The 60,948-nt window shown below is 46.3% G+C and overlaps 4 protein-coding genes and 1 long non-coding RNA gene across 18 annotated transcripts; 3 read left to right on the forward strand and 2 right to left on the reverse strand.

Annotated features, from left to right (window-relative positions):
* The first annotated feature begins 1,941 nt into the window (after positions 1 to 1,941).
* MSANTD2 (Myb/SANT DNA binding domain containing 2) lies at positions 1,942 to 32,293 on the forward strand. Of its 13 annotated transcripts, none has more exons than XR_011495634.1 (5): positions 1,942 to 2,770; positions 9,678 to 9,750; positions 21,190 to 21,279; positions 25,165 to 25,264; positions 26,844 to 26,900. XR_011495634.1 is itself a non-coding variant. In XM_070490019.1 (5 exons), the coding sequence occupies exons 1-4, from the start codon at positions 2,009 to 2,011 to the stop codon at positions 21,244 to 21,246; spliced, it is 939 nt and encodes a 312-aa protein (XP_070346120.1). In that variant the 5' UTR covers positions 1,942 to 2,008; the 3' UTR covers positions 21,247 to 21,279; positions 25,165 to 25,264. The 13 variants fall into 13 exon arrangements, 7 of the variants coding, with proteins under 7 accessions (XP_070346120.1, XP_070346118.1, XP_070346121.1 ...); XR_011495632.1 differs by lacking the exons at positions 25,165 to 25,264; positions 26,844 to 26,900 and adding exons at positions 10,772 to 10,818; positions 25,009 to 25,145 and having other exon boundaries at positions 21,190 to 21,325; XM_070490019.1 differs by lacking the exon at positions 26,844 to 26,900 and adding an exon at positions 10,772 to 10,818.
* Positions 9,455 to 36,265, reverse strand: LOC106835947 (uncharacterized). The gene is made up of 4 exons (XR_006517043.2): positions 36,196 to 36,265; positions 26,048 to 26,169; positions 10,285 to 10,486; positions 9,455 to 10,055 (listed from the first exon to the last, which is right to left on the reverse strand). It is a non-coding gene; the product is annotated as an uncharacterized lncRNA (long non-coding RNA).
* Positions 36,266 to 36,323: 58 nt separating this feature from the next.
* ESAM (endothelial cell adhesion molecule) lies at positions 36,324 to 45,031 on the forward strand. The gene is made up of 7 exons (XM_014848543.3): positions 36,324 to 36,585; positions 40,127 to 40,314; positions 41,379 to 41,580; positions 41,809 to 41,964; positions 43,397 to 43,519; positions 43,813 to 43,939; positions 44,182 to 45,031. The coding sequence occupies exons 1-7, from the start codon at positions 36,516 to 36,518 to the stop codon at positions 44,495 to 44,497; spliced, it is 1,182 nt and encodes a 393-aa protein (XP_014704029.2). The 5' UTR covers positions 36,324 to 36,515; the 3' UTR covers positions 44,498 to 45,031.
* Positions 43,813 to 51,187, forward strand: VSIG2 (V-set and immunoglobulin domain containing 2). Of its 2 annotated transcripts, none has more exons than XM_014848541.3 (8): positions 43,813 to 43,939; positions 46,160 to 46,324; positions 46,858 to 47,021; positions 47,655 to 47,862; positions 48,812 to 48,970; positions 49,923 to 50,042; positions 50,148 to 50,292; positions 50,999 to 51,187. In XM_014848541.3, exons 1-8 carry the CDS (start codon positions 43,930 to 43,932, stop codon positions 51,129 to 51,131), a joined length of 1,104 nt encoding a protein of 367 aa, XP_014704027.2. In that variant the 5' UTR covers positions 43,813 to 43,929; the 3' UTR covers positions 51,132 to 51,187. The 2 variants fall into 2 exon arrangements, with proteins under 2 accessions (XP_014704027.2, XP_070346122.1); XM_070490021.1 differs by having other exon boundaries at positions 43,814 to 43,939; positions 46,222 to 46,324.
* Positions 51,188 to 51,457: 270 nt separating this feature from the next.
* NRGN (neurogranin) lies at positions 51,458 to 58,771 on the reverse strand. The gene is made up of 4 exons (XM_070490022.1): positions 58,590 to 58,771; positions 52,976 to 53,202; positions 52,687 to 52,704; positions 51,458 to 52,269 (listed from the first exon to the last, which is right to left on the reverse strand). The coding sequence occupies exons 1-2, from the start codon at positions 58,602 to 58,604 to the stop codon at positions 52,981 to 52,983; spliced, it is 237 nt and encodes a 78-aa protein (XP_070346123.1). The 5' UTR covers positions 58,605 to 58,771; the 3' UTR covers positions 51,458 to 52,269; positions 52,687 to 52,704; positions 52,976 to 52,980.
* Positions 58,772 to 60,948: the final 2,177 nt, after the last annotated feature.

A 60,948-nucleotide genomic window follows, 5' to 3' on the forward strand; every position in this document is an offset into this window, starting at 1 on the left:
GCCCTGAGCTAACTACTGCCAATCCTCCTCTTTTTGCTGAGGAAGACTGGCCCTGAGCTAACATCCATGCCCATCTTCCTCTGCTTTATATGTGAGACGCCTACCACAGCGTGGTTTTTGCCAAGTGGTGCCATGTCCGCACCCGGGATCCGAACCAGCGAACCCCAGGCTGCCAAAGCAGGACGTGCACACTCTACTGCTGTGCCACTGGCCGGCCCCCTGAATTTAACTTTTGATACGACTTTTTCTCATTGGATAGACTGACGGGTGTGGGAATAAAGGAGGGGTATATACAAACAATGTCTAGAAACAAAAGTCTGTGGGAAGGGAGACTCTTAGTCAACCCGCTTTATCTAGTAAGCCTTCCTGCATGAGTCAGAGTCAGAGTTGATCTGAGAATCATCCAGAATTAACAGTAGAAGAAGGGAGGATCTTTTTCAGGCTTGTGGGAAAATGAGAGCAGGATAAGCAGTGATTTTAAAACTCTCTGGAGTCCCTGATTTAGTTTATGATTTAGGCATGACTCTCCCTTTCATACTCAATACTTTATGACATTAAAAAACTTACTGTTGGGCTGAATAAGAGTGAATTTTGCTTTGACAGGTGTTTGAGATTCCACTAGGGCCCTTGAGAGAACTGAAAACGAGAACACTGAAAACCAGTGATGGAGAGAAAGCAACAAAGGAAAGATTCTATTAGCTAGAGCACAGGCCAAGTGAGATCACAGCTAATGCTCACACAATGTTTACTGTGGACCAGGTACCATCCTAACGGCTTTACCTTTAACTCACTTAATTCTCACAACAATGTTGTGAGGTCATCCTCATTTTATACATGAAGAAACCACGGCACCGGGAGGTTGGTTAAGTAAATTGGCTGAGGTAGCAGAACTGGAATTTGAAGCCCAGCATTCTGATTCTAGAATCCATACTCTTAACCAAGGTGCTTAGAAACAGAGGAAGAGACAGCATAAATTCTAGAACTTCTTCATGCTTCTTTATATAAACTACGGTGGCATTTTAACAGGAGGAACGAAGACAATCATCTTCTCCACTTCATCCCTATTGCTTATTCCTTCGGTTTTCCGACAACCATATTCTCATGGGTGATTCTGAGTTAAAAATGTAGCTGATCTCAGCTCTATTGTTTTTTTTAACCTAGCAAATATTTGCTATTTTAAAAAATGTTGTATGCTTAATCATATATGAAAAAAAATCAGCTGAGGCTTTTAAGTTAAAGATCCAAAATAACCAATTAGATTTTTGTTTCTGCAGAATATTGAAATACTTTACAGCTATGTATTGGATTTGGTGTGCTAATGTCCACTAAATTGCAGCACTTTAAGGGGCATCCAGGAGCAATTAATACACTAATTACTAGAGGTCACAAGAGCTGTCATAATTGACAGTCTTCTTTTTAATCTCCTTATAACTCGAGTGTGTGAAAAACAGTGGGAAAACGATGCAACTTCCAAATTAGGGAGGATGGAGAACGGTATTGGAAACTAACTTTTCAGCAGGGCTCCAGAGTTCATACACATTTAAACTACAGACAAACTGTACAAATGCAATAAAGATATCTAATTCTTCTGCAAACGGTCACGCCTACCCAGGCTAACTGGAACACAGATCATAACTGGAACCACAATTGCTGTTCTTCAAATAATGCGCTTGGGCTTCTTGAAAAGCTACAGCGTACAAACTCCAATACTGCTCCACAACCGCTTTTTAAAGCCTCCCCCAGAAATGCTCTCCCTTCAGCCTTGGCGCCTTACTGGATATGCCCTCCGTAGGTTTCCCCAGTCTCCGCCCTGGACGTCGGCCTCTGCACCCCGGGGCCAGTTTGGAGGGAGGACAGGCAGACGGGAGGGAGAGAGGAGAGCGAGCGAGCGAAATGGTCAAGTCCTCCTTAACTCCGGGCCCCCTCGCGGGCCTCACCCCTCCTCCCGGGGGCTGAGATTGGAGAGGAAGTGGGAAGGCTCCAATCTGTTCCTCACACCAGCGCCCTCATGCCCCCACCCTTCTCCTCAACTCGGGGCTTCGGCGCGCCTCATCCTCGCCCCTCGCCCCGGGAGAGGGGCGGGCGGCGCGGCAGGGCTCGCGGAGAACGGCCGGCGGGAGCTGACGGCTTCCGCCCGGCACCAGGCGCCCGAAGCCACCCGCCCACCGGCGAGCCAGGCCCGAGGGCAGCCCCGGAGACCGCGGCGGCCGGATGCGCGGGTACGTCACTTCCGGGCGGTGCAGCGGCGGCCGCTTGGAAGATGGCTGCGCCCTGTGGCTCGGAGCTGCCCGCCAACTCGCCGCTAAAAATCCCGAAGATGGAGGTGCTCTCCCCGGCCTCTCCTGGTGGCCTGAGCGACGGAAATCCATCGCTGTCCGACCCTTCCACGCCTCGGGGTGCCTCCCCGCTCGGGCCAGGCAGTGCGGCGGGCTCGGGGGCAGCGGCGTCCGGGGGTCTCGGGCTGGGGCTGGGGGGCCGCAGCGCCGCCTCGTCCTCGGTCTCCTTCTCCCCTGGTGGCGGCGGTGGCGGGGCTGCAGCAGCCGCCGCCGCCGCCTGCCGGGGCATGTCGTGGACGCCGGCCGAGACGAACGCGCTCATCGCAGTGTGGGGCAACGAGCGGCTGGTGGAGGCGCGGTACCAGCAGCTGGAGGGAGCCGGCACGGTGTTCGGCAGCAAGGCCCCCGGGCCGGCCATGTACGAGCGCGTGTCCCGGGCCCTGGCCGAGCTGGGCTACGAGCGGACCCCATCCCAGTGCCGGGAGCGCATCAAGGTAACCGGCCGCCCGGCCTGGGGCAGCGAACCAGAGGCAGAGAGAAGGCGGGGAAGCGGGCCTCGGGGGCAGGGGCCGGTCTGAGCGCAGGGCTCCCCTCCGGGGCCCGGTGGGCGATTCGCATCTCCTCCGCCTTTTTCTTCTCTCCCTGGGAAGGGGGCTTTTTTCCAGATGGCCGCCAGCCCGTAGGTTTCCTGAGTTTGAAGTTGGGCGTGCCTGCCGCCGCCCCTCTTTCTTGCCAATTGAGGATGTTCCTGCGCTCTGAAGTTGGTAGTTTCTCATTGTGCGCCGTGCAGCAGTCCCCATGCCGCTGGCGCCTCTCGCCCCCACCGCCGGGGCCCCTCGCTTTGTTCCAGGCGGAGGGGCTCCCAGGCAGAGGCTTACCAGCCGGGGGGGACTGAGGAAGAGCAGAAGAGAGGGGGCCGGTGAGCCCCCAGTTTAGGAATTTTCAAATGAGTGGCAGTGGCAGAGCTGTACAAAAAGCGCCTTCGGACGACTGGCCTTTGTGTCAGTCGCCTTGCTTCTAACTTGAGTTGCGAGGACAAGTAAGACTTAAGATGCTTTGGAGAATTGGAAAGGCTCGATGGTGGCCAGATAGTAGTGTGTCGATATCGTGGAGTTTGGTGCACAATTAAAGTTAGCCTGGCTGAGAGTTGGTCTGGAATTTGGAGTGGCGGTGCCTCTAGAGTTAGATTGGCTTGAGGCCCTTTTACGTTTCTGACTAAGCTCCTTCATGAAAGCCAGTTTTTCCCTGCTTTAGTTATTGTGCCCGATGTGGTGACTAGTAAAGCTCTCAGTGTGCATCTGGCTCTCCTTGTGTTATCTGAACGTTTAAATACAGAGGCTTAATTTGGGCTGGAAATTAGCACCAGCCTCGTTATTGTTTTGCTGTTTCTGCTGACTTTCAATCCAGGCGTTCAAATTTGTTTTATTGGCAGATATGGAGTTGTTTTTTAGGTAAGCTAGTTCCCTCATCATAGTGTCTCGTAGATTCTGGTAGGATTCTTCCTCCCAGTTTTCATTGAACCACTTCTTGTTCACAGTCATAGTACCTGTGCACTTCCTTTCTGGTAGGATGGCACTTTTACCTCAATTCCTTGGGGGTAAAACCCAGTAAGAACAATCATAAGCACAGTAAAGGAGGAGATTGCTCCAAAGTTCAAGAGATCTTGGCTCAAGTACTGTTCATCCTGGGACATTGTTGCTTAGAAAATTTGGTCCTAAGATATTTCAAACGTGTTAACTATTGTTCAAGGAATTTGGCACCCATTTCTGAATTACAAAATTAAATTGGTTTACTTGATAACATGTACCTTTGGGTCTTCTTATGCCCCCCTCTTTTTTTTTTTTAAACAAAGATGTCATTAAAATAGTAGCTTATAGACAGGATTAAAGTAGTGGCTAATAGTAGGCTCTCCTCTTTTACTCCCATTCATTGTTCTATTCAAGGTCATTAAGGTTAAATTTTGGGGAGAGTTTTTGCACTGTGCTGGTTAGCGTCTATCCATGAACTTCTCTTGACTTTAGAAGTGCACCTTAGGCATTTGTAACTGTTTTACCTTGATCGATTTTTGTCCATAGAAATTTCCCAATCAAAGAGAAAGTGTTGTGCTATCAAAACCTCACTGAATGTAAATCTCTCCATAACATCGTTTCTCAAATGACCAAGAACTGTCTAGTTGGATTGCATCCTTGTCCAGTTATGAGAAGCATAACCTAAAGCAAGGAAAGGAGATTGAGCTTCTCTGAAGAATTTTTGAAAGAGGATCAGTTTACCTGTTTCCAGAGAAGACCAAACTGACCTCAAGCTCTTAGAGTATTTTGAGAATATGTACGTGATGATGATGGGCTCTCTGATCCACAGTAGCTGATGAAAAGGAGCGCAGATAATTGTTTGGATTTTTTTAAGTGCTCTGCTCAAGTGATTTCAACCAAGGAACCAAACTTCATAAACTGTGTTGGTCTTTCCTGCCAGAATTTAATCTCTGTAGAGACAAGTTCTGGTCTCTCCTATTTGCTACTGTATCTTCAGTGCCTAGCACATACTGGGCACTAGATACATATTTATTAAATTCACCAAATAAAGTCTAGAAGGAGAATTTTGGAAAGTATAAAAATCTAGAGCAGCGTTACTCAATCTGTAACCCAAAGACATAGATTCTGAATCCCAGTTTGAAAAATACTGCATTGAAAACTAAGCTCTCCCCCTCTAGGAGAATTTAGTATGAATGTTATCTTAAGCATGGAAGCAAATGTGATCACTGAAATCATAGCCTTTCACAGTTGTGAGGTGGATGTCCAAGTAATCCAGATTATGTTTATGAAAATAAAAACACAGCCTTACAAAATTCTCAGAGAATCCCAAACCCCTGAAAACAAATCTTTAGATCTCAGTTTCAGAAATGCCGATTAGAACAGATGAGTAATTCAGAGATCTCTTTCACTTTATTGTGTTGATAAGAACTGTAAGAAGAACTTCAGTAATCCTTTTTGCTTTAGATTTTACAAAATAGAAACAAAACAGTGCAGTAAGATATGGACTGTGAGGAACTTCTTGTATGGACTAATGTGGCTTACTTAAATGTGATCTCATTTCGGAGGCTCCCAGGGAAGGAACCCACCTTGTGCATCAGTTGTATTTCTGGTCTAATGTATTTAAAGATTCTATCAAAATTCAATTATGAAAACGCAGTAAATAATTTCTTTTAAGTTTGAATGGAGGGAAGAGAGATATATATAGTAACTTTGGTTTTTCCATGAAATTTTCCCTTAATCATAGTTTCAACTGTTGATGTAGCTGATTTCATTTCATTCCATGAGGGCATCAGAAAGCTGAGTCTTATCCCAGCCTCTTCCCTGACCACCTTCCTGAAAGACCTTAAAGCACATCACTTCTCTTCTCTGGACCGTGCCTCAGTCCTCTTTTTTATACAGTAAAAGTATTAAAATTGTACATATGGGAATTGAATTAATAACTCTTGGATTTTGCTACAAAGGCACTATTTTTAAATACTGTTCAAGTGAATATGTATATTTCTACACACACAGAATTTTAACATAAAGTCAGATATAAACATTTGTTTATTGCTGCAAAGAGTTTCATTTTCACGTCTGACATGTCCTGTTACTCCATGTGCCTGAGACTGCCTTGCTACACAGATTATTGTTTGGTTCTGAAGTTTTGATGCTTTTTGTTTGTTTACCAGAAGAAAGTTTGTCCACCAGCAATTCCAGCGTAATTTTGGAGTCAGATAAACAAATAGGTGGTTTTCTGTCTGGTCATTCCATTCCCCTTTTCTATAGGCCTTTTCTCCATATCTCCATTCACCAAATACTCGAGTGTTTATTATGTGCAGGGCTGTCTGCTAGGTGTTTGGATGAATAAAAGAACTGTAATATACACTGCAAGAGCTAACAGTGAACATCAAAGAGTTAAAAAGCTGTACAAGACAACACAAGTGATGGTATGCAATGCATTACTTGATTAAGTGTCATGTGACTAAAGCAGACAATAAGTGTGATGACTTCAAAGGAGGGAGAGATCTCATCACAGTCCATACTGTAGTAGTTGAAAGATCTATCTGAACGTGGAATTCATGAACACATTCACTTCTGAGCCAGATGCTGTATTCACACTTCAGTCAGTGAATCTGATGCACTGCAAAACTCCTTCTCACGTCCCATATTTTTGGGTGTTCTCCAGAAATTTGCCTCTTGAGAGTTGGCTAAAGCCAATGTCTTTGAAACAGATGTGTACTTCTAGCTCTGCCTCAAGATGAAATGAAATGCAAGGTGATCATATGACCTAAAAAACTTATTTTTGCCAGATCAGTGCTGGTTGCTCATCAGACAAATTTAAAAGTGATAGGGAGTCTTCTGCCTAGCAAACAAAATGGTTCATTTTTTAGGGACATTGCTTAGATTTATTCATCAGTAATTGTCATAATCTTTGGAACAAATCTCGTCCTTTAGCAGACAAATCACAGTATAGTCTATTTGGTCTTTTATTTTGGCTATCAAGCTTTGTCAGTATTTGTTTGTGAGAACCAATAAGGCAAAGATAGCTTGGAGCCCAAAGATACCTTTGCCCCTCTGTAAGCATTTTAATAGACTCTGCCCATCTCTGAGGACTTCTCTCTGGGGTTTGCAGACAAGCCTTTCCCTCTGCCTTATTGTTGACAGATTTTCAAGAAATGTGGTATACCGCGCAGATAGTTTGTAAGAAAGATTTAGTCAGATTTGTTTCCTTCCATTTTTTTCATACTTAGTTTCTGTTGTTCCCATGCCACTGTTACCCGCAAGCTTGTGCATTCTTGTTTGCTTGTCTACTTGTGAGTCTGACAGGGGCTTGATGTATATCCTCGAAGAATAGACCATCTTAGACTACTGACCATACGCTTATATTTAGGCTTTCAGTTTTGGAGGTAAGGGATCTAACAAACACATGTTAAAACTGTGAATGAATAGGCTTCTGAGTTTATTTCCTGGCATTTTGGAAAATCTAGTAAAGAGTGGAGTGAAATATTCTGGATCTTTCATTAAGAGGATGTGTAAAAGGCAAAAAGAATTTAGAAAGCACATAGTACAAATAGTGCTGTTCCATAGAACTCTCTGCTGATGAAAATGGTCTATATCTACCACAGTTCAGTGAGATAGCCACCAGTCACATGGGGCTCTTCAGCCCTTGGAATGTGGCTAGTGTGCCTGAGGAACTGAATTTTTAATTATATTCCACTTTAGTTAATTTAATTTTAAATTATAAATTGCCACATGTGGTTAGTGGCTACCATATTGAACAGTGTAGGATGTAAGTTGTTATTCAGAGTATTAAAGAAGTCTTTATTTTGTGAAAGGATTTTCTTGGCTATACATTCATATCTCTAGGGGGAGCTCGAAGTTCCTTCTTGTCCTCCCTGTCACTTTACCCCTGAGTAGGAGCAACCTTGATAGAAGTCAAGAAAAATGATCTACCATTCTAGGAGGAGGAGCTTTTAGTGCAAGGAATACAATATTATAACTTTAGTTGGCTGGGGCAAACAGTGTCATCTTCTTGGTTGTCTCGGACAGAGCTGTCCAGTAGAACTTTCTGTGATGATACGAGTGTTCTGTTTCTGCACTGTCCAACAGCCACTGTGTAGTAGCCACTTGCCACAGGCGGCTATTGAGCACTTGAAATGTGGCTAGTGTGACTGTGAAACTGAATTTTTAATTTAAATTAATTTAGATTTAAATAGCCACATGTGGATAGTGGCTATGGTATTGGTCAGAACAGCTTTGGAATAAATAGTGTTCCAATTTTTTGCTTATGTATTCCCAAAAGAGTTTTGAAATCCCTGTACTCTCTCAAACATTTTTAAGCTGACATTAAAATTTTTTTGTCACATGTTTGAAAGTTTACAGGAAGTTAACAGGATATAGGAAATATTAAATCTAGTAAGAGATGAGTAAGATGAGGATTGCCTGTAAAATTTATTGAATAATGTACTATGAATCTGAAAAATCCACCCAAATTTTTATCTGTAGGTTTTATCAAATGTATTTTGAAAATGTTGATGATCAGACAGTATTCCACTTAGATTTAAAAGAAATAATATCACTAACCTGTATTGCTTTGGTTATTCTAAATTCAGGGGCCATGCTTCACACCTAAAAAATACAAGACTGGGAATGACAGGAATGCCTGAGGTTTTAGGGTGCCTTCATCAGTCATTATAGAAGGATTATGGGTACCCCAGTTGAAGACCACTGCTTTAGATCTCTGAGCATCCTTTTGATTCCTTTCTTGGCTGATCTAGTGGGACTAGGCCCTTGAATTCCACTGCCCTTAGGAAATGGGAAAGATGTGGAACTTAATTCTTGACTAAAGTCCAAGCATGTGGGGGAGGATTTGGAGATCTTGCCCATTCCCTTGCATCAGATGAAACTGACAGATTCATCTCAGGGTTTCATTAAATACTAAAGTCCGAAGTAAGGACTTAATTTTTTTTATCACCAACAAATATTTGGGTGCCTCCTGCAGTAGGCCCTAAATAGAGCAGTGTACCATTTACTGTCAAGGTGTCCACCTTCCACTGAAGGAGTCAGGCTACTAAAGCACCAGTTGCAGTATCGTGAGCAAGGTCTGTGTATTGTGTTGATGGTAAGCTCATCGTGCTACAGGCACACACATGAAGGGCATGTCATCTTAGGCTTTCAGGAGGTGGATTCTGAAGGTGAAGTGGCATTGAATTGAGCAGAAGGGAGTAGAGATAGATGAGCAGTTGGGATAAAAGCCCAGAGGCAGCATAACCTAGAATGTTGCAAACTTCAAAGACAGTAAAATATATTTTGTCCAAGAATCCAAAACTGGAGGTGTCCAGTTAACGGCAGTTGTTCCAGAAAGTTTAAATGATCAGCTATTTAAAAAGTCATGCCTTTCAACTGAAGAACAATTTGCTATACTGCATGGCATTTGGTGAAGCTATGACTGTGAATGAATGGTTGGTGGTGTCATAAAGAACCAAGATAAAGGGCAGAGCAGATAGTTTTGGAATAACTAAACTAACTGTAGACATAATTCTAGATTATATCTATGTTTTGATAAATAACTTTTTGATGTTGAATTGTAGTTGTGCAAATATCCATTGTATATCTCATTTCTTAATTTACATACTGGAAAGAAAAACCAAAGCAATGCATCTTTTTGGACATACAAGAAGAAGAAATAGATTTTATCCTGTGGTCTAGTACTCACATAATGTATATATAACTGAAACAAATTTCACGAAATAATAATGATTATAGCTAACACTTACTGTGTGCCATGCACTAAGTGCTTTACAAATATTAACTTATTTAATCCACATAATGACACTATACTTAATTATGTGCAGTACACTCTGATATGTTCTATTCTATTTGAACGCAGATTATGTGGCTCCAGAGCCTCTTGAGTAATACAAGCACAGCACGGGAAGCACCCAGCACGATGCCTGCACCTGGTAGGCCCTCTTTCTCCACCCCTCCCCACATCCTCCTTCTCCCCAGGACTTCTCAGCAGCGCCTCCCCTGTTCACCCCAGTCTCTCTGGTACCTCTGGTCTTTCCCCCACCCCAGCCACAGTGTCACTTGTCTCCACAAGTTCCCTCACCTAAAACTGGTGCAAAGAAAACCTGAGGGGATGGGGGTGGCCGCTCCCACTGGTACTGGGCAGCGGGCTTACTCCTTGGGGACTGGCAGCTCAGGGTCACGTTGGTCCCCACACGGGGCACGCCCAGGAGACGGCAGGATGGAGGAGCTGGAGGAACTGAGGGAGGGGAGACTGGTTAAAAACTCACCCCCAAGGGAAAAAAAAAAAAAAAACTCACCCCCAAGGGACCAACAGACCCCCCCCCCAGCCTCCTCCTCCCACACACAATACCCTTCTGTTGCTCCATTTGCCCTTCCTCCAGCCTTTGCATCAGCCACTTGGGAGAGACCTGCCTGGCCTCCCATGGGGGTGGGGAGATATTGGAGAGGGTGTGCTTCTCACTTACCCAGCACATTGAGTTTTAAACTTCTGCTGCCATGGCCCCTCTCTTTGCCTTGACTGTCGTGCACGTTCACAGAACAGAGGTAGGACCCGGAGTCTTTCTCCTGGAGGCCCTGCAGCCGCAGTGACACATTCCGGGAGGGCATGGGGTAGACCAGGGATGCTCCAGGTTTGTTTGACAGGGTCCCACTGATGTACGCCAACACCTGGTGGGGCAGAACACCTCCCCCTTACTACCTGCCTGCACTGTGCCCGCAGATTAGCTAATCCCCCTCCTCCAAACTGGCAGTCTTCAAATGCCCCTCACCTGCACCCATCCCCTCTAACCTGTACCAGCCCCTCATTCACCCCGTCTTCCTAGTCACCCCCTCACCGCCCCAGGTCCTCTTCACCAGAACAGCTCTTGTTCCCTATACATTGTCTCTTCATCACCCACTTGCACTGTTTAGAAAGGTGGTCAGCAACCCACTAAAACTGATTTCCCAACCCAGGAATGGGCAACCTGCAAGTAGATGAAAGACGATTAGAAGATACTGAGGTGAGATTGTTTTTTTCAATCATTGTGCTCTTTTTCTTTTAGAACTAAGGTATCAAAACTCCAGAAACATCATTAATTTGGAATGGGTCATGTCTCAGATATTCTGGTGAGGTGTTTTATACCATATAGTTCTAGATAGCTGGAGCCTAGGGTTTGAGGGAAGAGAGTCAAAGGAGGTGGGAAGTGGTAAGAAATGAGGCTTGGAGACAAAAGCAGGAGGTCAGATGATGTGCTAAGGAGTTTGGACTTTGTCCCAATCATCAAAGAATTTTAAGCTGAGGGTTGACAGGGTTAGTCTTAGGTTCTAGAACTGGCTGTACTGTGGACAGTGAATTGGAAAGGGTAAGACTGGAAACACAAAGATCACTTAAAGGCTTCTTGCAGTAAGCTAGACAAAAGGCCAAACAGTGGCAGTGAAAATAGAGAGAAGAGAACAGATTTCAGAAACATCAAAATCAGTGGGGCTGTTTGGAGAATCTGAAAATTTTAATTTATAGGATTTATTAGATCTTAACCTGTCATACAACTCACTATGTACTTCTCTACCAATTTACGCAGAGGATTCTTTGTTGTGGCCCTCAAAGATCATCAGTAGTTCATAGCTTAAGTTTTTAGAGTTGGTTCTAGAACCCAGTGAGATCCAGCTAAAACCATTTTAGGACAGTCGTGTCTGTGTTATCTCTAGGATATACTCTGTACAGACTCTTGGATTCTGATCTGCTCTCCAGTCTTCAGGAATGATGATCCTGCCTTCTTTTTTTCTAACATTACCAGAGAGCAAGAACTAAAATTCAGATCTAAGGTTTCAAATGTTCATTGTCACACAGGCACTCTGAAGGATGCTCACATCACTAGGTTGAGGTGGGATAGGAGTTTTTTTCCCTTTTGGAAGGTTATATCTGTGTAATGTTTAACAAATGTTTCAAAATGGGAGAAAAAACTTCTTGAGTTTCAAAAACAAAGACCAGTACTATAAAGAGCTTTTAACTTTTAAACAACTGATTGTTAGGATTGCTGTGATTATTTATTTCTGTTCTGGGGTTCATGCAATGTGTTCTTCTGCCTACTATTTACCATTGCAAAAACTTTATTCAGTGTTGAAAATGAATGCTTAATAAATCTGTGCCTTATATGCATATGTTACAAATTATCTGGAATTTGTAATCTATGCAGAGTCTTCCCCGTCTAATTGTTCTGAATAATTGAAAAATGTCTGCATATTGGAAAAAGGCATGTGTTTTAATCTGTATTATTCTTACCTATTTGAGTTAAGAGAGTTCTTGAGAGCCAATGGAAAAACTTTTTTTTTCTTGGCACTAATCAAGTGAGTGTTATTTTGTCACTTAGTGATGCATGTTGTTATTCTTTAGTAAGATACAAACCTCTGTTTATTCTCAGACATTTTAGGAATAACAGCCATCATTTTCATATATGTGTTCTTGGCTGTATTCATAAATTACATATTTTGAGTTTCCAAATAATATTTCCTTCAATATAAATTGATACAGTAGAATGGTAGTTATTTACTTAGATATGTTTCCTAGTTACATTTTCTCAGCCTTTGTAAGACTGCTTTGTTGTAATAGCCTGAATTTTTGAAACTCACAGTATTGTTTCTCTACTATCTACCTTCACATTGCTTCATTTATCCAAATAAGTCAACTATGTTTGTAATTGATATTAATAAAACCAGAATAAAGTTCATATCTACCAAAAACTGCTTTTATTATTATTATTTTAAATTTACAAATGCTTTTCTGTAAATGGAAAGAGCTTGTTTATGATTTAGAAAGAAGAGTATGATAGGTCAAAAAGTCCCTCAACCTTTTATTGATCTCTCAACTGCCATAGACAACCTTAAGGAAGTTTTATTCATTTATCCACTCATTCAGCAAAAATCTGTTGAGCTGCTTCTGCATGCTAGGCATTGATTTAGGTGCTGGGAATACATCAGTGAACAAAACTGAAAAAACCCCCTGCCTTCAAGGAGCTTAGATTTTGGTAGAAAACAATATGATCTTTAAAATATGTAATTTAGGGGGCTGGCCTCTCCTGGCCTAGTGGTTAAGTTCGGCGTGCTCTGCTTAGGCAGCCTGGGTTTGTTTCCTGTGCGTGAACCTACACCACTCATCGGTGGCCATGTAGTGGTGGCAACCCACATACAAAATAGAGGAAGATTGGCATAGATGTTAGTTCAGGGCAAATCTTGCTCAGCCAAAAAAAATTTTTTTAAATAAATAAAATATGTAATTCAAAACAATTAACACAATTAGAAAGAAAAGCCTCAAATATGATATTCCTTGATATCAGCCTTATTGACCTCAGAAAGTTTGAGGTTTCTACCTTTCATTATGAATTAAGAAATAGAAATTCATTTGCCTTTGCTTTATTAAGAATGATTTACATGATTTTATAGTATGCCTTTTTATTGTGATATGTCCACTTGTCACTGAGGTTTGCCCCACCAAGCAGCAAAGTACAACATTGTTAGCATTCATTCAGTCATTAGATAATGAGCACCCCTGTGCTGGGTCCTGAGGTTCAGCCTTCAGCAAAACCAGGTAATGTCTCTTCTCGCTCATGCAAGTTAGGAAACATGGTTAATAGTTGGACTTTGAGAGATCAGAGTTGTGCCAATTTTAGAACAGCATAAAATATTCTTTATATAAGTAATATAAACCACGTTAAAAAATTAAGACAAAAAATCAAGAGAAAAATGTTAACTTCTTCACTGTAGCATAAGCACATATGCATGAAATGTTATTTTTCAAGAAGTGATGGTGAATCTGATTTTAATTCCTGTAAATTTACATGCGCCAAAAAAGGAATGAGAGATCTATGTGCTTTCTGTTCTTTTGAACTCCAAGAAAATATATATGTCATTCTTCCTCCTTATTTGATTCATGCTGAGTTTTGCCTGCCTCCTGCTTTTTGTGAACAGGTAGCCCAGCCAGTGTGGCCTACTCCTCACTCTGGACTGTAGTTAGGGAACCTTTCTCCCGGCTTCATTTATATGTTAGGGTGTTAGTCCCCATATTCTTGCCAAGACTGAACCTTTGGAAATGCTCAAATGATTGGCTTTTATCTATAAAAGAGGAAATATGAGCACAAAGTTGAAGAAGCTATGATGATGTAGCCAGGTGTTTCTGAAACTTGAGGAATGTGTGGGCAAAAACATGTTCATGTAACAATGTTACTAAATATGCAACAAACCTAAATGTAGGTGTAAACTCCTTTTACTTATAGATCTCACGTGTTATCAAACAAAAACTTTATAAAACACTTTAAGTACTAATAAAACTAAAAGTCAAAAATCAAGCTAGCATTCCTTTATGGGATGATGTGGCTTAGCTGAAACTTACTTGCCTTTCCAAGGGAGGTTCTGATACTGACTGCTGCAGTGAGGTTCTTTTGAATTTGTTGTTCCTACTGTGTGCTTTGTGATAAAACTGTGCTGCTACTTTTTCTCTACTTGGACTAACCTGTATACGTAAGGCAGCTTGCTCTCCATATGGTGCCACTCTTACTATTTTTGTAATAATAATAATGGCTAACATTTACTGAGTTCCAGCTATTAGGTGGACACTGTTTTAAATGCTCTACTTGTACTTTTTCATTTAACACAACAAATCTGTGATGAGGTACTGTTAGTAGCCTCACCCTACAGATGGAGAAATTGAGGCACAGTGAGATTAATTTGTCTAATGTCACAAAGCTAGCAGGTGGTGAAGCTAGATTAAGCAGTGTGGCTCCATGCTTTTAACCACTTGGTTATATTGCCCCTTTATGAATCATCAGCCCACCTTTATTAAATTTTGACAATTGAAGTGATATTTTGGCAACAGGGTGATCATAAACAGTCATAAATGCAATACTAAAATCACAGAGCAACACCCAGATGGACATCATTATGCTCATACATGTTTCTTATCATAGAAATAAACACAAATTTTAAAAATTCTTGCAGATAATTCATGGTGTCCTAAGTTTATAAACATAATGAGAAACATTGATTTGGAAGTCCCAAGGAGGAATTTAAAACATGTTGAAACATAAATAAAGCTTTTGTTGTAGAATAATCATTGTTATCCATTCAAGTCTTTATATAAATGATTATATTTATTGGACTACCAACTCCCCTTAAAGGAAGTAAGGAGAAACATTACAAAGTAGAATTACTTTTTGACAGTAAAAGCAGGTAATGATGTGGCTTACCAAAGGAGACCATGGAATGTCCACTACCTTATGCCTGCCATTGTCCACCTGATGTCTAAATGGTTTGGGTACTCTTCTTTTTAGAGGTGATGGGGATGAGATAGACTGTTTTATAATATATAATATAAATATACCAAAAAGTGTATATGCATGTGAAGAAAGCTAAAAATAGAACCAGAAAATAAGAAGTCAGAGAGTGCAAGGAGTATAGCAGTAACCCAGGTAAATACGGTTACCTCAGCTATATATTAAAATGAGCTATGAATTTCCCAGCAATTATGGCAAAAAGGTAAATACAGTGACTTTCTATGCTTTTCAATGTCTCTGAAGAGAAGCATACAGCATCCTACTTTTGCAACCTAAGATGAATTTAAAGATCCTCTGATAGTGAGCTTGGATAAGCTGTTGACTTTCTCTTAGTTGTCTTTTCTGTTAAATAGGGATACCCACATGCCTTCCCTATATATGTGCTGCACTGCCAAGACCCCTCCTCCAGGAGAGAGACATGGTCCCCCCAGCTGACCGGAGCACTGATTGATGAGGCTTCTGGTTGAATTCCTCCCAAGAATTTCCTTTTGCCCAAGGGAGCTGTCTACCCCCAGGTTAGGCCCCCTCTCTGGTGGCAGCCTGAAGCCAGTCACTGGTCAGTGCCGAAATACAAAGTACAGCCCCCTTGCTTCAATTCAGGACAGCTCTGAGGGGTCATCCAAGTTCCTTTAGGATTAGCCGAGGGCTTTGCTACAACTATGTCTGTCTTCAACTTTCTCTGCCCGGTCCTGCTCAGTCTTTGTCAAGTGGTGTTCTCAAGAGCCCTTCCCAGTAAACCTGCACACGGTCTCCTCAGAGTCTGTATCCTGAGACCCTCTCTTTTAGGATTATTGTAAAAATTGGGAATAATAAATGTAAACTGCTAACCCAGATCTCAGTGCACAGTAGGCATTGAGGAAATGGTCGTTGTGGTTCACTTCATACATGGATGTTGAGCTGCATATGGAAAATGTTTGATTTTTGTAAAAGGTACAGACTTTTTCATGTGGCCATTGCTTTTAGCAATCCTCATAAAGGTAAGAATAAAATACAAAAGTTCTATCAAATGAGCTATAAAAAGTGTTATCACCTGGATTTCTTTCTAACAACTTCCTCAATAAATTCAGTTTCCCAAGGACAGATGCTTAAACTTAAAACATGTTATTTTCAGGTTTTTCAATAAAAGGGTATGTGTCAGGATATGAGGGTGTATTCTTTTCATGCACTTAGACCTGTAGTTTATACCATGTAAATGCAAAAAAACCCACACTTTATGAAGTAATTCAGTATTTACCATTTTTTAACAATTGACTGAATCTTGACTTAATGCTTGTACCCAGATATCTTGATGGAGGATTTTTAATAACCTTACTTTTTTGATGATTTATCTAGATGTCAAGATTATTTCTTTTTTTCACAACCAAATATGTAAAATTTGCTAATGGAAAAAATCTGTATTATAGGTTACCTTTGCATTATAGATGGTAGTTTTTAGTAAGAAAATAACTGCAAAACTGAGAGAATCATATGGTCAACATATGAAAGAAAGAAAATGGCCATCAATTTCAGGAGGGAAAACCTGCCCTGCGGTTTCCCTCTTAAGCATTGGTCTCATGAATAGAAGAAAGTGCCTTTGTGTTGGGTAAGCAATACAATGTTGTTAACAATAAAGCTGTTTGAGGTTGTTTGGTAATGTGTGTGTGTGTGTATACATGTGTAGTTCTTAATTTTTAGACATGGTTTATTATGGAACAATTAGTGTGTAATGCAAGGTGTTTTTGTATGGGAGGGCTTTAAAGATAAATGATTCTGCTCTGCTGTCCTAGAAATATTTTAGATAATTCTCTAGAATGTGTTTTTTTTAGTTACTACATATACGGTGCCCCAGGTTATGAAGTACTGAGAAAAAGATTGGAGAGAGCTGCCAACGTAGCAACTTGAGAGGTGAAGTAGGAGTCAGATGAAAATAACCTCTAATCCAAGTCAGTTCTTTACCAAACAACTGATTGTTTTCCCCTTTTAGGTGGGGAGGAAGTTCTAGGCAAATAGTGTTATCTATCTTTGATGACTAATTTCTGTTGCTGCTTATGTCTGAAATAGTTAAGTAGTTCAGTATACCCTGATTTTTTGACCTGTCTTGTACTAAATAGAGAAGCACTTGAGGATTCCATGTCTAGAAGGATTCTTGTATCCCAAAGAAGTCCTTAAACATGACCACGCATACTAGGTATGGCTTTTATAATGTTACTGCCAAGATGAGATGTTGTGTGAGTAGCCATATGATTTACCTACAGTGTAGGGTTAAAGGCTTTATGGTCACATGAATATAGTTCCTTGAGCAATGGAAGATGTGGGGGTTTTGGTTTTTTTTTCTTTTTTTTTTTTTACAATTAGTGTTCTCCTCCTTGAGGGTTTTTTCTTCCTAATCTGAATGGGCAAGACCTTCAGCTGCTAGCATGGAGGAACCTACAAAATTTAGGCATTGACACTCACTGAGAATCAAAATTTCTTGAATTATTTGTTCTTTGCAAGAATTTTTCCCTCATGAAGACAGTACTGACCAGTTATAGACAGAAAAGTGAGTCGTTGATAGCCAGGTTCAGAATGAAGTGCCAGCTAATAGGATTCAGCCCTGGACAGTCCCCACAGAGACTGAGGCTGCCGAGAGGTAAGATCTCTTGGTTTCTGGTGGTCATTCTGTTTGACCCTATTAAAATTCAGGGAACAATTGAGGCTTTTTCCTTTTCTATTTTTGACAGAACTGTATTCTTGAATATTTTATTTAGTTTGTAAGGCATAAGAAATACTAAAATTTGGGTGGGGCTGCAGAGTTGCATTTGGCAGGTGACCCCTCCCCTGCAAAGAAAAATGTAACAAGGTTAGATGTTTTAAAAATAGCCTTGCCCTCTACAGCTAGGCCTCCTTTGTTGCAAAGAAATTAATTTGCTTTGCTAATTGTAGCTGTATCTGTTTTATACCCTATTCTGCTCCTGCTTTTTTCAAAAGGTTTTAGGAGCCCTACCTACCTTGGATTCGTTGATTTATAAATATAATCCACTATTGTGATTGAATGATGAGTTTCCGGATTTTCTTTGCTAAGAAAAATTTGATCTTCTTGCTAGTAATTTACTACTTCGAAATTACCTTAATTCATTTACCTAATAAATATACTTTGAACAATCCTAACATGATAGGCACTGTTCTGGACTCAGAAAACAGTGAACAAGACAGGCCTAATGCCTATCTCATGGAGTTTACAATCTAGTGGAATGGCTCCCTTAGGAAACACTTTGTGAATGGCATTTGGTAATTTTTAGATGCCACATCCCTTTGGAAGAAGTACTTGTCTTGGGTCCTCGGCTCCTCATTTTTTAAGTGAGGAAGTTGGACTAGATAATCTCTAAGGTTCTTTTCCTTTCAAAACTTTTATTATGTTTTGAAAGTTGGAACTTTATTCGCCGTTAAAGCCTTGGGCAGCTCTACCCCCTCCTGTCAATCAGTATTTATAGAAAGTTATATTAAAGATATATTTGACAAAGATAGAGACACAGATAGGTAATGAATAGTATCAAGTGCTGCAGGATTGTCAAATGAGTTAAGGACAAAGTTTGAAGACCATTCTTCTTAGTAATTAAGAACATAGTGCTTACCATAATATGAACGGTTTCAGCAGATTAATAGAGCAGACTTTGATCCCATTGGGTTAAAGACTGAATTAGTGGTGCTAGCCGGTGGCGTAGTGGTAAAGTTTGTGCACTCCGCTTTGGCGGTTTGGGTTCGTGGGTTTGCATCCTGGGTGCGGACCTACACACCGCTCCTCAAGCCACACTGTGGCAGCGTCCCACATAGAAAATGGAGGAAGACCAGCACAGATGTTAGCTCAGTGACAATCTTCCTCAAGCAAAAAGAGAATCGAAGATTGGCAACAGATGTTAGCTCAGCCAATCTTCCTCACCAAAAATAGAAATAAATAAAAAGGATTGAATTAGTGTAGACATTGCCTATTCCTCTGAGACCTTTTAGTCTGTAGACAGTGTTAAAATGTAAGATGTTAAATCTTAGCCTTTGTGACTACTAAGGAATGTAGTCAAGACTTACTTTCCTATACTTGTTTCTAGATGTGTGAATTTCCCTGTTCTCAGTTGTTACTTTAGGTAATTTATCTAGCATCTATATCGATAAGTTAATCAGATAATGATTGATCAAGTACTATGTGATACAATTGGAACAGATAATCAGCATAATTTATGAATTGTTTAATATTGCTTAATTGCCACTTTAGAAAAAGATTTCTTCCCCAGCAGTTGGGAAAAAGTGCTATATTTTTGTGAAGGGTAAATTGATATCTTTCTATGCTTTTACTGATAGAAGTTGTTCCTTTCAAGAAACAGGGGTATTTGGCTAATTTGCCTCTTAAAGGAAGTACTAATGCTGCTTTATCTCAATGAGCAGGACATTGAGCAGTCTGGACAAATTGTACTTAGACTGGCTTGTCCCAATCTGTAGAATCTCTTGTAAAACCTAAGACAAATTAAATCCACCTTATTTTAGGGTTTCTGACTAATACTTGTTACATTCTTTTATGTAATAAACAACCTCATGGTATAGAGCAGTTTTTTCACTCGAGGTTCTTATGTGGGCCTTTCAGAGAGTTCCTGTTCCCTTTGAAATTGTATTGAACAGTTTTGTATGTGCATTTTTCCAGGGAGGGGATCCATGACTCAAATAAGTGAAGAACCTCTATTGTGGAGAGGAAAAGGAAAAGGAAAATTTAAGAATAAAATGATCTTTCACCTGCCAAAACTTCCTGTAGCTCCAAGAACTGGGCGGGGGAGGGGGTGTTGTGAAGCAAGTGCTGTCTTTTTTCATTTTTGGGGTTTTTGTTTGGTTGGTTTTAAAGGATTGAGGTGATTGGCAAGTCAGTTTGCCAGATTTTAATATATAGAAAATCTAAAAGTTCTGCTGGCCCCAGATGGATTTTGCCTTAGGTGACTTCCTAATCTTTAGTTACAGTTCTGTGTCAAGAGTTTATATAGAGTAATTTATACTATATTCTTAACATCCCTCTTACTGTGTGCAGAAATGTGTTTATTTATTTAATTTCTGCTTTTTCAGGGTTTTTTCTTTCCTACCTTTGGTGCTCACAGTAAGAAAATAAAACTAATTAAAGAAATTTTGAGTCTTCCTTAAAGATATTGAAATAGACTCTGTTTTTTCACCTCAATTAACTAAGAGCAACTAGTTTGTAATAGTTACAATAGTTTAAAGGAAGAAAATAGATCTCTTTCACAAAGACTTTTTTTGCTTCACAATACACAGCTGCTTAGACTGAGGTATTGTTTTTAACACTTTAATAAACAATCAGTCACTGGAGACTTGCTCCCAGTGTAATTTTCCCTATCTCTTGTGGAATATAAAATATGATTTTTGAGACTTCGTTTGCAAATAAGTGTATTTTTTATTTAATCATTTGGGTTAAAAGGATCTCAAATTCACCATATTTAGTTGGCAGAGGGTTGAGATAAACTATATAATCCATTTCTAGTATGGCCATTTTGACAACTACATTTGAAAATCTGTTTCACTGCTTGTTTTTTCTTGTAACATTGTTTCCTGCTGTTGTAACTAAGCTGTCCTCCATGCAGTGTGACTTCATTTTTCCCCTGACATCTTAGACTGATCATGCCAGTGTTTTCTTAACACATTTATATAGCTATTATGCCTTATTTCTATTCCTCTTTATTATATACCCTGTTCCACCTGCAGTCCGTTCTGTTAGAACAATGGTTTTGTCCTGGTGATTATTTTATGACTGTGTTAAATGGGGCAAATTTTGAGAAAATGCTTGAGCCAGTAGCACAATTTGTTGGCATATGTCCATATGATTTATTTAGTTTGCTTCCTACTTTGCTATACCAGGGAAGAATTCAATTCTTCCCACTTCCCGAAAGTCAAAGGAGGGACTAGAGGACACTGAAGCAAAAGAAATCTTTTTACCCCAGAAGTAGCTTATATAATGTCAGGAAGGGCTTTGATGAAACCACTGGCCCTACTTATAGATCTTATTTTCCAAGCCTTTCATTATTTTATTTGCCCTTTTCTGAACTCTACAATTTCCCTCTCTTGTAGCTGGTTCGATGCCCAGAACTGAATGCTGTGCTCCAGCTGTGGCCTCACCGGTGCTGAATAGAGAGGAAGAGCCACCTTCATAGCTTACATGTGATTCCTCTGCTTATACAACCCAATACTGGATTTACTTACTTTGGCAAGATAGCTGCATTGTGCACTGTATTTAATGTTACGTGTACTGTAATCCTGGGTCTTTCTCTGCATTGCTGCCGTTAAACCCCCAATCCTGCCAATCTAAAACTCCTGCCTTTGTTTACCTGCCCTCCTCCCCCGTAGACCCCCCTTACATTCATCCACAATGAATGTCATCTTTATTCTCTCATTTCCTTTCACTCTAATCTTAAACTTTGGCAAAACTTTCCCTGTGTCTATAAATTGTCAGTTGTCAGCCATCTTATTTTTCTCCCTGCTTTGGTAATGGGATGTCTTTCAAGTCTTTTCTCTGGTTTTCTGCCTTTTAAACACTTAGTCATTACACACTTGGCACGGTGGATTTAGTAAGCATTCACTTGGCATTTCTTCCAAATCAAATACCTATGAACTCCTCCAATTTGACCACCCGGTCAAGTTGTTTCCTATACTTTAGTTCTTCTATCCAGATTATCTGGACTCTCCTGACTTCTGTCCCTATGACTTCATTCAAGATATAGTACTATGTCATAGTTCTTCCCCAGGGAGGAGACAGTAATATTCATTTGCCATGGGAATGTCTAACAATAAGGAAAGTATTGTTCTTCTTAATTGTGAATAGAATAGTCTTTAATAATATTAAACAAATTCTTTCCTCCCAATATCTTAATTTTTAAAAAAATGCTAGAACTTATGTTATATAAATTTCTAAGATGAGTGAGGTAAAGGAAGAAGGAAGGGAAGCAAGGTTTTTGTGTTGAATAGGAAATGGTTCTCCAAGAAAGCTAAATAGAGGTTCTTGTTGGGTTTGAACAAGAACCTGTCTGAAACGGGAGATGAGACTTCGTTTTCCCTAGATTCTGGAGCATTATTATCTTAATCTCAGATTGAGAGTAGGCTTTAAAGTTGCTTTATTTAGGACTGTTAACACAGTCATACAATCATTTAATTGTTTGCTTTGGTTAATCATTTGGAGTGTGGAAAGTGTAACCTTTTCTGATTTATAATGAGTGATAAGAATTGGAAGGTCTCCCTTGTCCTTTTTATCCATTTCTAAAGTCCCTCTAGTTTAACTAAATCCCAGTGTTTCTTATAGTAGCAGTCAAGCTGATGTTTGAGTTCTTCCCTTTTTTTTTAGTTGATGTGTCCTATTTAAACAGCCTTCGCTTAGGTCTGTGGTCTTTACTGAACCAAGAAGTTACCTTTTATGTATATTTATGTCTTGAGAGAGTTAAAATCAATTTGGAGATCTTTTTAATATTATTTCAATACATCAGATTCCTATCATATGGATTTAGGAGTTAGCAAACATTTTTCCTTAGACCCCTAATAGATATTTTACATATCAACATATTACACGATTAAAGTGTATTACAAAGTCAGAGGTGGCAAGATCTGTTAGGCTTTCTCGATGAAATATAAAATATATCATCTGACTATTCTTTCATATCTAAAACCATTAGATATTGCTAGTTTCCGTATTCACAATTACATAAGCCAAGTGAAATTTTAAGCTCAATTTGGTGCTTTCAAAGAAAGTAAATCTTTTCTGTGGTTTCCCACCATGTATATTGTCAAAGGTTGGTGGCTTTGCTTATGCCTATGTCACATCCTGATAAGTGTGGCACCTTTCTTCAAAGGAACAATAGTTTTATTCCTTGACTTTTGAAATAACCTTCGGTGACAGAACCGACTAGGCTCTTGTGTGCTGAATACTTTTCTCTAGGCAGCCAGTACATAGTGAGCAGTGGCATGGTTTCCATCTCCATTTATGGCCTTGGAAGGGTGAAAGGGACATGGCTGGGACTCTCCATTTATGGTCCTTAGAGGAGTTGAAAAGAGTGGTTGGGGTGTTCTTGGAGGCAGAAACTAGATATTGTGAGATAAAAATAAGTTGGTAGGGGATGTTTGCAATTCAAATTCCTATCCCTGCAAGGAGGGCAGAGGGCACTGGGAAGGGGGAGTATTTATGCAGAAAGTCAAATGAGATCTGCTGCAGGCATTTGTCGCCTTCCATTGGAAGGGTTGTCCATGACACATTTCCCAAGTTCATTTCTGATTTGTTCTAGAAAGTTCTGTGTTATATAGTTGTGACTGTCCTTTACAAAGAGAAAGACGGAACACGTTTAAAGAGTGTATTATCAGAAACCTCAGTTCTTTAAGGCATCATTTGAGGCAGCAGAAGAGTTCTCAAGAAAGGGAGAATGAGGCAGGTGCTTCTGCAGGGGGTAGGCTGGCTGGTTTTAAGATGGTTTATGACTCTAATCATTATTTATGTCTGAGGAATATCATCTTATGTGTTACGCTTTTATTATTCCTTTTTGTCCATCTGGATTTCTGGCCTCAAGGGACAGATCTGCAGAGTATTTGACAGAGTGCCTTGTAGTTTGTCAACTGTGATTTAAAGATACTGAACTTTCATGGAGGCTTTATAAAGATTATTAAGAGTTGTTTTAGTTTGGTGAGAAAAGGTGATATATTGGCTTCTGGAGAGTAATTTCACATTTAGGAGAAATTTGTAATCTGGCTAATGTGTATAAATTAAGTATGAGGTGAACTGGTTTTGCACAGTTGAGTTTTGGAACTACCAGGGAGAAAGGGTCTTGTCTCAAGAAAATTCTCAGAGTGAAGCCCAGTGAAGTAGAAGGGAGTCAGAGGAGAGAGACTGAATGTAACTAAACTGAATTTGGAAGCTGGGACTAAGTCCTTGATTTGTGTTTGGAATATCATATAAGATATGCCAATAAACTAAGGAAACTGGGCTAATAATCAGAAATATGCATTAGCTGACCATGAAGAGAATTGAAGGGTTGTGCAAGATAATAAAATTATCTAGGTTTTATCTGCAGACTTGCATAATGATATTTATTTGCTGTGCCATGAAGCAGAAAAAGAAGTGAAATACCACCCTTCCACCTCACTTTCCCTCAAAAAAAGAAATCATTGGCCTCATTTATTGAGTTGTTTAGCTGGAAGTTTGAGTTGGCAGAATAGCCTAGTATTATTGGCTAATTTTTAGACGTAGGTATTAGTGTATTGTTTCTTGATAATTGACGTTTGAGGATGGGAATTGGTAGCATTATTGATTTGACCTCTTTTAAATTTTAGCAACTTCCCCAAAGACAGAGTGAGTTAGTACAGAATATGAACTATGGAAGTAATATGTTTTACTAGCTAATTCGTTTAGGTAATTTTTTTTTACCCTGTATTCCTTCTTAATCAATAGTGAGGAAGGTTATATTCTTTGCTTTGGGAAATTCTTCTTTCTGTCCTCTCTCCCCCTCACTTTTTCCAAATTCTGGGCACAATAGCAGCTCTTTCTCTTCTGTGGTAGGTGTGCATCCTATTGGCTGGCTGGTATTTCTTGTTTTCTTTTTTTTTCTTATTCTTTTTAAAAGGGGGTGGGGGTATAAAAATATGTGTATGGGGTACATGCAATAATGTTGTAATGTTTCTTGTTGTTTAATGGATAATTAATTGCCAAATAATTGTTTGAATTATAACATGTTTGAGTAAATGCTAAATTAGTATTTTTTTCTAATATAATAATGAATTTGAAATCTAGCATTCCTGTAACAATGTGTCTATGTTTGTCTGTCTGTGTCTGTCTAATAGTAATTAATGTCTGTGGTCCGTACCTGGAAGAGGAAGTACAGCTTTAAAGGAATAACAAAAGACTTTGTGTCTTAGACCCTTCGCAGGTGTTACAGTCGGGTGAAAGAACATGGTGTTGGGAAAAGAAAGAGCAGTTACACATTTGAACAGTTGGAACAGGTGTTTGGTCAGGGAGGATGGGATGCTCAGCCCTGCCAGCCTGTACTTATTAACAGTAGTGGCTTGTACCAGGAGCTGGAGTCAGATGGCAGCACTATGGAGGAGTATTCACAGGAGGACTGGGGAAACCACAGTCAGGAGCTCCATGGCTATCCCACAGATCAGGAATTGGGTAAGAAAGCTAATATATATGATACTTATGTGTGTGTGTGTATGTACCTTTATATATGCACCAGTACTTAATATCTCAAATATCTTTTGATACTGTTCCCACTGTCAGCAAAAGCCGTATAGCCAGTGTCTTTGGGGCAATTTGGGCGTCCTTGGCTTAGCCTTAAACTGTCAACTAGTGCTTGGTGTTGGTCATTTGGTGATTTGGGTAGCAGCAAAATTCCTAAAGACTCAGAAGAATTCCTAATTCTGAGCTACACAAGAAGCTCAGGGACAGGTAGACTCCTATGCAATTTTAAATATCCTGCACCTCCTAGTTCTAAAATGACTGCCGAGAGTATTGACTCTTGGATCAACTGCTATAGATGTAACTACCTTTTCCTTCCTTTATTCCAAATACTTTTTCTTTTCTGTTTGTGATTTGGAAAAGGTGTACCCCCAGACTTTATTCTGAACAAAAAATGAAGGGAAGCCTCAGTTTATCTTGCTAAGAGCTGGTATTTGAATTTTATCAGTGATCATACTCCTTCAAACCTCAAAAGGGATCCCATCCCAACAGTAGCTGGAATGATTTATGCATAGTCTTAGCATTAAAAATGAAAAGAAAACTCCTGCCATCAAATCTAAACTTGTGTGGCTTAATTAAGAGGGCATATGTGCTTGTTTTTTTGTTTCTTTGTGCAGTAAATGCTCCACTTTTGATTTTCATAATTTGGAAGTACGAATCAAGTGTCTGCTGCGGTCACTGTGCATTAATAGCAAGTGTATGACAGTGCTCACTTACCAGTAGATGTTCTGGGTCCCCAGGGAGGTACTCAGGCAACCTCCAAGGAATAAGTAGGACTGGCACTGTAAATGTGCTTCCTTAGCTTAAGATAATGTCCATGGGCAGAATTTATAGAATTCCTGATGACAGAGAAAAAGGATTAAAAGGTAATATTTCTTAGGACTGCTGTTTTAAAAAAGAATCTCAAATATTGGGAGAGAGACAGAAGAAAGAGGCTATAAAACTGTAAGGCTAACACAATATAAGAGACAGACTTAAAGACTGGAAGAATAAAAAGGACAGATGCTCAGTGATCACTGCCTATTAATTTCAAAACAGTAATAAGGTCTAAATTACATTGGCATCCCTTAACTCTGGTTTTAACCGTAGAGAGTTAAGTTACCCAAACTTGGGAAAAAAATAACACGCGGAGTATATTGATCCTGATTTGGGGGGAATATTTGCTCTGTAAAACCTACATAGAAAACCTAAATAGGACAGAATTATTTTCATTCTTGTTCCTTTAAAAACCCATGTTTGCAGTGAAATTAAGCTTTAAGCTCCCAGCTAGAAATCCGCTGGTGACCTTGAAGAATTTTATACTTGTAGAGCTTGTTTCTGATTGTGCATATAAATGTATGCATCTCATTATATGAGAGTAATATTTATAAGTCTGGCATTGGACAAGGTTTGACACTAGAATTACGGCCTCACGTTGGAAAGTATGGAATGAACAGTAAACATTACTTGTCTACATAAATGTGTGCCACCACTTAGGAAAATATAACTTGTTTCAAAAAACTTTGCTTTTCAGATGATATACCTGTCACAAAGAGAACATTAAAAATAAAACAAGAGTCTTCTGAAGAAGCACAGTAAGTAGATACTTCACTTTTCTACAGAGTGTATTTATCAGAGTTTAATGACCATTGGGAAGGTCCAGAAGTCATTGCTGTAATTAGACATGCTGTGGGAGTTAGAGCCATGCCACTCAGGGAGCACGTCTAGTCATTCTCATCTTCTTAGCTTAAGTTTTCTAGTGGTTAGTCTAAAATGTATATAACAAGAAGAAATAAATGTGTTACATGAAAATAAGCCTGTTTATAGTGTTTGCCTGTGTGTGAATGTGGATATCTGGATGTTTAAATAAGATACAAAGATGAGCTACAGGCCCCTGAGTTTATCTGCAGTTAGGTGAAATGACCGGAGGGCCAAAGGGACACTTAAATTCCTTATAATATTACGTTTTTGGAATTAAAAAGCAAGCTCTTTGATGACCCATTTATACATTTAGAAAAGGAAGCAGTTGCTGGAGGAAAGACTACGGAAGTCCAGGGCCAGGGTCTTTCCACTGACTCATATCACCTGATCTTCCCCCAACAGTTCAACATTACTCTTTTGTAAGAACATCACAGTTCTCTGAGTTACCAGTGATAGTGTGTTTGCGGTTCTTTTAAATAACTTTAAGTAAGTCCCTGATTAAATTTAATTACTGAAGAGAATATATTAAAAGATAAATTTAGGGGCCGGCCCAGTGGTGCAGCGATTAAGTGCACATGTTCCACTTTGGTGGCCCCAGGTTTGCTGGTTCGGATCCTAGGTGTGGACATGGCATCGCTTGGGAAGCCTACCTGTGGTAGGCGGCCCACGTATAAAGTAGAGGAAGATGGGCATGGATGTTAGCTCGGGGCCAGTCTTCCTCAGCAAGAGGAGGATTGGCAGCAGATGTTAGCTCAGGGCTGATCTTCCTCAGGGGAAAAAAAAAATTTAGGGGTAAAGTGAAAAACAGCTTTTTTTTTTTAGCTGGTAACCTTGTAGTATTCATAACCCCAGTTGCTCTTGTATACTTCATTCCACACATGTGATCTCGATGTTTAAGAGAGAGTGGAAGGAAAGTAGAGAGGAAGAGGCAAGTTGGAAAGGCCTGTGATAGATGACAAGCAATACAATGCAGAAATATTAGTTGTTTTCATTCAGCAAACCACCACCACCAGCCCTTTGCCTTTTTCAGAATATCTCTTTGAAACCAAAGAATTCCCACTGTCAGCTGATTCCATGTCAGGGGAGAGGGTGAAAATTTAGGGATCGAGAATTGTTCCCCAAAATTATAACTATTTCCCACTCCTCAAAAAAGAAGTTTATCATTCAAATCAGTAAGTTTGAGGCCATCACTTGTTGGGAGCTGGGTCTCTTTTAAAATTGTGACATCAAAATGTCCCAAAGGAAGGGAAACTGACAAGTTTGACAAGTATTTTTAAAAATGAGTTATTACAGGGGCCAGCCTGCTGGCGTAGTGGTTAGGTTTACATTCTCTGCTTCAGTGGCCCAGGGTTCATGAGTTCAGATCCTGGGTGTGGACCTGCACACCGCTCATCAAGCCATGCTGTGGTGGCGTCCCACATACAAAGTGGAGGAAGATTGGTACAGATGTTAGCTCAGGGACAGTCTTCCTCAAGCAAAAAAAGACAAAGATTGGCAACAGATGTCAGCTCAGGGCCAGTCTTCCTCACAAGAACAAAAAAGTTATTACAAGTCCATACCTTCAAACCCGTATTCTTCAAAGAATTTGTTGTTTCTTTCACTGAAATGACCCATCTCTCCCTTTAACCCCTGGGCACCCACAGGAGAGGCCCAGTTGATGTAACTGGGGATGAACTCAAACTTCACAGAGTTCGTGTTACCAACCGAAAACCGCCTGAACTTTTCTTGTGGTTGGAACTTGAGAAATGAGGAAATACAGCATACGGTTTTCAGGAACCATTTAAATAACTGGGCCTAGTTCTCACTGTGCTCTATGGCTTCGAAAAGCTGATACGAGTCTTGAGCCCAGGGAGCTTCAGGCTGCGATCAGATCAGCAGAGCAGGCTCTACAAAAATCTTCAGCCTGTGCTGCCTCTTCTCCAGGTTTCAGCTCACAGGGTGACAGATTTTAGAGAGGTTCCTAATAGGAAATTTATTTTCCAATGCAACAGTTTCCTCAGAACTGTTCCTTATTGATGAATTAGGGCTTTGACAGTGCTGAATAAAATAACTTCATTTGGGCATTGGATTTTCTTACTCTGTAGTTGTAGGTGGGATTAGCCTGAATTAGCGGACATACCCTGTAGTGACATATACCATCCTTCATCCATGAAGAAGAGTCACCACTTATTTATCAAGTACCTGCTGTAGTCAGGCATCAGGATACATCAGGGAGTAAAACAAACATTTCTGCCCTCCATCCCAGCTCCTTAGCCTAGTCCTCCTTGAAGTATTTCACAGGAGGATGAGGAAAGATGGTGGCTATGAAAGGTAGTTTTTCTGTAAAGCATAGACTTCTGCAGAAATGTGGTCCTCTGTCTTAGCCTCACCAGCACCACAATCTAAATATAAGAAGAGTGGTCATCGAGTGCCTTTGTGTACCCCGAGAAGAGGAACAGTTCGCCAGGAATGCAGTGATGTCATCTAGATGGCCACTCTGATACTGGAGAAGCTTTCGAGAGAAACTAAAGGGTTGGGGATGAATCCAGGGCAGTCTTTGGTTCCAAGAAGCAGCTGATAACAAAATATTAGCTGTTTGTCATCTCACAAACAGTCAAGAACAGTGAGAGGAAGGCTGAGAATGACTCTGGGGAAGATTCCCTAGTTTGTTCCAAAGGCGCTTCCACCGGAAGGTATGAGAATTTACTAGGAAAGTTTTAAGGATCTGTCTCCTCCCAAGAAGCTGTTAGCGAACCAGCATGTACACCCTCTTTTCTTGCCTATGTCTGATTGTATGTGAATGTGGTAGTTGAGTATTTTTGCAGTTTAAACCTATGATTGATGTAGAGTATAATCGTTTAATTAATATTTAACAAACTTCAATCCTCCAGTATCAAAGATTAGCCATACCTGAAACAAACTTGTAATTACATATCCTTATATATATGAATCATGAAGTATCAGTTATAATTGAGAGTTAAGCTGCATGTGAAACAAGAATTTTCCTGTCTTTTTTGTCTTACTGTTAACTATCCAAATCAAAATTGAAATACTTTCTATACTTTTGCTTCCCTTTATAAAATATTTTCTAGAACAGTCTCAATTCATTATCTTGAATTTTTCTCTCTTAAAACGTAAGCCTGATATGGACCTTTCCATCTGAATTCTCAGATCTTCAATCTGTGCCAAACTGACAGTTCTTTTTTAAGTTTGGGAGTAGTAATGATTTTCAGACAAATAGAAGAAAATGTTATTTTGTTTTTGTATCAAGGCATGAGTCATAATCAGTTTTATATTTTCCTACAGTAAGCATCTATGGGCCCAAATTATTGAACTTCCAGGTTAAAAATTAAGCTATTCATTATTTTAAGTGATACTGGATACCCTTCTGAATGTAGCATCCTTCACTTGCATCTTATGATCAATAGTTACTAAGTTTAATACAGCCAGACTATACAAGTCATGGAAAGCAGTTTATCATTAATTCCTAGACAATTCCTAGGGGTGAGTGTTTCTCAGATTTTAGCACTATGATTATCTAGACCTGTGCTGTCCAATATGGTAGCCACCAGTCGCATGTGGCTATTTAAATGTAATTTTAAGTTAAATATAATTAAAAATTTAATACCTCACACTAGCCACATTTTAACTGCTAATGGCTACCACGTTGGACAGCTCAGATATAGAACATGTCCATCATTGCAGAAAGTTCTGTTGAACAGTGCTGATCTAGACACCTGAGGAATTTGACTTTTATTTCTCTTTCTAGGAAGAGAGACATCATGCAGAATATTGTACAGATTTTGGAATCAGTACAGTTGAAATGGGAACTATTTCAGAGCTGGACAGACTTTTCAAGGCTTCATCTTTCTAATAAACTGGCCATTTTTGGAATTGGTTATAACACCCGTTGGAAAGAGGATATCCGTTACCATTATGCTGAGATCAGCTCCCAGGTACCCCTTGGCAAGCGACTCCGGGAGTACTTCAACTCCGAGAAGCCTGAGGGACGTATCATTATGACCCGAGTGCAGAAAATGAACTGGAAAAATGTCTACTACAAATTTTTAGAGATCACTATTAGTGAAGCTAGGTGCCTGGAGCTGCACATGGAAATTGACTGGATACCCATTGCCCACTCCAAACCAACGGGTGGCAATGTTGTTCAATATTTATTGCCAGGAGGCATTCCCAAAAGCCCAGGCCTTTATGCCATTGGCTATGAAGAATGTATCGAGAGGCCCCCCTCACCCCACATGGAGCGACGTTCCCTGGACGCCGGAAAGGAGGGCCGGATTGACTTGGAAACCCTCTCAGCACAAGCCTCATTACAGGTGGAAATAGAACCCACCCGAATTATCTATTGCTACCTCGGGATTGCTGAGGTCAGGACTCTGCAGCAATGCTTATTTTTACATTTCCAAGCAAATACCAAAACCTTCAGCAAAGATTGGGTTGGTATTAATGGGTTTTTGTCTCAGAACTGTATTGTGGATCCTGGAGTTTCCCCCAAATCCATCTATATCAAATTTGTAGAAGTAGAGAGGGATTTTCTTTCCGCTGGCTCTTTGGTTGAATGCCTGGAAAAAGCCATTGGATACCCCTTAAAATTTAACAACTGAATGTCATCCTTCATAAGGATTTGGGCTCTTACCTCCCTCTTCTCTACTCACTTCTCATTACCCAGACTGTCCTTCATTCAGATGCTGCCATCAGACTCTTCATGGAAATTCTTTCCACGATTGGGCCAGTACACCTTCTAAGGAATCATAGTAGACTCTGGGCAGAAAAAACAGACCTCACCTGAAAATGCTCATTTTGAGCAAGCAAGATATACAGCGAACTTGCATGGTGGGTCAGCTGTTTCTTTTTTAAAAACAAAAACCAATTTTTAAATGGATTTTAGAGCCCTGATATAAACAAATGTAGGTACATTCCATATTGGACAAAACTTATACTTTGAGTTTCATATGAAATTGAAAAATTGTATTTTTTTCACAATGTTTCATTTTTACACATCTCTATGTCTCTATATAAGTATTATTTACAACCCTGAATAAATAAGCAATAGATAATGGCAAGTTAAATCTTGAGTCACAGTAAAGAAGACTGTTTTTCAATATCACCCTTAGCTACTATTGTATATAATTTAGTTTCATTTTTTTCACCAACCAAGTGTTTTGCTATTCCCAATCAGTGTTGCCTGCGAAGACCTTTGTTTCTGTGATGTACCAACTTTATGGTTGTGTTGCCATTTAAACTTTTTTAAAAAAAAACAAATTAAAGGAATTCCTGGCCTCTTGGCGTCCTAGTTGAGCTTTTCGTAGCAGAGTTGTAGTCACACTGGCAATGGGGGCTGTGCTCTGACTTTGCTGCTAAGAATGAACAGAACAAACAGCAGGATGTTTCAGTGCCTTTCGCTCTTTGTATCCCACTAACCAATGTCAGTATTTCTTGTCAGAATTCCAGATGTCATTGGACATTTCATTTAGTATTTCTTTTTTGAAAACCACTAGGATATTCCTTCTGACTCTAAGTACATGAATTTGTAAGAGACTTTCAGTCCTCATCTTTACACTCAGTAATCAGGGGCATCTCTCTCAAGGGGTCCAAGTGGAGAATTGATGTCATCATGCTGCCCATGAAAAAGGAGAGAAGACCCCCCAAATTTTTTTAAATGATCCATAGGATAGGACATTGTAAGGTATCACTCCATTGGGAAAGTAACCATCACGTTTAGATCTTTCAGAGATTTCTCTGGGTCAACTAGCATTCCACTTAGAGGTTAGTACTCCTGGCTAAGAACCAGCCTACTAGGAGGGTAGTCAAGGATCACTTTGGTCTCGTGGCAGGGCCTTGATTGATTGGTTATTTATCTTCCATGATCCCCCAACATCTCTCAGGTGCTCTACTTTAAATGGACTGAAAATCCAGGTAAGAGCTATAATTCTCCCCATTTTTCTACATTTTTGAAGATAAAATTGCATATTGGTAAAAAAAAAAAAAAAACACGTTTTTTTCTGTCCTGCAACCTGAATGGTCTCAAATCAGTTCAGTGATTGTTTTCATTCTGATATCGCTTGGTTGGTTGCTGCTTATTTATTTTTCTAGTGGCAAAAGAGCTTATAATCCATGGGTAACTGTTATTAATGTCATTTCAGTCTAGGTTTATAGAGTTGGCTGTTTTCTGATGTGAGCTGCTAAACGTGAGTGCTTGTTCAGGGAGAGTATTGATATTCTGGAATGTTTGAGTGTAGTTCCTCATCTCCCTGGGCACAGTCTGTAGGCATGGGCCTTAGGAAATTCTCATGAATTTGCTCTTTTTTGGAACTTGGAATTACAGACCTAAAGGCTGAGGCTCCATTGACCATCTTGTAGCAATAATCTCATAGTATTCAGTGCTAAGTGCTGCAGAAAAAAAGCATTATTACCAGGAGTACTACATGGCATCCCCAACCTTTGCCACTGACCAACCCCAGAACTAACATTATGCTTTATGCATTTTTTCTTTCTTTATTTTTTTTGAGGAAGATTAACCCTGAGCTAACTGCTGCCAATCCTCCTCTTTTTGCTGAGGAAGACTGGCCCTGAGCTAACATCCGTGCCTATCTTCCTCCATGCTTCATGCATTTTTTCTCTCTCCCACTTAGCTGGGGCAGAGCACTTGGGGAGCACTGAGGGAGGATGTTTTGGATCTACCTAACATTACTGAGAATGGGGCACTGCTAGACCACCATGAGCAGCACGGAGAAGATGGCAGAGACGGACCCACTATGTGTTTTCACCATTTGGCTTGGGGTGGCTGAGGGGAAGGGGCAAGAGGACAAAGCTGAGCTTTGGGAAATGGAGACTTGGAAAGAAAGTAGCTTGCTGATACTGAATATCCTGTCTCTTTGGCTAGAACAATCTAGAAAAGAGGACAGCAGCCTGTCAGATAACTATATGAGCATTGCTAAAATCAAAAAGTGGAGTATTTAGACCTTAATGAAGCCTTATAACTGATTGAAGGGGGATGGAGACGCTATTCAAATGTAAGAATCAGCATTAGAAAATACTTTAGAGATAAAAGATGAGGTTGATTGGAAGAAATCTAGTGACCTGCGAGTCTCTTAACACATGAAACTCTGGACTTAGTTCTTGCACGCAGCATGTTTATGCAAGCAGTTCCCAGGTCACTCACAGAGCACCTGTGCCAACATGCTGATTTTACACAGGGGTGGAGAGCAATATGCACCCTAAAATTCATCTTAGCAAAAACTTTCAGAAAGTAGTAGAGCTGCTCTGGTAACTTCTAGCACTTGACTGCCTCAGGGTCAGAAGAAAAAAGTGATTAAATAGGAGACAGTCTGGAAAGTTCTTTGATTGGGGTGAGGGCAGTGACAGTGAAGGGACTGCCCCTGTGTCACATGGAGACAGTCACTGCCTACAGATGTTTGGTTGCAGCTTTCCTTCCGATGTTGCAAATTATTTGGGATCCAAATTCTGAAGGAAAAGTTAGCTACAGAGTGAATGTTGAGGCTCTACCCTATGTAGCACTCGCTAGGATGAGCACAGCCTGTGTAGTGCTTTTGTGTTCCTGGGAGGTACAACTAGAAGGCTTTGCACTGCATTTCTTGGAAGGAATTACTTATTTGGGGTGACTGTACTCTGGTCTGGAAGCAAAGGGATGTTTACAAGAGGTAGTTTGCAATGTAGACTAAAGTCAAGAAAAATTTAGATAGAATAGAAAAACCAAACCAATAGCCCCCCACCCCAGACACTCACCCACAATCTACTTGACAATTCCAGGTTTGTAGGTCCCTGGGCAGTTACCTATTTCTGTTGCCTTTGCTGCCACTGAGCTGCCAAGTATTAGATTCCAGGGTTTGCATGAGCAGTCTGGCGTTTGCGTAGGCATTTCTCAAAGCCACTGCCTGGTAGGTATTTGAAGAGCAGCCAGGCAGGTCACACTAGGAAGAAGCAGCTGAGAGGGTCTGTGGGGCAATGTGTAGAAAAAGACCTTGTGCAGTGCAGGCACAAAGGACACAATGTTAAGAGCATAACTGTGTGGAATAAATGGAATCCAGGAGGCCTGGTTGCTTTTCTTCCCAGTCAACTGCCACCCAGAGCAGACAGCGCCAGGAGTTACTGGTTATGCGTTCTGCCCTGGGCGACCTTTGCTCGGTGGTTGAGCTGGCCCCGGATGTTTGAAGCATCTTGATTTTGGCTGTTGGACCCAGAGGCAAGAACAGGTGCGTGCCTTTCTGTAGGGGAGCCGCGGCCGCCAGAGGGCGCAGAGGGGCCTTTTGACTGAATGGCTGGGGAGGCGGGCGGGGGTGGGGTCGTTAAATTAAATTCACAGCGAACGAGATCTAGAGCCGGGAATTAAAGGATCAGAGCGGGCCTGAGGAGGGATGGGAGGCAGCGAAGATACAGGGGATAAAGAAATGGAGGGACTGTGTCCAGTCTACCTTCCCGCAGCCGCCCCCTCCTCCCCAGGCAGCCTAAGACCTATATTTAAGCCCTTCTTTTCAGAGGCGAGGAGCTGGGAACAAGGCTTGTGTTTCCTCAGTTTCCCGCTCAGCTCCCGGGGCTTCCTTGTGCCAGTCTGTTACCTGCTCGGGGTGTGAGGCACAAGACCCGGGTGACCCTCGGGCCTGGGTTTTAGGGAGTTTCGGAGAACCTGCCGAGAGCCCGCCTCTCCGCCGGCGCGGTGCGGCCCCAGGCCTCCTCCGGGCAGCCTCGGGCGGGGGGCGCGTGCGGGGCTGGGCGGAGGCGGCCGTGGCCCTAACTCTCCCCCGACGAGCTCCTGCGGCCGGGTTCCCGGGGCCCAGCCCGCGCCTGGCACTGGGAAAGCGGCGGTTTCGGACAGCAGAACGGGACCCGCGCGGCCGGTACTCTGGCCCCTTCCTGCCGCTCCTCCCCCCGCACTGAGGAGTCCCAGTGGGCCCGGGAAAACGCGGTTCTCCCCTTCCTCCAGGAAGGCCGCCCGGGTTAGGCCGAGGACGCCTTACCCCCAAGCTCGGAACCAGTTAGTCGGGCCAGAGCTCCAGCCGTTTACGGGGTCAGTGGTGCGGGTGGCCCCTGCACGTCGGATAATCCCCAAACCTCCTTCCCTTCCTAGTCCTCTTTCCTACCCCACACTGGCCGAGGGGGAAGGGTATGGCCGCAGTGTGACGGTTCAGGACCCTTCTGTTTTCCCCTTGCCGCAGGGCGCCACGACTTACCCGGCCCCACCCTACGTCCTGACCCGGTAGAGGCCCCAAGATCCGGCCGTCGGAGCGCTAGGAGCGCCCCCCCGCGGCAGGTCACCCGCGCACTCCGCCCGAGAGGACGGCGACCTCTCCGCCCCCTCGAATGCCCCGCCCCCGTGTCCCCGTCGGTCCCCACCCGCCACCGGCACACACGCACAGACTCTGGCTAGAGCCGCCCTTGGTGTCAGTGGCCCGGCTCCCGCGTCCGCTCCGGCTGTCGTGCATCCTCAGCACCTGTCGGTTGGTGTGTCCCGCAGCCTGCACCCCTGACTCCGTCGGGGCCAGGGAAGGCCATGGTTTCCCTGCCCGGGCCCCCTGCGACCAACTTGCTGCGGTTTTTGTTCCTGGGGCTGAGTACCCTCGGTGAGTGAAACCCGGACCAGGAGGGGACTTGAGATGGGAGATGGGGTGAATCTGACCCTGAGGGAGGTGGTTTTGGGTACTGATGAGGACCTGGGGGGGAGGGCGGGACTCCTGCCTCTGACTCTTGCCCTCCCCCGGACATGTCCCCCACCCCCGCCACTCAGGGCATCCCTGGCCGGTGCTGACTTCTGTCGGGGACAGCTCCCACTTTGGGTGCGGTGTGCGGGGTGGGGAGAGGTTAGGGCATCACCTGGGTAGACCTCTGGGGTGAGCTATCAGAACCATTCCTCGCCCCAACTCCCCACCTCCACCCAGCAGAGCCGGATGAGCTGAGCTTCTAGATGAGACACTGGCTAAAGAGCTTAAGGACTTAACTCCAGCCCCCTCAGGTCCCCCCCACCCCACACACAAACCGATGTGCAGAGCCCCCGGGAATTCCCTGGTCCCCTGAGCTTTACACACGCACTTCATATCAATTCCCCTGCGTAGATCCTCCCTCTTGCCCCCTCCTGCTGCTTCCTGCCCTGGGAATCAAGGGAGGTGCCCCAAAAGCACGACCGTGAGGTCATTTGGGACACAGGAAATGGGGGAGGGGTTCCAATGCCTAAAGGACAGAACTGTGACCCCTCCCCACCAGAGCTCTATTACCCCCATTCGTTCCCAGAGCCAAAGGGACAAAGCAAAGAGTCAAAGAGGAAGGGCGCCTCCTTGAAGCAAATTCTTGAGGAGTTTTGAAGGCTTCCAGAGGCACCCAGGACCTGGGGGTGGCCCAATGTGACATCTGGGGAGAAAAGGACCCTGCAGGAACTAAACCTGTTATAAGCCATTTCACTTGCTACCTCCCAGGCTTTCTTGCCACTCCTCTTCAAGGATCCTGAATGAGGGTGAAGGCTGGGTTTGTTGGAGATGGCTTTAACTCCTCATTTCTCTCAGGTTGCAAATCTCCGGGGCAAGTAAGGCTTGGAAAGATGTAGAGTGTAATTCGGCCACGGTGATGAGGACTGAGGTGGGGACCACTTCTCATTCATGTCCCCTTTAGCTTGGTTTTTGCTGCAAGGGTGTTGTGGCATGAAGTATTAGGGTCCCCAGACAAAGTGTGGGGCTCAAGAGCAGCCAGCGGCACCAAAGCCTATACAGCTCCCGGCCCCTCTAGGCTTGGTGGGCCTGCCCCAGGATCCCTCAACTTCTCAGCCTGCCTCTCCCAACTTCAACCTGAGCGCCTCTTTCCCTTCTGCCTTCTACCCCCAACTCCCCCATCCCCCTACCTGCTGGGCCTCCGGAGCCAGGGAGAAGAATTCAAGCTTGCCGCCCGTGCATGGTCTGCAGCTCTCCTGCAACCCCTCCTTTTTCTATCCGAACTCTGAGCCTCAGTTTTCATAATGACGGCCCAGGCTCAACGTTCCGGGGGGATTGCCGAGCTCCCGCCAGCCGCTCGAGAGTTAAATGGCCCTGGGGACCCACGGCGCTTCGGGCAGGCACCCGGCGCTGCCCGACGGCTCCCAGCGCGGCCCTTCCGTCCCGCGCGCTCCTCGGAGGCTCAGCGCTGCTGCCCCTGGGGCGTGAGAAGCCCGTGGGGGGAGTTTCTCAGAGAAGGAGGGAGACTAAAAATAGTCGGCCTGGGGAGCCGGCCCGTTTTCGTTCTCCGTCGGCCCGCGCCTGCTCCCTCACTCTCGGCCCGGAGCGGGCCAGAAGGGTCACTCTCTTGGGCTGCTCCTCTCTCCTTCGCTCAGACCCAACCACCTCGTTTTCCTCTCCCTATGGCACCGTGGACTCCGGGAGCGAAAAGGGACGAAGAGTTGGGGGCATCTGCTCGAGCGGACACCCGGGACGGGGGCGGCGGAGCCTCGGGCCCTCTTCAGCCCCTAGTTTCTGACTGGCGGCGTAGGACAGGGAGCGTTTGTTCCTTACTATCTATTTTAACCCCCGTCTACCTTTTGTAAAGTGAAATTATAAATGCGGGACCTGGGAGGGTCGCTGGGGTGTGTGTGGCGAAGGAGGCTGGCGCCCCTCCCGGGACCCAGGCAGGTTGGCCGGCGGGAGCTGGTTCTGGCCGCAGGGAGCGTGCTGCAGGAAGGCCTCGGAAGAGCCGCCACCGCCCGCAGGCCTCCTGGCGTCCCTGGCTTCGCCCGAAGAGCCAGCAGGCGGGTCCCCAGGGGGCTTTGGGCTCCTTGAGGCGGAGGTTGTTTTCGCTTGTAGAGCCTCCGGTCCAGTGGCCCCCCCGTCATTGTCTTCTGGCTTATCACTGGGCACAAGTTTCCTGCCCAGCCCGCAGGGACCTGCCAGGAAATGGGAAGGGGGTGCTGCAAAGGCCAAGGAATAGGGGTGGTGGTTCGGTAAAGACGCGCAGCCGGGAAGCGGTGGGGGCGGCGCGCATCCTGGCCGGATCTGCTCCTCGGCCCTCAGAGGCCTTCGGTCTGGGCCTAGAAGGGCGGAGAGCCGGGCCTGCGGACCCTGAGCGCGCTTTGGCCGCCTGGTCACCATGCGGAGGTGACGTCTCAGACTCTGGTGCAGGAGTGCTGAGGCCTTGGAAGAGCAGGGCCAAGGACTAGGGCGGCCAGAATACTCAGGCCTGGCCGGATACAAACCCAAGGTTATTCCCCCAAAGGGCTTAGGATTCAGGCTGCTCCGTTGCCTCTCTGAAGGGCAAAAAGTGAGTGTTCCTGGGCGCCAGGGTGCCAGTATTGATTCGATAGTCCACTCCTTGAAACCAACACCCCAGTGCACCTCCTGAACACTGGACACACGCAGACACAAGCTTTGTACTTGATTATCAGGGGCCCTTCATTCGTCCCAGCTCTGCTGTTATTCCCTGTGACCTCAGAGTATCAGCCCAGATCGCTTGGGCCCCAAAAGGGCCCTTGGGAGCTTTCTGGGTCTCAACTCTCCGCTTTCCGGGGAAGCCCACGTGTCAGGACGGAGCGGGAGGCCAGGAGCACTGCAGCCACTGGGCCAGGCTGGGCGCTGGGCCGCTCCAGCCTCTCTCGCTCTCGCTCGGAGCAGTTCAGAAGGAGCCGCGGGGTTAATCAGTAACGGGGCGGCCTCCCAACCCCCTCCGCCCATGAGGTTGAGAACGCAGGAGCGAGGAACGCCGACGATCCTGACCGGCGTCACGTCTGCCCCGTTGGCTCTCGCCCTGGGGGAATTCGGGGAGCAAGTGGGCTAAGCAGAGTGTACATCAAACGTATTACATCTCCCCTTCCTCTTGGATGTCTTCCCCTCCTCGCTGGAAATCTGCCCCCTCTTCTTGGTGCTCCGAAACCTGCGCCTCTGGATATAAATAAATGCATAGAAATGTGTCCCTATCCCCGCTACAAACCCACAGGCTGAGGTTGGGGAGAACGAGCTCTGATGGAATTGAAAGCAGGACGCTAATTTAGCGGGCCCTGGGCGGTCTTCGAGGCCTCCAGTGGCGGGACCTCGCGAGGCTCGTCCTTCCTGTCCGCAGGACTTTCGTGACCCTCTCCTCCCGCCGCGTTGGGCAGGGTCTGCGGACCGAACCGGGAGCCAGCCCTCCGCGCTCATGCCTCGCTCTTGTCCCCAGCGTCCCCCTCGCGGGTCAAGCTGGACCTGCACATGCCCGCCAGCCTCACCGGGTTGCAGGCGGTAGAGAGCGCGGAAGTGGTGCTGCCGGCCTGGTACACCCTGCCAGGGGAAGTGTCTTCCGCTCAGCCGTGGGAGACGTCCACCGTGATGTGGTACTTGGTACAGGAGGGGAAGGATCCGGACCAGGTAAGGGAGGAAAGCCTCTCAGCTAGACGCCAGCTGCTGCGCTGCCCCGTCAGGGCCGTAGGGAAGAGCTGTCTACCGTGGGGCGAGGGACTGGCCAGGGAGTAGGGTCCGGGAAGAAGTTTCAGGGAAGAGCAAGGTCCTCCTCATCGGTTCTATTTTTGTTCTGACCTTGGAGGGTTCCCAAAAGAATTCTCTTTTTCCCAGCTTTCCCTAGAAATCCAGCACACAAAACACTGAAAAGTAGAGTGGCGTTTTACTTTGCTTTCAGGGTGGGGAAGTGAGGGTTGGGGTTTGAGGAAATGAGAAGGGTTAGGGCAATTATCACACAACTTTGAAAGTTGAGCATCTTTCTGTTTTCACATTCTCTGTGCTTTGAACACTGTCACAGGCCGCTTCTTTTCCCAAATGATCATCTGTCCTGCTGCCCCTTTATACCCTCCTGGAGAGGCAAGGGTATTCTCCTCTCACAGTCTCCCACCTATCCTCCTTCTTGACATCAGACTTATGCTCAAAGGTGGATTTACCCAGAAGCCAATGACACTTCATTTTCAGAGCCCCTTGCTTGCATGGGCTCCTTCCAAGGCCCCAGAAAGTGTGTTCAAGAGGTCACTTGATAAATAGGGGGTATCTATGAAAGAAACTTAGATCACAGAGGTAGATCCAGATTTCACAGGGCTTGAACTTATACATAGGGGAGGGGCACTTCTGGAAAAAGATTAAAAAACATATATATTTTTTTATCTTGGATCTACCCTTGCAGTCTAAGTTTCTTTCATACATACTCTCTATTTACATTAGCCCTTGCAGATTATACCACCTTTCTAAACACCTCCAGTGGGTGACGAAGAGACAATGTATAGGGAACAAGAGCTGTTCTGGTGAAGAGGACCTGGGGCGGTGAGGGGGTGACTAGGAAGACGGGGTGAATGAGGGGCTGGTACAGGTTAGAGGGGATGGGTGCAGGTGAGGGGCATTTGAAGACTGCCAGTTTGGAGGAGGGGGATTAGCTAATCTGCGGGCACAGTGCAGGCAGGTAGTAAGGGGGAGGTGTTCTGCCCCACCAGGTGTTGGCGTACATCAGTGGGACCCTGTCAAACAAACCTGGAGCATCCCTGGTCTACCCCATGCCCTCCCGGAATGTGTCACTGCGGCTGCAGGGCCTCCAGGAGAAAGACTCCGGGTCCTACCTCTGTTCTGTGAACGTGCACGACAGTCAAGGCAAAGAGAGGGGCCATGGCAGCAGAAGTTTAAAACTCAATGTGCTGGGTAAGTGAGAAGCACACCCTCTCCAATATCTCCCCACCCCCATGGGAGGCCAGGCAGGTCTCTCCCAAGTGGCTGATGCAAAGGCTGGAGGAAGGGCAAATGGAGCAACAGAAGGGTATTGTGTGTGGGAGGAGGGGGCTGGGGGGGGGGTCTGTTGGTCCCTTGGGGGTGAGTTTTTTTTTTTTTTTCCCTTGGGGGTGAGTTTTTAACCAGTCTCCCCTCCCTCAGTTCCTCCAGCTCCTCCATCCTGCCGTCTCCTGGGCGTGCCCCGTGTGGGGACCAACGTGACCCTGAGCTGCCAGTCCCCAAGGAGTAAGCCCGCTGCCCAGTACCAGTGGGAGCGGCCACCCCCATCCCCTCAGGTTTTCTTTGCACCAGTTTTAGGTGAGGGAACTTGTGGAGACAAGTGACACTGTGGCTGGGGTGGGGGAAAGACCAGAGGTACCAGAGAGACTGGGGTGAACAGGGGAGGCGCTGCTGAGAAGTCCTGGGGAGAAGGAGGATGTGGGGAGGGGTGGAGAAAGAGGGCCTACCAGGTGCAGGCATCGTGCTGGGTGCTTCCCGTGCTGTGCTTGTATTACTCAAGAGGCTCTGGAGCCACATAATCTGCGTTCAAATTCCAGCTCTGCTGTTCACTAGCATGTGACTTTGTGCCTCCATTTCTTCTTTTGTAACATGAGGATGTCAATAGCTCTGATTTGACCACACCAGCTATAAAAGACATTTTGGGGCAATTAGAACATTTTCGATATGGAGTATTAGATGTTTTAGAGAATTATTATTAGTTTATTAGGTGTGGCAATGGTATTGTAGTTGTGTGGGACAATGTCCTTAGCTTTTGGAGATTCATGCTAAAATATTTATTTTAAAATATCTCATAAAAAGAGAGAAATGAAATAAGTATAGCAAAATGTTAGCAATTTTTGGATCTAGGGAGTAGTCATAAGAATTTTCATTTTGTCCATTTTTCTACTTTTAATTGGACCATTGTTATAATAAAAGTTATTTATTTTTATTTTTTTGAGGAAGATTATCCCTGAGCTAACATCTGCTGCCAATACCCCCCTCTTTTTTTTCACTGAGGAAGACTGGCCCTGAGCTAACATCCGTGCCCATCTTCCTCTACTTTATATGTGGGACGCCTGCCACAGCATGGCTTGACAAGTGGTGTGTAGGTCTGTACCTGGGATCTGAACTGGCGAGCCCCTGGCTGCTGAAGCAGAACCAGCCCCTGTTTTTTTAAACAGTGCTTGCCTCATAGGTTTGTTGTGAAATTTTCGTAAGTTAGTACATGTAAAGAACTTAGTCTTTGGTGTAGAGTAAGCAGCCAATAAACTTTAACTGTTGTAGTGATAATTTCATATAATCCTTTCAACGTCAAGTAGGTCATATTACCCCCATTTTACAGATGAAGAAATTGGGACCCAGGGATGGCAAGTAACTTGTTTAAAGTCACACGGCCTATTCTGGAACCTAGGTTTTCTAATTCCTAGCTTAGTGTTCTTTCTCTCTCATCGCTCAGCCATTCAGAAATAAAAGTAAAAATCGTGTTTTGTTTTTTCGGGGCATAACTTCCTCTTTAGCCTCCCTTCAGATGTAGACTGGGGATACTGAGCAGTGGAAATGGAGAAGAGTATTGAGCTAGCAGTTCTGCAGCTGGGAGCAGAGCCCAGCATGCTGGCTGCACACCTTTCCCTTCATCAGGGAACAGACAGCCGAGTCTCCCAGAGGGTCAAAGAGGACATTGCACAGGAGGGGCAGGATTTTTTCAGTAGGAAAGAGGGTCTGTGGACTCATGGCTAAATTGTGTCCACAGATGCCACCCGCGGGTCTTTAAGCCTCACAAACCTTTCCACTTCCATGTCTGGAGTCTACATCTGCATGGCCCACAATAAGGTGGGCAGTGCCCAGTGCAATGTGACCCTGGAAGTGAGCACAGGTCAGTGAGGGGTAAGTGTGGTTAAGGAGAAGATTGGTAATGGTGGGGGTGGGGTTGTAAGAGAGGCCAGGAGGCCTGTCTGCTGGGGCCTCTCATTGTAACAGGACAAGGAGCCTGTCCTGGTCAAATGTTTGTACGTATGTTTGGTCAGCGACTGGCCATATTCTATTTGACAGCCACCCCTCTTCTTAACAGGCAAAAAGAGTGCATGAGTCTGGTGGCCAACGGGTAGTGGGATTGGAGAGGGGTAGGGAGCAGCTGGGTGTTTCCCTCTGACACCAAGGTTTTTCCAGGGCCTAGAGCTGCGGTGGTTGCTGGAGCTGTTGTGGGAACCCTGGTTGGATTGGGGCTGCTGGCTGGACTGGTCATCTTGTACCACCGCCGGGGCAAGGCCCTAGAGGAGCCAGCCAATGATATCAAGTAAGTGTCCCCGGTCTCCGCTGAAATGGGGTTCTCCTAGCTCCCCTTACAGAGGCTGGATTTTCAGGCAGCTTTCATCTAATGCAAGGGTGGGCAGTGGCTGAAACATCATTTCTATGGGCACATTTCAAGGGAGAAGGGAGTTGAAAGTGGGGGGAAGGAAGAGTAAGACAAAGCATGTAGAAACTCTCCCCTCTTCCCCCTTCCAGTTTCTGACCTCGTATTACTTCTTTGATGACTAGGGAGGACGCCATTGCTCCTCGGACTCTGCCCTGGCCTAAGGGCTCAGACACAATCTCCAAGAATGGGACCCTTTCCTCTGTCACCTCAGCACGAGCCCTCCGGCCACCCCAAGGCCCGGCCAGGCCTGGTGCACTGACCCCCACACCCAGCCTCTCCAGTCAGGTCCTGCCCTCCCCAAGGCTGCCCAGGACAGAGGGGGCCCACCCCCAGCCAATATCCCCCAGCCCTGGGGGAGTCTCTTCCTCTGCTCTGAGCCGAATGGGTGCTGTCCCTGTGATGGTGCCCGCCCAGAGTCAAGCTGGGTCTCTGGTGTGATGGCCTAGCCATCTGGTTTCTCTTCTTCCTATAGGGGTTACCCCTAGCACAGAGGCCTGAGTTTTGGGAGGGTGGCCACCTTCCAGACCTCCAGTCCTCTGTCCCCACCTTTCTTTACTGTGGGAAAACTGAGTTTCAGTTAAGACCCAAACTTCCAGGAGGCAGAAGAGGAGGAAGTGGACCTGGGATTAGGAAGAGCCTTGGCCCCTGCACCACCCCCCCATCCCCAGTCCTCTCTGTGACTGCAGTGGAATGCTGCTGAGATTGGCTGCCCCCCAGGGCCCTGGTGGAGACTGCCAGTCAATGAGTCCTCCAGGCCCCCTTGATCTGTCCTCGACCCCTATCTAACATCATCCTTCACTCCCACTCCAGCTCCCTGCATTAATATAACCTGTCCTGGTTATATTGGCTTGGTTGGGTTTTTTTGGAGCAGGGGTTAGGGAAGATATTTTTTATCTTGAAACTAACTTGAAATGTGTGTTCTTGTTTTTATTTTGCTAATTTCAATAAAGATACATTGTGTTTGTATGGAAAGTCAGAGTCAAATTGCCTTTTCAAACTTAGAATTTCCAGAAGTTGAACTTTACAATGATGCAAAGAGGACCCTTACCCAGGCTGTGTACTCAGGTGGAGGGCTTCTCCATGCAGCCTCCCATCTTACTGGCTCAGGATAGTTCTTCTAGAGTCCTTTTTTTTTTTTTTTTTTTTTTGCTACAGGAAGATTCACCCTGAGCTAACATCTGTGCTAATCTTCCTCTATTTTGTGTGTGGGTCCCCACCAGAGCATGGCCGCCAATGAGTGGTGTAGGTCAGTGCCAGGATACTGAACCTAGGCTGCCAAAGCAGAGCCTGCTGACCTTAACCACCTAAAGAGCCTGAGAAGACCCTAACCCACTTGGAGCAGCAAGGGGATGAAATTGGTGCACTTTCTGCTGGACTTGAGTGCTCGCTGTTTGGGCGGCAGACACTTAATCTCCTGCTTCCTCTTGGGGGGGGGGGCGGACTGACATGCTCCCCTTTCCCAGACCATTGAATCCTTGACACACACATGTTCTTGCCCATCCAGTAGTGATCCCCCTTGTACTGAGGGAGAGCTGGGCATGGGATGTGGTGCAGTGTATGCCCCAGTTCTGCCATACCCTTTCCTACCAAGGGTGGCTCTCCTCCAAGTCTCAGTTTCTCTGCCCATAAAATGGAGTCGCTCTAGGAGCAGGGAGGTGGTTGCAGTTTCCATGGAGACTCCTAATGTCTTCCTCATGTGATGAAAGTGCCAAAGAAGGGATCTCAGAGGCGAAAAGAAGAGAGGCTTGGAAGGAACAAGAATCTCTGAATGGTCAGAAGGGGTCTTCAGCCTCTGGCTCATGCGCATAGTGTGAGGCCCCAAAGTGGTGACGTCATTTGCCAGCTCTCAGATTATCAGAATGCCTTTCACTTCCTCCAGGGTCACTCTTTCCCCACAGAGCTCCAGTTCTGATCCTTTCCCTTTAGGGTGCCCACCCCAAGCCCAGCCCTTTTCCCAGGGCCTGACAGCTTCAGAAATTGGGAGGAAGAAGACAGAAGAAGGCAGTAGGGCTAGATTGACTCCAGAGTTGGGCCTGGAGGAGGGAGGAGCATTTCCTTACCTGAGGGCGTCTGCCTCTCCCCTTGTTTGCTCTGAGATAGCCAGTCTCGCTCCTGCCCAGCACAAGGAGACTGCCCTGTGGGCACTGCCTTCCCTCCCCCAGACCCAGATACGCAGACGGACCAACAGACGGCAGGACGCGGCCATGGCCCAGCTGCCGGGGCCCTTCCTCTTGGGGGCCTTGCTGGGCTTCGTCTGCATGAGTGGTGAGGAAGGAGGCCGGGCGGGACCCAGGGAGAGGTGGGAGCAGAGGCCCGGCTTCCCCGCCTCCTGAGGCCTATCCGTCCCGCCGGGCGGGCTGCCGGGGCCTGGGAGGCGGCGGGGGCGAGGCCGGGGAGGGGGCGTCGAAGGCCGGGAGGGCGAAGCACAGATGCACGCAAGCCGGGAGAGAGTTGGGCCTCTCCGGGAGGGTTTAACCACCGCAGGACTCTTGTTTTCCTTCCCCCACAAACACACCCTCTCACCTAGACGGGTCTCGGTCCTTTCACCCACAAAAACCCGGCTGGGATGCGGGCTCCTCCCTCCCGGAAACCTCAGGTTTCGAGTGAGAAGGGAGGGATCGAGGGGAGGGAGTTGAGCTCTGGGGAAGGAGGGAGCCCCCAGCCTCCGCTCTGAAAGCCGTGGGGTGGGCCGGACCTCCAGACCACCTGGACTTGGAGCGGGCCGGCCTCCGCTCCCCTCTGGCCCTGGCCGGGCGTCGTCTGAGCGCCCCTCCCGCAGCCTCTCTCTGCGTCCCCAGTGCCCGGGCCAGCCGTGGAGGTGCAGGTGCCCGCCGAGCCCCTGAGCACGCCGGTGGGCAAGACGGCCGAGCTGACCTGCAGCTACAGCACGTCGGTGGGAGACAACTTCGCCCTGGAGTGGAGCTTTGTACAGCCTGGGGAGCCCATCTCTGCGTCCCATCCCGTGAGCTGAGAGCGACTGCGCCAGAGTGGAGTGGGAGGCCTCCTGCCTCTTGGGCAGGGGCTGGGATGGGGTGGCGGGGAGTGGCAGGAACAGAAGGCCCACTCATGGTGAGGGCGCGTAGTCGGGAGAGTGCGTTTGGGGGGTCAGTGTGCTTGGATAAAAAAATAAGTGAACTCTTTCTAATCTTCTCAGGACTGCCGTCTGCGTGACCCTCCATCACATGTATAGCTCTGTACTCTCTCCAACTTCCTCTCCCTTAGCTCCTGTATCCAACTCTCTTGTGTCAGTGCAGTCCCAGCTGCGGTTAATAAACCCATTGACACTAAGAGTTGTGATTCGTAGTAGGATATGCTGCCCCTTCCAAGAATATTAGCATTAATTTTTTTTTTTTTTTACAAATTGAGAGATCCATGTATAACTGAAAGAGTGAATCTAGTTCATTTAGCACCTGGAAGGGGTGGTATTTGGGGACAGATGGACCTTCATGGTTCTGGCCACCTAGCTGGTAGCCAGAGTATCAGCCTCCCTGGCTGGTGTAAGGGAAGGGTCTCTTATACTCAGTTTTGAGAAAGGACTGCAGAGTTGATGCCAGGCAGAAAAAGGCACATATGTGTGTCTTCTGCTTCTCCCCAGATCCTGTACTTCACCAATGGCCATCTGTATCCAACTGGTTCTAAGGCAGAGCGGGCCAGCCTGCTTCAGGATCCCCCAACAAGAGGGGTGGCCACCCTGAAACTGATTGATGTTCACCCCTCGGATACTGGCACCTACCTCTGCAATGTTAACAACCCTCCAGATTTCTACACCAATGGGTTGGGGCTAATCAACCTTACTGTGCTGGGTAGGGCACCCTGGGGACCTACCAGCCCCCACATGCCCTGAGCTGACATCTGTTGCCAATCTTCCTCTTTTTGCTTGAGGGAGATTGTCACTGAGCTAACATCCATGCCAATCTTCCTCTATATTATGTGGGATGCCCCCACAGCGTGGCTTGATGGGGGGTGCTAACCTCGAAGCAGAGCTTGCAAGCTTAACTACTATGCCACCGGGCTACCCCACCACCATCCTGATTTCCAGCCCAAGCACACATTGGCACTGGGGACCCCAAGGGAAAATGCCTCTTTCCCAAAGTCTTCTAATCTAGATGGTCATACTCCTGCTTCACCCTCCACAAAAAATGCTTCCTCCCTCGGTCCTTGCTAACCACGGGTTCCAGAGAGAAAGCCCTTCCCATATACATAGGGATCTGAGTCATGCCCCCAACCGCTGAATCTTTGGGGGTACCTCCCTCTTGTAGTTCAGATTCTGTCCCTCCCTAGGTCAGTGGCAGAGAAGAGGAGTGGCCCTATTACTAAGCACTAATTTGTGTTCAGATTTTCTGTCTTACCCCAAACTAGAGCCTGCTCAGAGATGAGCAAACAGAATAAACCATTAAAGAGGCTGAAGATGTTTAGATGGAAAAGAGAAGACCCTAGGAGGTGGTGTATGACAGTGGCATTCAAATAGCTGAAGGGCTGTCCTGTGGAGGAGGAATTTTTCATTTCTCTTTGTGGACCCAGAGGACAGGAACTGGGACCAATGGGTGGATATGACATTAACACAAATTTTGGCTCAACATGAGGAAGAATTTTCTAACAATCAGAATTTCCAATAGTGGAAATTTCCTGGGGATGCAGTGGTATGTGAACAGAAGTGGACCACTCTTTAGTAGGGGTATTGAAGCAGGAAATCTAGCACTTAGTGGGCACAGGGATAGAAGATCTCTAAGGTACTTTCTGTGATTTTTGCAGTGCCCCCCAGTCGCCCCTTGTGCAGCCAGAGTGGTCAAACCTCTGTGGGGGGCTCGGCTGCACTGAGATGCAGCTCTGCTGAGGGAGCCCCCAGGCCAGTGTACAACTGGGTGCACCTCGGATCTTCTCCTGCACCTTCTCCTGGCAGCATGGTGCAAGGTAAGGGCCCAGCGCATCAAGGAAGAGGGGACTCAGGACCTGGGCAAATCTGGTCTCTCATCTCCACACACCCACAGCGCCAGTTCCACGCCTGGGGTATGAGACAAGGGGCTAGACCTTCTCCCTGCTTCTCCTTTGGCTTCCTATATCGTTCCCTTCTGTCTGTCTTCCTGCACAATCTGTGACTGCGTGATCCTGCAAGCATTTCTCAAACTAAATGTACTCCTGATATCTTGGAAGAGAGTGGAAAGTAGGTGCGTTCCATGATTCCCACTTGTCTGTTTTGGGGGGATTTCTTTGAGATTTCTTAAGGGTCATGAATCATTCCCCACCTTCTCAGAGAGGAAACTGAGGCAGAGTAGCATGGACTGGCTTGACTCATTTAGCCAGTTTCTTTGTAGGAACCATATAACTGGCTAAGAGCCTTGCCTTCTCGGTGGGTCCTCATGCTGGCTCCAGTGCCCTGTCTCTCCTTCCAGCCCCAGCAAACCCCTTTATAATCCAGAGAGCCCTCCAGAGCCCCCCTGGTGTGTGCTCTGCCTTCCAAAGTGAAGGAAGCAGTTTAGAAAAGCATTTGCACCAGCTTGGGGCCACCCCAGGGGATACAGTTTCTAGCAATCAAGTCTTTTCCCCCCCAAACAGGAACCTGACATCAGCCAGTAAGCACCCTGCTCCGATTCCATTGCCAGTTTCTGAACCCTTCATGTGTGTGCAGTCTCCCCCTCCTCTGAAAAGGCAGCTGTGTAGGGTGGAAAGAACACAGAAGTTGTGGTGGCTTTGGCATTTCCTCTCTGGGTCACCTCGGACAATTACTTTCCTTCTCTGAGCCAGTTTCCTTACTAATGAAATGAGGTGACTCTCTTCCTAAGCATGAAATGAAATCTGCTGTCGTCACAGCAGGTGCTCACTGTGAGTTGAATGAGTGATGGGACACTTCCTCTTTACCCTCTAGATGAGGTGTCTGGCCAGCTCCTTCTCACCAATCTCTCCCTGACCTCCTCGGGCACCTACCGCTGTGTGGCCACCAACCAGATGGGCAGTGCATCCTGTGAGCTGACCCTCTCTGTGACTGGTAGGGCATGCCAGGCAGAGGCCAGACTGGCAGGCATGGGTTGGGGAGGCTGCGTGAAGCTATCTGATGAAGGTCTGCAGCTCTGAGGATCCTGTGTCTCCCTAGAACCTTCCAAAGGCCGCATGGCCGGGGCTGTGATTGGGGTGCTCCTGGGTGTATTGTTCCTGTCAATCGCTGCATTCTGCCTGATGAGGTTCCAGAAAGAGAGGAGGAAGAGGCCCAAGGAGACATATGGGGGTAGTGACCTGAGGTGAGCAGGAGGGCTGGGGGGTTATGCAGAGAGGGAGGAATGGGCTTCAGTTGACAGTCGGTGACTTCAGCCCTCAAACTCTGACATCTTTAGGGGCATTTCGGGATCAGGAGGGCTGCTCAGCCCTGGGATTTGGTGGTGGGGGTGGCAGTACAGCCTGTGTATTTGAGTGTGTGAGTGAAGTGTACGGGTGGAGGGGTTGGGCCACCAGCTGCCCTCACTCTGCTGATACTTAAAAGAATTTTTCCTTTTGTTTTTAAGACCTTTTCATATACATCGACAGGACGTGGATGCCAAGAGTTGGGTTTGTCCTGAGCACCCAGCTGAGTTTAGTTCCTCTGTGGGGCAGTAAGGAAAGGAGAAGCAAAAGCTGCCTCTGTCATCCACCTTACCTATTAGTCATGGGGTCCAGAATAGGGATCGGAGCAATATTTCTCGAAGTGTGGTCCCCAGATTACCTGGGCAGAAATCACCAGGAGCTTGTTAAACATTCAGATTCAGGACACTTTCTCTCTCTCCTAAAGCAGAATCTCTGTGTGTGTGTGTGTGTGTGTGTTGTGGGGTGACAAGTTTGGAATTTTCATTTTAACCAAAGTTCCACAGATGATTCTCATGCACGGCAAAACTGAAAAGTCCCTGGGTCAGAGGATGGGGTCCTTTGAGGGACGCTTGCAGCCTTCACTAAGAATTTGCTTATATTCATCAGGGAGGATGCCATCGCTCCTGGGATTTCTGAGCAAACTTCTCTGAGGGCTGACTCTAGCAGTGGCCTCCCAGAGAGAACCCCCTCTGCCAGCACTGTGACGACCACCAAGTCTAAGCTCCCTATGCTTGTCTGACATCTCTCTCGATCCCTGAGGAGGAATATCAAGAATTAAAGACTTTGGGTACCATATTGACTCCCTCTTCTTTCTGCCGGCACAGCAAATTCTCCTACACGGCCCAGGCCCAGAGTATTACCAATAAGGGAAAGAATGACCTGGAAGTCCGAGAGCTGATGCGGTAGGCGGGAAGTTTGCTTGGCTCCAAGGAGTAGGTCTTAAGTAGGTCCCTCTCTTATTTTCCCCCTCCCCACCTCCACTTTTTGGTTTGGTCAAATGAGACTTGTTCAAGATTCAAGCAGTGGCCTTGTGCACCCAAACTCCCTCCCCTCTGGCACCCTCTGAACACTTGGACATTCCTCTTTATTGTTCACATTCCAACCCAGCACGGTCACATGCACACACACAGATAAAAAACCTTCCGGCCACAACCCCAGGAGCCCAGCGGGGGCGGGGCCAGCAGGGGCAGGGGCGGGGCCGCGGCAGACCCCTCCTACCGAGCCTCCCAGGCGCTCGGTGTTTGCGCAAACAGGAGAGCTGGAGAGGCGGCTCTCACGATGCGCTGGGAAGAGGGGAGGGCAGAGTACAGGCAGGCATAGGGTTGGGGTGCGAAATAGGGCCTTCCCTTCCGTCACAGCAAGGGGTATCCGACACCATAAAAACCCTCCGTCCCTCTTTCCTGGCCCCAAATCCAAAGTTCTGGGGCTAGGCAGGGGCGGGTACAGCACAGAGACGCAGGGCGCCCCTATTGGCTGCACACAGAACGAAAGGACTTTTTTTCTTTTTTTTTTTAAGGTTAGTGTACTTGGACGACTCTTAGGGCGCCCTCCGCATTGCGCAGAGGGAGGCTGCGGAGGCAGAGCTGCATGCTGGGTGCGGGGAGAGGTGGGCGAGAAGCAAAAGGAAGATTTGGGAGCGCGGAGTTTGGGGACAGGGTGGGGAGGGAGCGCAAATGGGGACCATGTTAGACTGAAGAACTAAGTAAAAGGGCACGGACTTAGCGACTCCTCGACGGAGCCTGCCTGGGAGAGGGAGTCTCTGGGGACGCAGGGAGGGCTCCTGAAGCTGGCAGGTTGGTAGGAAGGAAGGGATCACGAACACGGCAGGGAAGTCTCGTCACTGCGAAGGGGACGCGGCATCCATCTCTCCTCGGGAACTGAGGAGAGAGAAAATCTGAGCACCTGCCTCTCCCGGTACTTCCTCTCCTCCTCCCTTCTCCCTTCCTGAACCAGAACAGTAGGGCGGGGAGGACCGGGGGACCCAGTCACCTAGAACCCACCCCCACCCCGAGTCACTGAGCTGAAATGAGCCTGCGGCCGGTACGTGTGTGCGCTGCAGTGTGTTTATAGCCCCCGGCCGGGCTTGTGCAGCCACACGGAGGTGACAGCGTATCTGTGTTGGTCCAGGTGTGTCCCCATCGCAGCCTCAGGCATCTCGATGTATCAGAAAACCTGCAGGCGCAGGGTGCATTTTCCTCGGCTGGGAGTGAGGGCGGGCAAGAGGAAAGGGTTGGGGAGTTGGTCCTTTTCTCCCACTCAGGGCTTCCACCCTGCTTGGGAGTCGTATTCATTACCTTCGAAAATGCTCAGTTCTTCGGTCCAGGGCGGGGCAGAAGGGAAGGCGGAGAGAGAGAGAGACAGGTGAGCTCTCGGAACCGCAGCACACTCAGCCTGCTCCCACCGCTCACCTCACGTCTCCGGTTTCTAGTCCCCCACCCTTTGCTCCCTCCACACCCCTCTCCACCCCCGACCCCAGCCCGCTGTTTGTCTTCCTCGGTCCTCGGAGGAGGAGCGGGGGCCCTCTCAGCGGTCCCGAGTCAGGGAAAGGAGCGCCTGCGGCCCGTCGCGCCCCGCCCGCCTCACCTGGCCTAGTCTCCGCTGGGGCCTCCGCCCGCGCCTCCCCGGGCGCCCCCTGCGCCGCCCGGCCCCCCGGGGCCCGGGCCCTTCCGGCCGCGCTCTCCGCTCTTTATCTTCTTCCGCGCCATGTGGCCCCGGAAACTCGCCTGGATTTTGGCAGCGGCCGCGTTGGCACCAGGATCGTCCAGTGGGATGTCTAGAATGTCGTCGTCCGGCTTGGAGCAGGCGCTCTCCTGGGGACGGACAGGGGGTACTTTTAGGGTAACTGGACCGAGACCCGGCGGGGATGGGGTTGGAGGAGAGCCATGGGGGATTGAGACGAGGGCGACGCGAGAGTGGGAAGTGCAGAGAAGGGAGCCTCCGGCGTGGAGAAGGGCTAAGGCAAGGGGCCGCGCGCTGGAGGTGGGTGTGAGGGGTGGGGGGTGTCTCCCTCGTGGGCAGCGGCAGGGAAAAAGGAGGGTTCAGGGTCAAGTGGATACAACTCAGGAAAGAGAAATGCACGGTCAGATAGGCTACAAGACAGCTAGATAGCCCTGAACCAGCGAAGGGCCCATCACTGTCAGCCGAGATAGGGGAGCTGCAGAGCTGGCTGGAGGATGGGATTGGAGGAGCAAAGTAAACAGGAGCAGGTACTCCTGAAGAGGCTGCTCCTCCCCCTGTCCTCAGAGGGGCCTCAACCTCTGAAGGGCCCCTTTTGAGTCCCAGCATTCCTTGGGAAAGGGTGTAGAAGAATCAGCAGGAAAAGTCCCTTCCCTGAGTAAAATCACACCAGAGCTCAAAGCTGGAATTAGGGTGAGGACGGGGCTACCCTTCAGGGAGTCAGCCTCCCTCCACCTAGGAATAGAGGCCCAGAGACTGCTTTCCCGCTGACTCTCCATTTTCCACTGCTCCCCAGGATGTAGAGAGGAGCTGAGGTGGAAGATGCTACAGAGAAAAGGCTTCACTCCAAAAAAGGACAAAGAAAAGATAAGCAGGCGCGAGAAGCTCTTTCCATGATGTGCACATGAGGAAGAAAGGAATTAGGACAATAGCTACCATTTAAGCACTTCCCTTGTTCCCAGCACAGTAACACAGTGTTTTACAGACGTTATTTTATTTAGTCCTGGCAACAAAGCTATGACGTACTTTTTATTGTTATTCTAGTTTACCTCTAATAAAGCTGATGATTAGAGTGTTTATAAACCTACCTGAGGTCATAGAGATAGTTATCAATGGCCCTAAGAGTCAAACTCTTATATATCAGAGTCTAGAGTCTATTTTTAACCCCTACTCTGTAGGATAAGTAAAGGTGGTCAAGAAAATGAACCAAGCTCTACCACTTCTAACTGCATGGTCTCTGGCAAGTTATCTAATCTTTTCCTATCTCAGCTCCTTCATCTGAAATCAGGATAATAACATCTATCTCTATGGGTTGTGGCTAAGAGTCAACAACATGATATATGCCTAAAGTTTCTGGCACAATCTAGTTGCTCAATAAACAGTAGCTATTATTATGGTTCTTTTAAATAATAATACATTAATGTGAAACAGTTGTTTGTGTAGGCCAAAGGTGGTCATATAAAAATAATTTCATATGGTTCAACCTAATAATAATCAGACCCACCCCATGCCCCAGGTGTACGTTTCTCCCACCGCCTGCCCTAGCTGAGAGGAGAAAGGGTTAGGACACTGATGGTATGGATTGCAGAGGCAAGGTTCTGGAATGGAGAGGGCCTCAGCCCCGAGTCCCTTTATTGCTTAATATTACAGCGTTAATGTGGGCGGGGATGTGGATGGGCATTTCTCCAGTCCTCTGACTCTCTGGCTTCTAGCAATTTGCCTGCATTTTTTTTTTTTTTTCGCCTGAAGACTTCCACTGCTTTCACAGTGTTTTGCTTTTCCGGCATGAGATGATCGAGGTCTCTAGTAATAGTAATTCAGTTCTATTCCTTTCCCCTCCCCGCCATCACCTATCCAGTTCCAGAAGTAGGATGGCTATGAGTGGGACTTCGGTGATCGTTACCCCACCAGGTTCTGCCCCAGGAGCACAGGTTGAAGTCCCAGATACCTAAACCCAGGCTTGCAAATGGCTTCCCTCACCGTGCTTCCCAAGGGTTTCATTCCCTGGGCTTCACAGTAATTCAGTTTGTGCTCAAGATGCCCACAATTGATTTAAATGCAGTTAAAAGGAGGCCAGTGTGATTGTGGAGGGGCCCGCCACACTCCTTTTGTCTTTCCCAGGCTTCGTGCTCTCTCCTTGACATTTTATTCCCCACCTGTAATCAGAAATAACTCTTTTGGGTTCCTTGATTCTCAGAACTCAAGCGTTTCTTGGGACAGTCTCAGGGAACAGTGAATCTTCTCCTCAAAAGAGGACAACTATCAAAAACATTCCGGACCCACCTCTCCGGATGCAGCTGTGGAGGCTGAGCGCAGGAAGGGACGTCTTCCCTCAACCATGCTAAGACCGACCTGCTGTCACCACCCACCCCAGCTGGATCCAGAATGGAAACCTGGAACCAGAGGGGATGACACCCCCAACACGCTGTCCCCCCCTCCAGAATCAGCTCCCTCTCCCTCCAGCTGAATTCTTAGGGCAGAGCTGCTTGGTGGCCTGTTCACAGGCAGAACTGAAGGGAGAGTAAAAGGAATCGGGACGGGTCATGGTGCCTGGGCTGGTGCCTCCAAAGCCCAGATCTGATGGCGTGTGCCTGGGAGCTCTGTATGAACTGGGGGGCCTTGGAGCAGGGGGCAGGGGAAGTGCACTGGTGGGCAGAATAAGAGCCATGGTTTCTGGTTCCAAATGGGCACATCACTTCACTTCTGAGCATCTCAACTTCTACAGCAACAACTAGAACTTGGCCTAGGTGAATAGTCATCTTCAGCTCTCAACTCCTAATAGCTTTAGGAATTATCCCTGCCTACTGCTTGTTATGTGCCAGGCCCTGTGCCAAGCACTTTGCACACATTACCTTATTTAATCCCCATCTTAGAGGTCAAGAAATAGCCTCAGAGACATTTTCTAACTTCCCCAGAGTCACACGGCTGACAAATAGTGATGGAATTCAGAAGCCTGTGCTGTTAACCACTGCCTCAGGGCAGGTAATTATTTTATGAATTCAGCTGGACCAAGTCAACTAGACCAAGCAAAAGTAAGGAGTAGGATCCAAAAGAAAAAAATGTTTCTTTGCCTTTTCATATTAAGTGAATGCAGAAAACTCATATATATGTGGCTATGTAAATTAGCAACTGGTAATTTGAATAAGAGCTCTGACTCTTAAAATAAGCAAATCTATTTTCTTCTTCTCATTTCTGTTTGAGCCTCCTTACCAACGAGAAAGAAGGAAATACTGCAGGACTAGGTGTTTCCCAAATACCCAGTCAGACAGTCAGCAAGGAGAGCCGCAGAATGAAAGATGAAGAGGGACCTGCCACTAGTCCACCAGATGCACTTTGTTCTCTCTACATGTCTGGCTCCCTTCCAGCACCGAGCCCAGCCCTCCATGGAATCGGGATGCCCAAACCCAGCCCTGCCCTAACCATCTGCCCGTCACCCCTTGTCCTTCTTCTTGTCCGTGTCCACATCCCCCTCCCTCCCACAGCCTGGCAATGGTGCTGTCTTTTGCTCAGCCCTTTAGCCCTGCAGACCCAGGGCAGGGCCTGAAAGCCAAAGGCTCCTGTGTACAGAATGCCTGGAGGAGGTGCCCCAGGGCCATGGGCCACTGGGGAAATTGTGTATTTGTCTCCTCTGTACTGTTTGGGTGGTAGCTTCTCCTTTTTTTTAGGGACACTCATTCCAACCATGCCTACCAACCCCTCAGTACGGCTTCCTGGGCACTCAAGAGCATGGTCCAGGGCAGACCAGGGCCTACAGGCAGTGGCCCAACATCCTACTCTAATAGCTCCTGTAGGCACCTGCGGAGACAAGTTACATTCCTTCCCCAACTTCTTGGATCCTTTGCTCTCTCATCTCTTTCCACTGACCATGGGTCTTGCCTTCCATTCCCCATCATTCTTACCATCTCAGCAATATTCCCTTCCCTGCCCCCCTCAACCGATTCATATCCAGAACCCACCACCCATGTATTTTCTCTACTTCATAAAACACTGCTGGAGGTGAAGCGCTCTTCCTCAGTGGAGCCCAGGAACCTCCATTAAGAGCCCATTCCTCCGTTCACAACTAAAAATTGATTCCTAGAGAACAACAGATGGAGAAAATACTGGCAGCAGATATGTTATCAGGCCTTTCTCCAGGGCTGGGATTGTAGATGACTGACGCTTCTTTTTTATACTTTAGTTTTTACATTTTCTATTATGACCATATTACCTTTTTAATGAGAAAAAATCATAATTATTTAGAGCAGAAGACGAAGTACAGCTATTTGAGTCACACAGGGCTATGTTCAAACTCTGCCTCCACACTTAGAAGCTACATTGCCTTGGGCAAATTATTTAATCTTTCTAAACCTCAGTTTGCACGTCTGTAAAATGGGGAAAATAATATCTACCTCACAGAGTTGTGATGGCTAAATATAAAGTGCTGGGTACATGGTAAGCATTCACAAATTGACAACCGTTATTGATATTAATAACAGATAAAATCATAATAACAACTACAACGACTTTCCCCTAAATTTTTTCTGCCTCTTGGTACCCAGATATAGGGGAAGTCTCAGCTCTTATAAACTGGGGCCTCCTTCCCTTCCAAGCCTCCAACTTTTTTTTTCTTTTGTAAGCCATGGGGTGGAGGGTGGCGGAGCAGATAAAGTCGTAACCTCTTGTGTCATTAGCTGGGGTGACGGAATGAGAATACAAGGATTTTGGAGTAGTCTTTCTCCATGTGTAGGGGCAATAAATAAACAAATTTTATATATGTTTGATCACTCTACTCCTCTAGTGACCCAGGAGCCAGGTCCTGTGTCAGGCGCTTTCATACAGAGTCTCTTAACAGCAACCTACTTTGGCATTAGGCAGTTGCCAGCATCCAGGTCTCCGTGTGGGCGCTGGCAAAATGCAGACACTTCCTTCCCTCACCAGCAGGGTTCTCTCGCGGTCACTTCACCCAGCCCCCTCCAAGGCGAGAAGGCGTTGGCGGGCCAACCCCTCCCTAGAACCACATTGACTAGGCTCTTTGCTACCCATCATCACTACTAGGCTAACCAATATGAAGTGACTATCTCACCCTTCGCTGTACAGGGCACGACGATCAAGAGAATCATCCTGTTCGCCCACCGACGGCGGCAGCAGAGATATGGCGAATTAGTGGGGGCCAAAAGCCAGGGGAAAGGAGTCGCCGCAGCTTTGCTAGGCAACGGTTTCTGGCGTCTCTCTGGGGGAAGTTCCTCATCTCGTCTAACCTGCAGCTTCCCTGCTGCAGAGCCCTAGCCGAGCTCCCAGTCCAACCTAGACTGCCTGGTGGATGGGCGCCCAGACGCCCCCGTCAGTCAGGGAGCATTTTTCCAAGGGCTTGCAAGTCAGACGGGCGCCTTCCATCACTCACCACCCACGTCTCAGCAGGCACCCTTATCGCTCCTAGCTCTTCTGCACCCACTTTCATCCCTCACTCGCCCTCCAGGGGGTTCTCAGGAGCCCCTTACCCCAGACCAAGCTGAGCGCCCGTCCCCCAGTCCCTCTAACTTACGGTGCAGCAGTCCATGCTGGTGTTGGGGGTCCTTGGCTGGGGCGGAGGCTGGCGCAGGGCGGGGGTGGGGTCTGTGTCGTGCTGGGTGGGGACTCTCGGGCCGTGGTGCGCCCGCTGACCCGCGCCGAACCAGCAGCTCTGCTCTCAGGTCCTCTCTCCCGCGCTCCGCTCTGCTCGCGAATGTAACCTGAGCCCTGCGGTTGCGAAGCCAATCAGGAGAAGGCTTCAGCAGGGTGGGCGGGGAGATTGGAGGGAGGACCACTCCCCCTCTCGGCTCCCTCCGCCTCGCTCCCGCTCCTGCCCCAACCCCTCTGCCCACACACTTCCATCCATTCCTCCTACACAACCCATCCTCCTAAACTCAATCCCCTTGCTTTCTGAGGCGGCAGACTGCCAGGCAGATATATGTCGGCGCAGGCAGAAGGAGGCCCCCGATATGCTGGGCACAAATACACTCACATCTGGGCACAGCACCCCTCCCACCCGTATAAATAAAACCACACACCCCTCACCCACTCCTCACACTTCCACAACGTAGCTAGAGTCCCAAATATGGCTCCCTCTAACATCCCTCCCCCTCAGTCCTCAAAGAAAAGCCCCCTAAGACGTGCAGTAAACAAGTCCCATCATCGCTCTGCCGTAGAACGGAGAAAGCTGTCGGCGCACAGCCCGGTGGTGGGCACACGTCAACGCAAAAGCTCACCAGCCCCACATATCCATATATGATACTCCCCAGGCTCACTAAAACGTGCCTTTCTTCAACTTGCACACACTACAGACACAACCTGCAAAAATAACTGCACAGACCTTGTGCACACACACTGTGCAGATAAAAACAGATACCCTAAGTGCCCGCGTGCGCGGGCGCGTGTAATCACCCTACCTGAGAGGCCTGCATTACACATCACCAATCCATCCATCCGTCATCTGTCTGTCTAGCTAGCTAGCTAGCTATCCATCCGTCCATCTATCTGTATGCCCTGCACCAAACAATCATAGATGCACAACACCCATTTTGTGTGTATTTGTGTATGGATACTGACTTGGGAGAAACTCCCTTCCCTCCCTCTCCCCATATCAGACTCTCCCTTGCCTCTTGATACACTGCTTCAGAATAAGACAAAAACTGGCCACCCCCACCCTTGTCCCTGGGAAGAAGGAAAATACCCTAAACCCCAGTGTAGGGAACTATCAGAAGTGGTGGGCTCTTTGGGTCCATGGTGGAGGAAGGATGTGGGCTTTGTGAGAGGCTGGGAAGGGGAGATATGGGAGGAGCATCTTGGAGGGGCAGCCTGCCACTTTTGTGGTCACCAGCCTGTCAGGGTACTAGGGCTGGCACAGTGGCATGTTATGTGGATAGGGTGGCCATCTCTGAGAAAACTAAAAAATCTTTCTCAGCTAAGGTCCCAGAGAGGGGAAGGGAGAAAGGATGGCTGCTGCTCAGGCTTGTTCACTGAAGCAGAACACAAAGGGGAAACTGCCCTGACTCTGGATGGGACAGGGGATCCTGAAATAGCACTGCAGTGAGTCCACAGTCACTGGCCAGTCACAGCATGGCTGTTACATGCTTTCTTCCTACCTGACTGTTTGGGTCACCGGCTTTGCTTGCCAAAGGGAAAATGAGTGGGAAGGAAATTCTGGTGGCCATTCATGATGTGAGGACAGGGTTAGCCAGCTTGGGCCCTCAAGTTGAGCTGGATGCTGGCTGGGATTCCAGGGCTTGGGGTGTAGGGGTGTCTCTCTCAGCGTGTTTAGGACCCACCCACCCTTGTAACTGAAAATCTGTTCCCCAATCTGTCTCTGGCACATCCTCCATCCCCCCACCTCCACCAAATGGCAGGATGTCCTGGGAACTCACGCCCTTCCCTAAATGATGGGCACATCTGGGGCCCTAGGTTGTGCCAGTTCCATTGGACTTCAACTCCAGAATCCAGAGGAGAGAGGGAAGGAGGACATTGGGGGAAGAGTGGATTTCAGGCCTGGACTCTGAGCTTTTCTTTTCCCAAATTAGAGCTGAGGAATTCGAGATTTAGTGAGTTTGCAGTAAAGTCTCCCAAGTTGCTAGGCAACATCCTTCTGCAGGCTGCGCTGCCTCTGGGCCCTTCTTCCTGCTGGTCAGAGCTGAAGGAGGGGTATCTTTACAATGCCCCTCCCCCCCAAACTCCCACACAGGCAGCACAGCCCTTCCCTCTTCCTAAAAGACACCTTCATGTAGGGTGAGGGCATCTCTGAACACTCACTGGCCCATGGGCGACCAGGTATGGCAACTGTCAGTTCCATCCACAAAATAACCATTTCAGCAAGAGCCCACTTGAGGTACCTAAGTAGAACTAGCCACAGTGCTTGCCCTGGGGGATGG

This window comes from Equus asinus, chromosome 20 (genome assembly GCF_041296235.1).
Source record: "Equus asinus isolate D_3611 breed Donkey chromosome 20, EquAss-T2T_v2, whole genome shotgun sequence".
NCBI lineage: Eukaryota > Metazoa > Chordata > Mammalia > Perissodactyla > Equidae > Equus > Equus asinus.

Bases quoted from the DNA above. Each gene is read 5' to 3' on its own strand.
- VSIG2 (XM_014848541.3), top strand. The intron at 47,022-47,654 runs GTGAGCTGAGAG...GCTTCTCCCCAG, and splicing joins CCATCTCTGCGTCCCATCCC to ATCCTGTACTTCACCAATGG. The intron at 47,863-48,811 runs GTAGGGCACCCT...TGATTTTTGCAG, and splicing joins AATCAACCTTACTGTGCTGG to TGCCCCCCAGTCGCCCCTTG.
- MSANTD2 (XM_044753722.2), top strand. From the start codon at position 2,009: ATGCCCCCACCCTTCTCCTCAACTCGGGGCTTCGGCGCGCCTCATCCT. The intron at 2,771-25,008 runs GTAACCGGCCGC...TTTGTGTCTTAG, and splicing joins AGTGCCGGGAGCGCATCAAG to ACCCTTCGCAGGTGTTACAG. The intron at 25,265-26,843 runs GTAAGAAAGCTA...TTTGCTTTTCAG, and splicing joins TCCCACAGATCAGGAATTGG to ATGATATACCTGTCACAAAG.
- ESAM (XM_014848543.3), top strand. From the start codon at position 36,516: ATGGTTTCCCTGCCCGGGCCCCCTGCGACCAACTTGCTGCGGTTTTTG. The intron at 40,315-41,378 runs GTAAGGGAGGAA...CTGCCCCACCAG, and splicing joins AGGGGAAGGATCCGGACCAG to GTGTTGGCGTACATCAGTGG. The intron at 43,940-44,181 runs GTAAGTGTCCCC...TTTGATGACTAG, and splicing joins GAGCCAGCCAATGATATCAA to GGAGGACGCCATTGCTCCTC.